The 70,852-nt window shown below is 47.1% G+C and overlaps 2 protein-coding genes across 3 annotated transcripts; one reads left to right on the top strand and one right to left on the bottom strand.

The window, feature by feature from the left end:
- Positions 1 to 26,233: 26,233 nt before the first annotated feature.
- Positions 26,234 to 44,638, top strand: Vash1 (vasohibin 1). Its single transcript, XM_042692501.1, has 7 exons — positions 26,234 to 27,199; positions 32,650 to 32,738; positions 33,838 to 33,894; positions 35,549 to 35,623; positions 38,033 to 38,414; positions 40,000 to 40,112; positions 40,869 to 44,638. Exons 1-7 carry the CDS (start codon positions 26,897 to 26,899, stop codon positions 40,939 to 40,941), a joined length of 1,092 nt encoding a protein of 363 aa, XP_042548435.1. The 5' UTR covers positions 26,234 to 26,896; the 3' UTR covers positions 40,942 to 44,638.
- Positions 35,430 to 70,536, bottom strand: Angel1 (angel homolog 1). Of its 2 annotated transcripts, XR_006149427.1 has the most exons (11): positions 70,425 to 70,536; positions 66,089 to 66,667; positions 65,068 to 65,294; positions 64,646 to 64,715; positions 63,658 to 64,091; positions 61,170 to 61,296; positions 60,746 to 60,856; positions 51,122 to 51,191; positions 50,499 to 50,662; positions 49,097 to 49,802; positions 35,430 to 35,440 (listed from the first exon to the last, which is right to left on the bottom strand). XR_006149427.1 is itself a non-coding variant. In XM_042692500.1 (10 exons), the coding sequence occupies exons 1-10, from the start codon at positions 70,486 to 70,488 to the stop codon at positions 49,642 to 49,644; spliced, it is 2,007 nt and encodes a 668-aa protein (XP_042548434.1). In that variant the 5' UTR covers positions 70,489 to 70,536; the 3' UTR covers positions 47,739 to 49,641. The 2 variants fall into 2 exon arrangements, 1 of the variants encoding a protein (XP_042548434.1); XM_042692500.1 differs by lacking the exon at positions 35,430 to 35,440 and having other exon boundaries at positions 47,739 to 49,802.
- Between the last annotated feature and the right edge of the window lie 316 nt (positions 70,537 to 70,852).

The raw sequence follows: 70,852 nt of genomic DNA, 5'->3' as shown, positions 1-70,852 counted from the left end.
GATCGCTGCCTGCAAGCATTAAGTACTTAATGTTGAGGAGGGAGATTTGGGCTTCTCTGGAAAAAGTGCATCATCGACACCCATCCTTTCAGGTTATTCCATGGTGATGCTGGGGCCAAGGGATCTGGGCCTGGGGGTCATTTTACAAATCTGGAACTGATAGCAATGCAGGTGGTTCTGGCTCAGAGGTATACAAAGAAATTCTGTCCTGTGGAGGTTTAACTCACTCCGCTCTCCCCATCCCCTATGAGAACAGCAAGTTTCCTTCTATAGTTAGTCCTAGAATGAACCATGATGGAACAATTATAGGCTCCTGCAAGTCTGCATCAATACTTCAACTTATGACCTGTGACCAATCATACCAATGGGCTGAAAGTGCTATGCATACAGTAGAAACTGTATCTCACTGGGCATATGGCTCCTACTTATAATCCCAGTTCCTCAGGAGTTGGAGATAGGGAGAATTGTGGTTTGAGGCCAGGCAAAAAGTTTGCAAGGTCTCATCTTAATCAATTAAACAAAACTAGGTATGATGACACATACTTGTTATCCCAGCTACAAGATAGTTGTAAAAAAGAGGATCAAGGTTCAGGTTGGCCTGGCATAAACATGAGATCCTACTTGAAAAATAACTGAAGCAAAAAGGGCTGAGGACATGGCTAGCTCATGTGAGACCCTAAGTTCAAACCCCAGGACTGGACAAAAGCCAACAAAGTCTACTTTGAATTTTGATCTTTTCCCAGGTTTGCGTTAGGAGGTAGGGGAATACTCTCAATTCTAGGCAGCAGCAGAGATCTGCAGCACCTGGTCAACTACTCCATCATGAGGGGAAACTACTGGAACTTCCCCATGAACTGTGTTCCCAGCACAACCTGGATATTGCTTCTGGTGTTCACATCCCACCAAGTCCACAAAAGCCCATCTCAGCTCCTAAATCCATTATGTCACTCTGGTTTGGTTTTTATTTGCAGCATATATTTAATTAATTATATAAGATATTCAGTGTTTTATTTCTCTGTGTATGCCAGCCAGTACTGTTAGCTATTTTGTTCAAGATTGGTGCTTTCATATTTGAGCCACAGATCCACTTCTGATCTTTTGGTGGTTAAATGGACAAAAGAATCTCCTGGACTTTCCTATCCAGAATTGGCTTTCAACCTCACCCTCAGATCTCAGCCTCCTGAGTAGCTAGACTTACAGGTGTCAGCTATCAACACCTGACTTATACTTTATTTTAAAGTAGCTTTGCATTAGGTAGCTTTGCTTAGCCATAAACTCATTAATGGAAGTGTTCTGAGCAGAGAGCAGAGCAGGGCAGAGGGGACATCACTGTCTTTTAGTCCAACAGGGTCATTTGGAGCGAACTCAAACCATTCTCTAATTTTTGTATTTTTATCGTTATTATAAAAGTGATGTGCTGCGGGGTTACGGTGACATAAGTCGGGTAAAGAGTACATTTCTTTTTGGACAATGTCATCCCTTTCCTTGCTCTCTCCAAGCTTTTCCCTCCAGTCTTCACCCACAAGTTGTATAGAGTTCCTTCTCAACATAGTGTCCAGTGAGGTCCACTGTTGCCTTTGTTCATCCTTTGTCCCTCCATTTCTGTGCCGCCCTTTATACTCCCAAAGACATATAAACGAATAAACGGAACAACAACAAAAAACAGCAAAAAGAAAAAGACGCTCTGGTTTTCATTTCCTGGAGTTCATTTCAATAAATAGTATTTTGTGTGATCAGATGCACTAGGCATTGTGCCTTTCTCAAACCAGCGTGACTTAACTCCACTGTCTTCATCAAAATAATTTTCTAGAGTTGCCAATAACCATCCATCCCAGGAAACTCCCCAAAGGACAAACAAGAAAGCATGCAAAGGTGGTTAACACGCCAAGATTCTTCAAACCTCTCAGCTGAAACTCCTCACTCTGCTCCCTGACCCCCGCCCCCACCATAGTCCTCACCAATCCTAACCAAGCAACCCGCCTCCATAAACCCCTCAAATCAGACTTCAAAGTCCTCACAAATCTCCCAACTTTTCCCTCCCTTACTGGGAAGCTACTAAGGTGCGAAGGTACTGTTGCTGTTCCTTGTCACCAGGAGCAAGAAGTTCAGTCCTGCTTCAGCAACTGGCCGCCATGATAACCCTGGAGAGACAGGGCTCCACAGGAAAGAGATGTGTATACAGGCCGTGTGTGTGTGTGTGTGTGTGTGTGTGTGTGTGTGTGTGTGTGTGAATTATCCAGGGGCTTCTTCCCTGCTCACGTCCAGTGGGGTGATGGCCTAAGTATTCTTTTTCCTCTGTGGATGCAATATCCAGAGTGCTTAGGCTGGACAGAGTCCCAGAAATGACCTCATCTCCCTTCTTTTATGGATTAGGTCATTGGAGGGAGGTCAGCCAAGGAGCTGGGATTGGAACTCTGGGCCTCAGCTCTGGGCCAAGTAGCCTGCACTTGTGCATTCTTTTGTTTGCTTATTTTATTATTAATTATTATTATTATCATCATCATCATTATTATTACTTGAGTAGTCATTTGCTGCATGCAGGGCTCTGTGCCATGTGACAAGTGTTCAGAAGTGAAGTTAAGAATTTAAGAATTTGTACTCTTGTAAGCAAGGCAGGGCCCCATGTTCTTTCCTGAAGAAAGCAGAAGGAAGGCAGGAAGCTGAACCTGGTCTGTGAGAGCACCCAGCTCCTCAAGCCCTGAGATCCAAACACTTGGAAAGCACAGAGAAGAATTTAGAGAAAGACTCAAAACTTCTAGGAAAGGGTGTTCCTGGGCTGGAGTTCGGAGAGAGAGGCTGGGTATGGAAAAAGGGAAGGATCATGAGAGGGACGGTGCCCTGCTCTCGAGCAAAGTACCAGGGACATCCACGGCAGAACACTGACCGGGAGCTCTGTGTGGATAAGAACCTTCAGGGGCTCAGGGAGCTCTGGGACACAAGGCAACAGAGTCATCCATCCCTGCACAGCCATGTGAGTGGCATCAAGGGAGAGCTCAGGGGTGGCCGCTAAGCAGGCCCAAATGTCCTGGCACCATGAAGGTCTTAGCACCTAGATTCTGAATCTTTAAAACCACCCTGAGGAGCTGGTGCTGCAGACCACAGGAGCAACCATAAGAGCTGAGGAGATACTAGGGTTGCTCCCCAAAACTGGGTCAAGGGAATGGTCTTCTCCTTTCCTTCCCAGCCAACACTGGGAGTGGACATTCCAGAAGTCTGGACAGCCTGTTTCCCAAGAATCTGGTTTTAGGAGAAGGAAAAACTGTTTCTTGTGTTTGCTCCTTAAGAAATAGAAATCCATGCAGGCACTGCTGTCTCACACCTGTCATTCTAATCAAGAGGCTGAGATCTGAGGATCCTTGTTTGAAGTCAGCCTGGACAGATTAATCTGAGAGACTTATTTCCAATCAACCAGTAAAAAGATGGAGCAAGTGGTAGAGCACTAGCCTTGAGAAATATGGTTAAGCAAGAATGTGAACCCTAGAGTTCAAGCCCCAGTACTGGCACACACAAAAGAAAAGAAAAGATGAGAAAAGGGGAGAGGAGAGAAGAGGTGAGGAGAGGAGAGGGGTGAGAGGGAGGAGGGGAAAGCAAAGCAAAGCAAGCAAGAAAGAAAGAGAGAGAAAGGAAGGAATAAAGAAAAAAGAAATGAAGGAAGGAAAAAAGAAAGAAATGAAGAAGTCCTGAATAATGTGATATTGGGACAAAATATCATGACTCTATGGTGAATAATGTTGCAATAAACATGGTTGTGCTGGTAGCTTTAGAATTTGGGGTCTTTATTATACAGTTAACAGGCTGCAGGCCGCCCGTTGTTACAAATACACATAATAAAGCTAGGAAGCATGCTAAAGAGGAAAAAAATAACAAGAACAATACCAATAAGCCAATTCAGCTCCAATGGAGAGCAGAATTGGGACTTCATGATGACTGGAGACGAGCCAGGAGACAGGACACAGGACACGATCATGGAGACACACATGGCATGGAGTCCAGCAGCTCGGCTGGTCCTGGCCTAAAACAGGTCAGCACAGGGGGCAGATCCTCAGGAAATTCCCAGTCCCAGACACTAGACTGACAGATTCAGTAACCTATCAGCCAAATGCCTGCCCCTGTCTCCAGGGGTCCGAGTACGCCCATTACCTGGGAGGCAGGTGATGGGGGTGGGGGATGGGGTTCCTTCCCCCAGTATGAAGATGCCAGACCCTACCATCCACCATGTGGCCAATATGGTGCTGACCAGACCTGACCTCCTTATTCAATATGAAGACCAGACTATACACTAGCCATGGCGCCAAAGAACCAAATGTTTACTTGAGGAGCTAAGGTATAAATATGTGCAACATAGCATCTATTTCTATGAGTAACAGAACATTTGTCACAAATCCCCACAGACAAACTTTGAATTGGAAATAATTGACTTATACAGAAAAAAATTCTCAACATATTGCGCATGTTCTATACAGAGGATGTAAGTCAGGCATTGTGAATAGCTCTGGAAAATACCTCCACGCCTTCAAGGTTTTGCTCAGGCACTCTGTCAATCTGACAAAACATTGTCTGGCAGATACAACAAAACCCTTTGTAATTTCTCAGAGTCCCCAATACAGCAAAGCAGCTCTCCGTTTTGAGAACACTTTGGTAGTTAAGTCATGTGACTGGCTTAAACTCCATGGCTTGCCTGTAGGGAACTCGGAAGCTGAGCTGTAAGATCAGGAAAGGGTTAAGAGGTTGGGCTGCAGTTTTACCAGTACTCCCAAGGCTGAGAACTGGACCCCGTTGAAGGGTGAAATAAAGGGAGCAAGATAAATGTCCAAGTCACAGCTGCAGATTTCAGAAATATTTACCCCTTCTCTCTGCCTGGAGTCAGTTATCACTATGTCCACAAACTGTCTCATGTCAATAGCTGTAACAACAAATAGGTTACAGTCTTGCTTTCTGCACGTACCTATGGTACCCTTCCCTGTACTAAACTAAATAAATGGACGTGCTTATGGGAATCTGGTGTTCAAGAGCCTTGAATCCCCCGGTTCCCCACTTCCTCTACTCTCTGTGTGTTTTTCCTCATTTCTTCGGCTCCAGTATCCCATTGTCCTGTCTCAGGTTTGCGGAAAGCAGCAATGCCGGTGGTAATCAGGTCACGGAGTACCACTCGCACCACGCTTTAACTCCTGTATTTGTGTCTCTTTCTTTGCTTTCCAGTATGTGCTAGACAAATAGTTCACATTTCAGCATTCATTAGACTAGAACGACATGAAAACAGTTGTCTCTATGTTTGAGTGTGGTAGAAGATGATCTACATTCATGGTGCTGAGCTCCGTATGACACTGACTCATCTAGGCTGGCGGCCACCTCTACCTCTGAGCAGAATGACTGTATTTGGGAGTCATCTCACTTCCTGCTCCTTTTGCTGTCACCCCACATGCCACAGACCCAGGTAACTGGACTCCATCACTTCCTTAAATTGCATTTGTGAGTGTCTTTGATGAGGGTTCTACCAGAATTAGCATACCACCCCTCTCATCTCTTTCCTCCTATGTCCAATGGCAGGCACTGGTTGGTCTTGTGTTGCTGAAGTTCCAGAGGGCCAGAGCCCTCCCACTGCACCTTCTTTATTCACTCAGCAACTATTTACTGAAGTCCTACTAAGTGCTAGGTGCCCAGAGAAACAGTCATGTTCCTTCAACTTCACAAAGCATAAAATCCCCTGGCAAAGACAAGCCCTATAAGTCCTATTCACATAGTCAAGTAGAGTTCCTCTAAGTGCTTTTCTTGTGCCAGTCCTGGGGCTTGAACTCAGGGCCTGGGTGTTGTCCCTGAGATTTTTTCACTCAAGGCTGGTGCTCTACCACTTGAGCCACAGCTCTGCTTCTGACTTTTTTTAACTAGTTACTGGGCTTTACTGCCCTGGCTGGCTTCAAACTGCAATCCTCAGATTTCAGCTTCCTGGGTAGCTAGGATCACAAGAATGAGCCACTGGTGCCCAACCTTCTAAAGACTTTTTAACTTTTTTTTTGGAATTATCATTATAAAGGTGATGTAGAGAAGGGTGGCAGTTACATAAGACAGGTAAAGAGTACATTGCTTTTTGGACAATGTCATGCTTAACTTTGAAATAACTGTACACATGCATAAAAGTATACAGAAATACCTTAAGTTCCTGTGTACGCTTTACCAGCTTCCTCCAAGGCTAACAAACTTCTACATCACAGGACAAGCTTGGGAACAACGAAATTTACCTGGCTACAATACTTCCACTGAACTGCTGCTCTTCTAAACAGTTATCTGTAAACACCTTTCCATATGTTGATTGATATTCATCACAAGCCTAAAAAGCCAAAACTATCACCATCCCATTGTATAGATGCAGAAAATGACATTGAGAACAGTTAGATAACTTGCTAAAGACAGGATTTACAGGAGAACTGCAACTCCACACAGTTCTGTGGGATTTTCTCTCCATTGCTTGCCTTTTCATAGAAGCCAAACCTGCCCAAGACAACCCAAGCCAGCCCACTCAAACCCAAGCAAACCGAAGCCAGCCTGCTTTCTTGTTTAAAGGCAAAGAATCTATCTGGCTCTCGATAAATGGCTGGGTAACTACTAGAAGTTCTAATGCTTGGAGGCCTCCTTTTAAAGTCAACACATTTGCTTTCAAAATCAAAGTTGGTTTCAATGGCGAAGGCTTCCCAACGGAAATGACTGCTTCCATCAATGTCTAAGGAACAATGTTCAGTGGGTTCACAAAAGCTGAGCTTGCAAACATTTCCCTCCTGCGGAAAAAGGACTTCTATTGAAAGATTGTAACTCTCAGAAGGAAGTGTCTTTGTTTAAAACAACACAAAAATAACCCTGCAAAATTGCAGGTGCCTTTAAGGCAAACCGCAAAACAAAAGCCTCAGAAAACCAAGGGTTTCCTCACTGATGGGGGCAAGGAAAGGGGGGGCAGATGAACGAAGGGTAAGCAAATACAGTCAGTATATCCAGCATACATATATATGTAAAATGGAATTCCAGGGGGGTGGATGGGATTGGGAAAGATGGAGGAGAAAGTGGAAGGGATAACATTGATCAAGATACAGTGTATTCATAATCTGACTAGTTGAAATGAAATCTCCTTGTACAACTACTTAAACATTTTTTAAAAGTGAGAAAAAATATATACACTGTTTTTGACTGCCTTGTTTCTACTAAAGTAGTTAGGAACAAACTCCCCACAAACTGTTTTCTGGTCCTAGCGGCTGCCTCACAGGTGTGAGACAATCCCACAGATCTTTCTTCTGCTTCTTTTTTTTTTTGTCAGTGGTGGGACTTGAACTCTGGGCCTGGGCGCTGTCCCTGCGCTCTTCAGCTCAAGGCCTGTGCTCTACTGCTTGAGCCATAGCGTCACTTCCTGTTTTCTCATGAACTTTCCTGCCTAGGCTGACTTTGAACCGTGATCCTCAGATCTCAGCCTCCTGAGTAGCTAGGATTACAGGCATGAGCCACTGGCACCCAGCTTTCTTTCTGCTTCTTAAAGCGGGACGTGGGACCCCCACCCCAGTACAGAGGAACTAGATTGTTCATCCACAATGAAAAACAGAGACCCAAGGAATTCTATTCTGCCCTTCTTAAAATAACTCCCTTCTAGTAGTTCCATATCATACTCTTTGTGAGGGCTCAATGCTAGCGATACTTTGCGTCTTCATTCCCTCATGCAGGTGCTCAGGCTACATAAAGTTTGTTTTCAATAAATCTGCTCATATGTTCATCAACTCAATGACTTCTCAGGGCTGAAAAGACTTAAAAGGATGGTGGTAAAATTTTGCCTCCTGTTCACCACATACCTCTCAACCTAGTACAACCTACAACCGATGCACATGAATCCCATTACCATTGGAAAGCATCTATTCCAACTGAGAGAAAATGGAGGAAAGAAACTGAACAGGAACAACAAAAACAAAAACAAAAAAGCCCAAAAAACCTAACACCCTTCCATCTCACTGAGCATGTCATTAACAGCAGGTGTCATTAATAAAGTGCAGAAGTTACTTACATGACCACAGAGCGCCCCATCTCCCCTCTCTCCTTCACTCAGTGGTTCTTGAGCCAGCCCAATGGCTGCCATGAAAAGTGTCTCTGGTTTGGCTTGGTTCTGCTTCTTTTTTTCTGCTAGTCCTGGACCATAAGCACAAGGCCTGTGTGCGGTCTCATAGCTTTTCTGCTCAAAGCTGATGCTCTACCACTTGAGCCACAGCTCAACTTCTGGCTTTTTGGTGGTTAAAAGTCTCATAGATTTTCCTGTCCAGGCTGTCTTTGAATCACGATCCTCAAATCTCAGCCTCCTGAGTAGATGGGATTACAGGAGTGAACTACCGGTGCCTGGCGGCAAGAGTTTCTTTTTAAAGGACTTACTGCTGATGTTCATGTTTAACAATCGCATCCACAGTTGTCATTTGAGATGATGCCCATCCTCCGATTTAAACTAGGAAGCCAGGCATTTTGGAGCACTCACCTTGAGCATTTTCAGAGCAGAAAGCAAATGTGCTTTAAGTCAGCATCTCCTTTGCTACTTGATGTTGGACCAAGAACTAAGGAAATGTAGTGATGTGTCCCACCAGAAGAAAGATCCCTCTGGCATGCAGAAGGACGCTTCTAGCTCTTTCTGGAATGCTCTGATGGAACTAATGGCCATGTAGCCCATACAGGGTGCTGAGCTCAAGCACCAAAGGCTTCAAATCCTCCTCAAGAGCCAATTGCCCCAAATGTGGCAGAGATGCTATGTTGGTAGGAGCTGAGAAATAGGTGTGAGGGGCTTGGCAGAGGCCAGGTGAAGCTTTAGTGCCTAAGGCTTTATAACCTGGTGCAGGTGGAAGCCTGGTCTTCAGTGCAATTTCACATCCTGCCAGTTTAACAGGTGAGATAAATCCAGGTTGACTTACGGAGCCCAAAGAAATGTCGGATTTCTTTGGGTGGCATTGCAAATTCTAGGCCATTTTCATACCCTTCCCTTCCACTGAGAAACTGAGTCCCTTCCCTTCCACTGAGAAACTGAGTGTGATCTCTTTTAGGGGAGACAAACTTTACTCTCTTAGGAGCAGCAGGAAGAGGGATGGATCTGCAGTTTTATTGCTTATGGCAGGAGAAAACCAAGAGGTAAGAGCATACAGTGCACACATTTATTGAATACATAAATTTGTGGCACATGTGGCTCATAAGAAACTGAAGACCCAATACATGAAGCTAAACACCTGATTTGGACAGAAGAAGTAAATTAGGAAAATGTGGCAAGGCAAAGGGGCTTCAGCTAGGTAGTTAATTAGGTAGAGAAATAACTAGAATATTTCCTCAGCCTCAACTTCCACTCTTTTTTTTTTTTGGTGCCAGTCCTAATCTTGAACTCAGGACCTGGGTATTGTCCCTGAGCTTTTTTGCTTAAGCCTCGTTAGTGCTCTAGCACTTAAGCCACAGCTATACTTCTGGATTTTTGGCAGTTAACTGGAGATACGAGCCTTCTAGGCTTTCTTGCCTCAGATGGCTTTGAACCACGATCCTCAAATCTCAGCCTCCTGAGTAGTTACAATTAGAAAGCATGAGCCACCAGCATTCAGGTAGATAGATAAATTGGTCCATACATAGATAAGATTTTTTTAAAGTAGCATTTTAAACTTGATGTGGATAGGTACCCCGAAAGCCAAGAGCCCAATAACATTGTCTATTTAATAAGCTAAAGATCTTCCCAATTTTGAAAACCCATAATCCTAGCAACTTGAAGATATCCCAGACAGAAAAGTTCAAGAGACCTCTTTTCAACCCACAGTGGTATGTGCCTGCCATCCCAAGACACATTAAGGCTGAGATGAAGAGCACTGAGGTGCCAGGCTAGTCCAAGCCAAAACAAAAAAGGCTGTGAGACTCCATCTCTGAAGAAGAAAGCTGATGCAGTGGTGCAAGCCTGTGATCCAGAGATGACGGGAAACAGGAAGTAGGTGAAGGGAGACTCAAGTGCATGGCTGGCAGGGAGGCAAGACCTTATCCTGAAAATATGCAGTGGAAACCATGGCTGCAAGTGTGGCTTAGTGGTAGTGCGTTAGCCTAGCAAGTGTGAGGCCCTGAGTTCAAACTCCATAAAAGAAGTAGGAACCAGGAAATGAGTCTGTGGGGAGGGAACAGAAGGAGGGGGGAATGATGGAAGAGAGCGGTGAATCTGATCCAGAAGCACGGCACAGGGGAGGGATCCAAGATTGCGGACTAGGGACAGAGCAGTATCAGAGCTCTGTCTGCTCAATCAGAAACACAAAGCTCTAATCAAGAAATCCAACTCAAGAGTAGACATCAGGCAAAGGCAAGCAATCAGACCCCAGGACTAATCAAGAAATATTAAAACATAGATCTCAGAAAGAAGATAAAAAGCAACATCAACAACAAAAAATACCAGTTCAAGTGAGGTGCTGCTGGTGGCTCATATCTGTAATCCTAGCTACTCAGGAGGCTGAGATCTGAGGATCCCAGTTTGAAGCCAGCCCAGGAAAGTCTGTGAGACTCTCTTTTAAAAATTTTTTGTTTTATTGTAAAGATGCTGTACAGAGGGGTTACAGTTACATAAATAAGGCAGTGAGGACATTTCTTTTTTGGGGGGGGGGGTCCGGTCGCAGGGCCTGAACTCTGGGCCTGGGCACTGTCCCTCAGCTCTTTAGCTCAAGGCTAGCGCTCTACCACTTGAGCCATAGCTCCACTTCCGGCTTTTTTTCTTTTTGCTTATGTGGTGCTGGGGAATCGAACCCAGGGCCTCAGGCATGCAAGGCAAGCGCTCTACCACTGAGCCACCTTCCCAGCCCCAGTGAGGACATTTCTTGTCAAGCATTGTCACCTCCTCCCTGTTGTTCTCCTACTATCCCCTTCCCCCCTCCCCCACCTTCCTTACTCTTCTTCCCCCCACCCCCAAGTTGTAAAGTTCATTTCCAATATACTGTCCTGTAGGTGTCATTGTTGCAGTGGGTCATCCTGTGTCCTCGTTTCAGCATTTTGTGTTCCCCTTCCCCTCCCCAAATTAGACAAATGTATATACAAGATGCAGGGTGCCAAAATCAAGTACAGTGACAACAGGGGATATACCATAGGGGGAAGAGCATACAAAGGAAACAAAAACTACGCAGAAAAAACTGGACGTGGCACTGTGGCTCAAGTGATAGAGTGCTAGCCTTGAGCAAAAGAAGCTCAGGGACAGTGCCCAGACTCAGAGTTCAAGCCCCAGGACTGGCAAAAAACAAAAAAATAAAAATAACAAGTTCACAGAACCAGATATATAGCAGTAAGGCACAGCCCCACGCTCAAAGCCTACCCTACTATATGTTAGATTTCAACCATTCTAGACTGCGATAAAGTACCAAAGCTAACATATATCTCACACCAGTAGAGAACATGCCCCATCTAAAACATCAGCTACCTAATCAACTGAACACAACTCACTAGAAGTTCTCAGGCACTCAAAAGTCAATACCAAAAAGGGCTTCAAGCCAGGCACCAGTGGTTCATGTCTATAATCCTACTTACTCTGCAGGCTGAGATCTGAGGATCCCAGTTCAAAGCCAGGCTGAGCAGGAAAGACCATGAGGGTCTTATCTCCAATTAACCACCAGAAGATGCTGCTGTGGCTCAAGTGGTAGAGCATAAGCCTTGAGCAAAAAGAAGCTCAGGGACAGTGCCCAGGCCCAGAATTCAAACCCCAGGACTGGCAAAGAAAGAAAAAAAGGGGAGGGGGCTTCAGTGGGTAAAACCCATCACAGATATACAAGAAATATGAGAAATCAAGGAAATGCCATATTTCCAGAAAACAACAACCACTCAACAATAGAACAGAAAAATAATGATCTAGAGGAAATTTCATTCACAGGTAGAGCGAAAAGATCTACTGATGAAAATGACTGGTGAGGACTGGGAAGTTGGCTCAGTGGTAAAGTGCTTGCCTCACGCCCTGGGTTCAGTTCCTCAGTACCACATAAGCAGAAAATGCCAGAAGTGGCGCTGTGGCTCAAGTGGTAGGGCGCTAGAGCTGAAGAGCTGAGGGACAGCGCCCAGACCCAGAGTTCAGGCCCAATGACCGACAGAAAACAACAACAAAGAAATGACTGGCAAAAAGATAGAAAACCTCTACCACACATTTCGTGGATGTGATGAGACTAACCGAAGAATAATGGAAGAATTCATGGAGAACACAAATAAAAAGCCAAATGAATTCCAAAAGATGGCAAAGGAGTCCAATGAAACAGTAGTCACTCAATAAAAGGAGAGGAGAGAAGGCACTGATGAGCGAATCAAATTGGAACCGCCGTGCCCAACCTTTTGAAAGTCAGAAAACAAATAAAATAGCTGCAAAGGGTGTTTTTTGACCGAATAGGTGTAAGAATGAATATAATCCAGGGGCTGGGAAGGTGGCTCAGTGGTAGAGCGCTTGCCTTGCATGCATGAGGCCCTAGGTTCGATTCCTCAGCACCAAATAAGAAAAAAGAAAAAAGCCAGAAGTGGTGCTGTGGCTCAAGTGGTAGAGCGCTAGCCTTGAGCTGAAGAGCTGAGGGACAGTGCCCAGGCCTAGAGTTCAGGCCTCACGACTGGACCCAAAAAAATTTTTAAAAAAAGAATGAATATAATCCAGGCTAGACCCATTATTATATGTTTATTACAATATTCACCTTTCTTCTGACTTTAGAAGAAATTATAAATAGAGTATATTGTGGGGTCTCGGCACTAAGATTGCTGGGCTCTTGATGGTCCTCAAGTTTGGACTCAGGGCCTTGTACTCACAAGGCAGGCACTCTACTACTTGAGCTAGTCCTTTTTTGCTTTTGTCATTTCAAACAGGCCATGCATTTTTCTCCAGGCTGTCCTGGACTACCATCTTCCTATTTACAGGATGAAAGGTGAGTGGCACAATCAGCTACTGGCTAGATGAGGTCTTGCCCAGGTTGACTTTAAACCTGGGATTATAGGTGTGAGTCACTGTGCCTAATATGTTGGTTCTGATTCTGAGAACTAGGATATTCTCTCTCTCTCTCTCTCTCTCTCTCTTTCTCCCTTCCCCCCCTCTGTCTTTCTCCTTCCCTTTCTTTCCTAAATGTTTATTCATTACAATGAAAATATATTTAAGCAAAGAAACTGGGAAACATAAGAATATGGCTCATTTTATGACATACCAATGCTGAAACTGAGAGCAGATGCAGGGACCTGGGTCACCCCTCAGCATGGCACTGATGGACCTGCTGGTGCAGCCCAGAACATGATTTCCCACTGAAACCAACCAGCAGGACAAACCCTTTGGTTCTTGGAACAAGATAGCTCTCTGACTTTCCAAAGAGAACAGGCCCATGTCCTTTTCTTATATGCAAAGATGACACCATTATCTCACACTGGCCTTATTTCTGCAGAGGTGGAGATGGCTGGCCTGGCTCCAGCCTCCCTTTCTCACCCAGTCTGATGAGCATCTGGACAAGGAAGACAGGTTGTGGTAGCAGAGAAAAAGAAGAAGTACCCAACCCTTCATATATGAGTTTCATATATGAGACCAGTACCTCATTAGCTGACAATTTTTGTCAAAAGGTAAAGTTAGGCAAGACTTCATAGGTTCAAATTTATGAAGTTAGCCATGGGAAGCCATTTCAGTGTGTAGTAATGGAGTATGTTTGAGCTTTTCATCATAGTGACTCTAAAGAGAAAAGATTTATTTGGCTTCAGGCTCCAGAGGTCTCAGTCCTTGGCCCCTTCACCTTATTGATTTTGGCCTGTGGTGGGAGCATGATGGTAGAGGAGAAACAGCTCACAGAATGGTGTCTGGAAAGTAAAGAAAGGGAGTACTGGGGTCCTAACCTATGCACAGCCCCAGTGACCTAACTTCCTACCACTAGATCCCACCTCCTCAAGGTTCCATGTTCCAACAGTACAACAGGCTGGAGACCAAGCCTATGACATGGGACTTTGGGGGATATTCTAGATCCAGACTATCAGAGTGCTGTGTGGTCATGAGGAGATTGGATGGCCTGAAACTTGGGAGTGGTCTTTGGATCACTGTTGACAGACACCACAAACACAGACTCTTAAGATGACCTCCATGTGGTTTAGACAACTGGAAGAGACCACAGATATACACTGTGGCCCCTAAAGCTTCCCAGACAGCGCTTACTGTCCTTGCAAAATAGTTATTGTAAGTCTTGATTCTTCTGTAAACATTTTCATTTGTGTGTGTGTGTGTGTGTGTGTGTGTGTGTGTGTGTGTGTGTGCGTGTGTGTCTGTGCATGCACATCCAGGCACCCCAGTCCTGGGGCTTGAACTCAAGGCATGAGCACCATCCCTGAACATTTTTGCGCAAGGCTAATGTTCTACCACTCAGCCACAGCTCCACTTCTGGCTTTTTAGGTAGTTAATTGGAGATAATAGGCTCACAGACTTTCCTGCCCAGAATGGCTGCAAACTGCAATCCTTAAATCTCAATCTCCTGAGTAGCTAGGATTATAGGCATGAGCCATCAGCACTTTACATTTTCACTTTTTCTTCTTTAAGACTGTCTTTACAATCTTTTTTTTAGCTTTTTTAGAAAAAGCTTATTAATTTTTTACCAGCTTGATAATTTCTTAATATCTTATTCATTTCTACAAAATAAAATCTTCCAGGATTTCTGAAAGATTGCATGAACTCTAAAGGATTGCAATGATTTGCGAACAGTTGACATCTTCTCAGTCTTCTAGTCCATAAACATCATCTACCTACTAGATTTAGAATATAATTTCTTTTCAATGATATGTCATTTTCAAGCAAGAATTTCTGCACATATTCTATTAGGTTTATTCCAGGATATATAGTAGTTGGCCATTGTAATTGCCAAACACTAAAGATAATTAGTTAAATGAGATAATGTCTGTGGAAAGTAATTTACAAAATTTCAAACTACACAAATTTGAGATCTTCATTCTCACCAACAGACTTAAACACACCATTGTTGAAAGCCAGTAAAATATTTTTGTTGTTGTTGGTGTTGGTTGTGGGGCCTGGACTCTGGGCCTGGATGCTGTCCTGCAGCTCTTCAGCTCAAGGCTAGTGCTCTGCCACTTGAGCCACAGTGCCACTTCCGACTTTTTCTGCTTATGTGGTGCTGAGGAATCGAACCCAGGGCCGCATGCATGCAAGGCAAGCACTCTACCACTGAGCCACCTTCCCAGCCCTCCAATATTCTTAAAACACCCTTCCCAGTAACTACTGAGGCCACACAGCCAGAAAAGAGACTTCAGAGACCAAGAAGAGAATTAATTACTGGCCTGAAATGAACTCTTGAGCATTCTCAATTGGAGACTGATTTTCACACAACAGCCACTAGGGGGCCGTTGGTGGTGGAGCGGGGGAGGAATTTCATCCTTCAAAACCCAGAAGCTCCAAGATAGCATTCAGTCCATGAACTACTGAAACTACCACTGAAAATTGAGGTATCTTCACAGGAATCCTCATCTACAGAACAGACTCAGATGGGCTGCTTCCTTGGAAGGTCCTTGATGAGGAGACACTGGCTTTCAGCTGCCTCTGGGTCTGAACTGGAAACTCCCAACCTTCTCCTGTCCTTCCTTGTTCCATCAGTCTGGAGAAGAAAAAAGACCAACAATGAAACCTCTGGGTCAATAATATTACTTAGACAACACCAAAAGAGAGGAGACAGACAGACAGACAGACAGACAGACAGACAGACAGACAGACAGACAGACAGACTTGTTATCTGCCCCTAGATCATTCCATTTTAGTTCCTTGCATCTCACCTGAATCAGTGTAGCAGTGACTCTGGAGGTGTTTGTTAAGTCTTCCTAATGACTTAGGGGCTGCCTGAGGATTATCTGATTCCATAGGAGTATATATTCATGGTTGTCTATTTTATTACCCTGTAAGGATATGCAGTTTATTCTCGACCATAGATATTCATGCTAGTTCACTTTCTGGCAATATAATAAGACACACCTTAATATCAACTTGTAAAAAGTAAAAGGTTATTTTGGCCCCCAGGCTGCAGTTGATTAATTGGCCTTGTTGCTTTTGGACCTTATGGTGTGAGCAAATCTGCTCACCGCATGACCAGGAAGCAAGTGAGAAAGGAGGCTAGAAGTTCTATAATCCCCTTCAGAGGCATTTTCCCAATGATTGAAGGACCTCCCACTAGGCCTTACCTCTACCTTTTAGTTTGAGAGACACTCCCCACCACCACCCCCTTAAGGAATGATGGTAGAGGTGACATTAAGATGCCTAGTATTGTAATCCTAGCTACTCAGGAGGCTGAGATCTGAGAATCACAAATCAAAGCCAGTCCAGGCAAGAAAGTCCATAGACTCTTATCTCCAATTAACCATCAGAAAACTGAAAGTGGCTCTGTGGCTTAAGTGGTAGTATGCTTGCTTTGAGCTGAAGAACTCAGGGACAGTGCCCAGGCCCAGAGTTCAAGACCCACGACTGACAACAAAACAAAACAAACAAAAATAAACCTCCCCAAAAAACATTGTACTTATAAACTGACATGCTGATTATGAAAGTTTTTTGTGTGTGTTGGTCGTGGGGCTTGAACTCTGGGCTTGGGCTCTGTCCCTGCCCCCTTCAGCTCAAGGCAAGCGCTCTACCACTTGAGCCACAGTGCCACTTGCAGTTTCCTGTGCTTTATTGGAGGCAAGAGTCTCACGGATTTTCCTGCCTGGGCTGGCTTTGAACCATGATTCTCAGCCTCCTAAGTAGCTAGGATTACAGGCGTGAGCCACTGACACCCAGCTATAAAACCTTTTGAACAATGACTTATAGATATTTTTTAATTAAAATAAAAAAAAAACTTCAAAAGGGCGATATTGTCCAAAAAGAAATGTACTCTTTACCTGACTTATGTAATTGTAATCCCTCAATAGATAACCTTTATAATGACAATAAAAAGTAAAATACAATGTTTATTGAAAAAAAAGACCCTCTCTTAAAGTGAAGGGCCTCCAAACATCATTCAAGGTCCAAAATAGCCACATACAAATTAACTTTGTCCAGTAGACATACATGTATTTCGGGGAAAGATAATCTCATTCCAATTCATAAGCAATCAACAAGTTTTATGACCATTGCAAATTTATTTTAGCATTACTAATTATATGTATCTTTAAATTTTCCCCTTAATGAATTTTAACTACTGTCTCGTTCTCTCACTAAGGAGTGAAGTAAATAAAAATTTTAAAACAAATTCATTTTATATTTGTATGAAAGCTATAGTTGTTACATTTTGAAAAGCATATTTTAACATAATGATTCTCAAAATGAAGTCCTAGCTAGTGCCAGTGGCTCACACCTGTAATCCTGGCTACTCAGGAGGCTGAGATCTGAGGATCCCAGTTCAAAGCCAGACAGGGCAGGAAAGTCCATGAGTCTCTTATCTCCAATTAACCACAAAAAAAAACAGAAGTGGAGCTGTGGCTCAAAATGGCAGAATAATAGCCTTGAGCAAAAGAGCTCAGGGACAATGTCCTGGCCCTAAGTTCAGGGCCCATGACCACCACACCTCCCCACTTCTTCCCCCCTCGCCCCCTCCCCCCAAAAAAAGATCCACACCAAAGTCCTAGACCTGCCATAGGATGGGCCTGGAATTTGACAGAAATGATGGAGCTCAGAGATGACCCAATCCTACTGAATGAGAGGTTCTGGGACAGGACCAGCCATCTATGCTGTAAGCAGCCTCCAGTTTCTTCTGATGCTTACTCAAGTTGGTGCAGCCATGCCTCAGCACATTCACCAAGCACCCCTGAGGCACCGCTTTCCCACTGACTCAGCTGAAACGCTGCCACCTGACAGCTGTGGGACTTCTGACACAGCTCCTGTGGCAGGCGAGAACAGGCCAGCCACCCTGGTATTTCATCTCCAGACACCAGCCCAGTGGTCCAGTCATTCACTCCTTGTGTTTCTTCCCACCAGTCAAAGAATAAACAAGGGTCCTTTGTGAGCCCAACAAAAGAGGACTGTCAAGATTGTTTTGAAGGGGTCACCTGGGGCTTGTTTGTACCTGTTGCTTTGACCCTGGAAATGTTAACTACCGCCACCTCAAGCTTCACAGTTAATTTTTCCAAAGGGGCCAAGTCCCCAGAGAGAAGATCTGAGGACAGAGAAACATGATCGCAGCCCAGTCCCAAGCACTGTGCTTATTCTCTGCCTCCTGCAATAATAGAGTGTTATTTCACTGAGGGCAGATGCACAATCACAAACCCATTCTGTGCCAGGCAGGGCACATATGCCACCCATTTGTCTTGCAGCCCAACTGGGCATGCTGCCCTGCTAACAGGAAGCCCTTCCTAACTGCAGAACACCACACAAGCCAGACAATCACTCTGTACCAGGAGAAAAGCTTCCATAAACACTGCCTTCCCTTCATCAGAACAACTGATGGGTGAGGGCATTCTGGTTACCTCCTACCCCCACTGCCTACCATCCACCCACCCCTTCCAAGCCTGCTGGGGCTGGCAGCTGTGGATATCACAAGGGTACAGAAGGGCCAGGGGCAGCACACCAAGGGACAGGCATCTGGGGAAGCACTAGAACATAGTGATCAAGAAAGAGGGGTTCCAAATATCACAGGGCAGGATGCTATAAAGGCACTTGCACACCCGTGTTCATTGCTGCACCATAGTCAAGTTATGAAAACAGCCCAGATGAGTGGTTCAAAAAAAAATGGTACCTATAGACAATGGAATTTTACACAATATAACATTGTTATTTGAAGGGAAATAGATAGACTAAAACAAGTCGTGTTAAGGAAAGCCAAGCTCAGAGAGACAAACAGAGCATGTTTTCTCCCATGTGCAGTAGCTAGACCTAAAATACACAGGGACACAGATATATTCTAAAGGACTCTAGGCATTCACACACAGTGAAACCAAAGGAGGATACTCTTAGGGGAGGAACACAAAGGCTCAATGCCTATATGCATCTAATCCTATGAAATAATATTTATCACAATGAATTCCAGGAAATGGGAACATGAGGCTTTTTTATTGTTGTTGTTGTTTTCTTTTCTTTCTGTCTTGTTTGTTCATTTATCTGTCTTTGGGAGGGTGAGGGGGCAAAGAAATGGAGGGGCAAAGGGTGAACAAATGTAGCAGTGCTACTCACTAGACACTACATTCAAAATGAACTATACAACTTGTGGGTGGAGATGGGAGAGAAAAACTGGGAGAGAGCAAGGGAAGGGGCAACACTACAAAAAGAAAATGTATTCATTCCTTGATTTATGTAACTGAATCCCTCTGTACATCACAAAATTTTTAAAAAAAGAAAGAAAGAGGACTCAGCAAGGTCTGGGTTCAAATTTTACCTTGCCTCATTTAGCCGGGCTGGGAATTTGAGTGTGTTGCTTCCTTCTCTTAACTCCTATTTTCTCCAGTAGAATGGGTGATCAGGGTACCTTCCTCCAGGGGGCTGTAAAAAGTAAAGACCACACAATTATAAGGTCAGCATCACATGCAAAGCCACTCCCCAGAACCCCAAGTTCTGGGTACCTGTCTATAGATGTTGATGGCTGTTCATGATGAAATAAGTTCCCTAAAAATCCCCTTAGCAGGGACAGGAACATTAGCTGCAGTCAAGCTAATAGAGGCTGGGGGGGGGGGGGGGGCGGGGGGAGGAGGAATTAGGTATGGAGGAATCTTTCCATCAGCGAAAACCCCAGTCAGCAGCCAGTGCCAGCTGCAGTCCAACCCCTCAGGTTGAAGAGCATCTTCCTACATATGCATCCCATCCCAGCTATCCCCCAATATACACAACTTAGCCACACCTGACACAAACAAGAAGACCCTCTCCATCGCTTGCCCCTCCCAAGCTCTAAACGGCTCATCTAGAACCAGCTTCTCCCCTGCTAGGGCACACCACAGAAGAGGCAGACTCAGACAGGAATGAAGAGAGCCCTGAGTTCAAGAGTGATCCCCCATCAGACACAAGTAGTTCAGGCCTACAATCATAGCTATTCAGAAGGCCGGGATCTGAGGACTGAAGTTCAAACCCAGCCAGAGCGGAAAAGTTTTATAAACACTTACCTCCAGTTAACCAGCAAAATAGCCAGAAGTAAAGGTATGGCTCAAGTGGTAGAGTGCCAGAAAAAAAGCCAAATGAGAGTAAGAGGTCCTGAGTTTGAGCCCTAGTCCTGGCACACACACCCCCCCCACACACACACACACATTAACTGCCTGTGCAAACCTAAGCAGGTCTTGTTGCCTCTCTGAGCCTCAGCTTGCCATCTGTGAAATGAGATCTAGACAAGAAGGTTATTAAAGGTCCTTCCAGTGGTGATTTTCTGTGCTCTGTCACCAGTAGAGGCTTTGCTTCCAGGTAGACCTGCTGAGTGACACACCCATGAAGCCTGATCCACTCTGTCTGGCCCCTGCCGCTGTCCAAGGTCTGGACCTGTTATTACTGTAGGAGGCGGCCCCCAGGGAGAAGCAGGGGTGTGATTTCTTGGTTAGAATCCTTTAGAACAGACACAATGTGTTCCAGCCTCTTCCCAGCCCTGGCAGCTAAGCCAGGCTGCCCAGGAAGTCTCAGGCAGAAGCTCAGATTGCACAGATATATGGCAACACAGACACTCTGCCAGCCACAGGAATCCAGCCAAGAAGAGATAATGCAGACTCTGAAGCGTGCATCCTAATTGCTAGGTCAGAAAGCTAGCTGCTCCAGGTACAACAGTGTTCCAAGTTGCTTCTTCCAAAAGCCCCTACCTTCCAGACACAAGGGTTTGGATCATATGGGCTCCAAGGCCCCTACTGACACACAAAGATCGCAGCTCACTTGCATGGAGTTTCTTTCCAGTGAAAATCCAGAGCAGAACAAGATGCCTGCCAACTTCCCCAAACTCTTAGCTATGAGCTAGCCACCATGGGGTGGCTAGAATAAGAACTCTGGAGTTGGAATTCTGGCTGTGCAAACTTGGACAAGTTATACTCTTTAACATATTGACTCTGAGTTGGCTGTAAGCATTAAGCTGGTGTCAGCAATACCAGCCTTGCAAGATTGCCCTGGGATGACAGGAAACTCCAGGTGGAGCAACTACATTGTACCTGGTGTTCAGGAAAGGGTAGTTATTTTGATAGGGACATCACTCACTTAGCTGAATAATGCACAAAACACAGGAACACTTTAAGAAAGAAGCAAAATGGACCTCCATCCAAAAGTTCTTTGGGTACTTTACGTAGAATGGATTGGCTTCTGTTTGGATGAAGGAAGTAGACTTATTCTCCTCTGCGAATTTTATATTCAATTTGGACAGATGCCAAACCCACTGAGAACTCTCCAAGTTTGTTTTAAGTCACCTGGAGAAGACTCAGGCTGCGTTAGCTTTGCAGGTTGTCACCACTTGAGGGGTCAGATCTCACTTCAGTGATGCTCAAGCCCAGCTACCATTAGCATTACCAAGCCCCAGCTGTAAGCAATTCCATCAGAATCCCTGAGGCTGGGGTCCAGGTAGCAGTAATGCCAGAGTTCCCTGGGTGGTTCTAACATGAGATCCATTTCACTGAAACATCTCTGGTTGTATCCCTGGGGCCCACCACCAGGCATGATTCAAAGTAGACACTTCCCCTATGCTTGGTGAATAAATGAGTGAAGATTATGACTCACCTTTTTCTGCTGCTTCTGTGTTCATAATTAATGAGGGAAAAAAAGTTCAACCCAAAGTAAAAACTACAGAGAAGCACTTTCCAATAGTAAATCATACAAGGAAGAAAAAGTTCTAAAATCTGTGCTGTTCACCACTGTAGCCACAAGCAAAATGTGGTTGTTGCATACTTGAAATGTGACTGGTATGATTGAAGAGCGAGATTTTCCATTTTATTTAAGGGTAAATTTAAATATCTGCATATGACTCATAGTTCCATATTGGACAACACACATATGGAATGGCTGCATTTATAAGCTATGCCTGGTACACCTCTATATCCCTTTCCAGGGTACTAACAGCAACCACCATTACTCCCTGCCTCACCACCCACAATGTGACCAGATGTCTAATTTAGTTGCCACTCCCCTCTTCCAGCCAGGGGAGAGGCCCGGGACCCAAGCTAAGTTCACCAGACTCTCCTCTCTGGGAATTAGACTCCAGCTTTAGTGTCTCAAGAACAGAAAATGAGTCAGAGCAGATTGGTTAGATTGTTGACGCCCTAAGACACTATGGATTCTTTTCTAGAACATAATTACTCCAGAGTGTGATAAGAACATTGGTAATATACATGATGTGTGAGCTAATAAACATCATTATCATCATTCTTGTTATCATCAAAATCACTGGCACCCAGCAGTTCCGAGGTAACAGTTCTTGTACGGGGGACACAAATGCCTAAGCTTCTCTTAAACATTATTGCTACATCTGTAAAATGGAATCATGCCAGTCCTTCTTCCAGAGTTTTTCTGATGACTGCAAAAAAGTGAGTATGATCGTAATAGCTTGGAGCCAAATAAGGAGTTAACCATATGTCTGTTGTAGGTGCTGCTCCCAGGATGTAGGTGTAGGGGTGTCATGGGAGAGGAACAGAAAGAAGCCTGGGTCCTGTTGACAAGCTTGCAACCTCAGATATTTGTCCTCCTTAGGTGTTTGGCTGAGACTGAGTTCAACTCCTCCCTTTCCAGTTTCAACATCTTTTAAGATATTTGCATATTCCCTTGTCTGAGGCATATTCTTTCCCATTTCTATATATGTGTCAGAAATGTTCTAGTCTGGACCATGGTATCTGGTACCCAATTTATTTCTTCTTTCCTCATCCTCTGCTTTAATGGATATTGTCCTGAGTATGTACTACTTGCTGTCTCAACTAACTCTCTGGCAGAGGATTTCATGTGAATCATGTCTAACCATTTCCTCTACTAGCAGACCCCAAGCACTAAAAGAACAAAGACCACATTCCTCTTGTTTCTGTAACCTCAGTGCTTGGTACAGACCCAGGAAGACAGAGGTGCTACTTTAAAAGTACTTGTTATTGAATGTTTGCCTGAATACTTCCTCTATTATTATTTATTATAAATGCTCCAAATCTATTTCATTTGAAGAAATCTACAGACTCAGCTATGTGATATTGCATAACAAATTACCTCTAAAAATTATCATCTTTAAAAAACTAGTGATCATGTGTTATCCCAATTTTTTTACATTAATGATTTAATAAGTATTCAACCATGGTACTTCATTAAATGGAGGTGTTATCCCAATTTCTGAGCGGGGGAAATGCAGATAGAGAACAGTCAGGTTGGCTTGTCTTTAGTCCATGTTTGGGACCTTGGTGCCAAAGATTGAGGGACTAGAAATCTCTGAAATCCCAGTTTACTAGCTGTCTGATGAGTTTTCTGGCTGCCAGCTGAGGACTTCTTGGGTGATGTCAGGCAGAACACCTTCACCTGGCCTTGCTCTGCAGCTTAGGCTTCCTTATAACATGGAGGGTGATGACTACTGAGAGACTTCTGTCTCCTTTGTAACCTAATCTTAAGAGTCACGCGCTGCCACTTCTATCACAGTCTATTTATTAGAAACAAGTCCCTAAGTTCAACCCACACTCAGAAGCAAAAAAATTGGACTTTGGGGGCTAGGAATGTGGCTTAGTGGAAGAGTGTTTGCCTAGCATGCATGAAACCCTGGGTTTGATTCGTCACTACTACATAATCAGAAAAAGCTGGAAGTGACTCTGTGGCTCCAGTGGTAGAGTGCTAGTCTTGAGCAAAAGAAGCTCAGGGACAGAGCCCAGGCCTGGCAAAATGAAAAAAGAAAAGATTAGACTTTTGAAATGAATGGTAAAGAACTTGCAGACTTATTTTTAACAAATTATAAGTACTTGGCTAACACTATAAGAATAATAGGGTGAAAATTAAGTTCTGGAAGGATTCCAGTTCAAGTTCTGGCTCTGTCACTTTTTAGCTATGTGAGCTTGGGGAAATCACTCTGAGACTTGGTTTTCCCACTTATACATAGAAGGTGGCCGTTGCTGCTCTCTCATGACATTGACCTCCTTGGACTCTCCCCTCAGTAAACCTAAGAGAATGGAGGGACGTTGTTGGATTCCTGGGACCTAGTGTCCTGGAAATGACCCCAGAGGCAGCAAGAGGCCATGACTCAAACTCAGGGGACTCAGGAAGTTCTGGTTTGGGGGAGAGTTTTAAGGAACAGATGGGGAGCCCCTGGAGACCTGGGAATTCTCTACGGCCTTCTTTGTCTCTGACCTAATGGAAACCTCCGAATGTTGAGAAATATAGCAACTATGAACCTAAAGAGTAAGATGGAAGGAACACACTGCTGGAAACGTGTGAATTAGTTTGCTTTGAATTACTACCATGAAATACCTATAGCAATTAATATAAAAAGAAAAGATCCCATGTATAGCTTTGGACTTGAGAATAGGGGAAAACCCTTACAATTCCAGCTTTGGAGGGAGGGTGAGAGAAGGGAGAAGAAGAGGGAGAGAGGGAGAGAGAGATCAGACACAAGGAGAGGGGGGGAGATACCCTGATCCCCAAATCCTCCGGGGGGATCTGCCCCCAATGAGCTAAGATCCAATAGCATCATCGGGGGCCCAAGGCACTTTAATGAATGTGCCTATGGGGGCCTGTCAGCACCGAACTCAGAATTCAAGAACTGGCATTTCCCACGGGATAGGGTTGCGAAGAAAACTAATTACTGGTCGGGGGAAGGGAAGAGTCTTAAAGCACAAACTCCGCTGCGGACTTTATTAGTACAGTTCTTTTTGCTTGTGCTGGCGCGCTGCTGTGTTGCCATGTTCTGGGTGTTACACCCTGTAGAATGGGGGAGGTTGAGTCTCCCAAGTCCACAAACCACACCCAAAGGTCAACTGCACTTTCATTCTTTTGGGGGTGTGGAGGGGAAGGGGGCTTCAATTCCCCCAACCATCGCCTCTGGCTGCTAGGTAGCAGTCCGGCCTCCCTCCACCCTGTTCTGCAGGAACCCGGGCTCCAGAGCGCGCAGTGCAGGGAGGGAGTCGGGGCGACCTCCCGGGCAGCCCCTTCCCATCGGTGCGGGTTATCGTGCGGATGACCAGGTGTCTCTTCAACCCCTTTCCATAGGTGCTCACTCCCAGGCCCTAGAGCTCCTCTCTTTAAGGATTTTTTGCACGGCAAAGGGGACTCTAGTCACCTAGGCTGGAAAATGGGGAAACTGAGGCTTAAAGCCGTACGGGATCTGTCAAACTTTCCCAACCCTAACAAGCGCTTCAAACCCCTGCGCTCGCAGCTTCCCACCGAGGGCCTGTTACCGACCGTGGGAATTCCTGCCGCGCCAGCAATCTCCCGGAGTTTGCGCGGTTGGGCCCGCTGTGAACTTCCTCGGCAGCTCCGCAGTGACTGGAAGAGAGATGGGAGGAAGGGCGGGACAGCCCGCAGCATCCCGGCGCTAACCTGGGGCCGAGCGACGGCTGCGGGAGGCAGAGGGCCCGGCGGGAATGCGCTGGCCCTTTAAGGGGGGGACCAGGCGCATGCGCGGCGCTGGCCCCAGTCGAGCCGGGTGGGCGGCGGGCGGACGGGGTGCGAGCGGGCAGCCGCGGGGCCCTGGGGCGGAAGGGGCGGCTGCGGTGGCCCCCGCCTCCGAGAACCGCGGTGCTGCCTGCGGTCGGTCCATCTGCCGCCGGGCTCCGCGGCCCGCAGGCGGCTCCTCGGGGACCCGCGCCGCCCGCGCTCGCGCTCCGGCTTTGTCCCTCGCCTGCAGCTCATCCTCCGGCCGTGGCTGCCCGAGCCCGCGGGCTTCGGCCGCCCCGCCCGGGGTCCGCTCCTCCGCCCCCTCCGCCGGGCAGCGGGAGCCCGCGCGGACCGCCACTGAGCATCCTCCGCCCGCCCGGGACGCGCCGCCGCCCATGCTGCAGCCGCTCCGGGGCGGCGACCCTGGGGCCCGGAGCCCGCCGCTCGGTGACCTCAGCCTGGCCTCTGCGCGTCGCCCAGGCCGGCCCCGCTGAGCCCCGGACCCCGGCGTCGAACCCGCGGCCCGCCACGGCGCCCCTGGTGCAGCGCCGCGCCGGGTGCCCGCCGTCCGCCCGCTGAGACGCGCGGAGGCCGGGGACCCCGCGGGGCCTCGGCGCCCCCTCCCTCTCGCGCCCACCCCGCCGCTGCGCCCTTTCCCCTCGGAGGGCCCCGCCGCTGCTCGCCGGGGGCGAGGGAGCCCGGGGGGGCCCCAGACAAAGCCCACTTGGTGCGGGGAGCCCGCCGCGGGCGGGGGGCGGGGGGTAATGTACGAGTCCGCGCGCGCCCCCTTCCCGGGCCGCGCCGGCTGCACCCCGAGCCTCGGCACCCCGACCCGTGGCGTGGGGCTGGAGAAGTCGCCCTCCAGGGCCGCCCAGCCGCCGTGGGGTCGGGACTCGCAGCTCACGGCGCCCCACCGGCCCCCGGCGAGGCGCGCGCGCGGCTGAGCGCGCCAGGGTGTTGCAGGGGGCGGGAAAATTGTCCTTCCCACACCCCACCAATTGGGATTCAGGACGCCCCGTCGGCGTGGACACGGGTGCCTTGGCCCCTGGCTTTCCACGGTCGCAGGCCTGAGCTGTCTGGTCTCGGATTCCCTCCGACTTTTCTCCTAGATTGCTGCCTGTCATTGTTCTCGCTGCCAAATGGGGGTGCTCGGTGAGGGCGGCCGAGTTGGGGTTTTCTCAGCAACACCAGGCCTCTCGGGCTGACCCCCGGGCCCCCAGCCCCCGGGCTCTGACTTCTTCTGGTGGCTGCGCGGATTTTCTTTCTTTCTCACCGAGTAGTATTTTATTGTACAGGAGCCACGCCCTAGTTTCTTAAAGGCGCGGCACCCTGTTTGGCCACGTGTTCTCGCTGCAGCTGGTGTGTGGGAAGCCTCCTGTGAGCCACCTATTTTTTTTCCCGCCCATTTTTCTGGTCCATCCTCCCACCCCCGTCAAGGATTTAGGGATGCCCGTGGGGAAGAAGGTGATCGGGACTGGCAGCAGTGCTGTCCCCATTGCTGCCGCCGCTGCCCACTCCGGGATCCGGCGTTTGGAGACCAGTGAAGGGGCTTCAGCCCAGAGAGATGAGGATCCCGCGGAGGAAGGGGAAGAGGACCTGCGAGATGGAGGTGTCCCTTTCTTCATCAACAGAGGTGGTCTGCCGGTGGATGAGGCCACCTGGGAGAGGATGTGGAAGCACGTGGCCAAGATCCACCCTGATGGGGAGAAGGTGGCGCAGAGGATCCGCGGAGCCTCCGACCTGCCCAAGGTGAGGTGGGGTGGCGGGGAAGGTGAGCCCTGGGGTTGCCCTGGTGACCTTGGTGCTAAAGGGGCGAGCCACACACTTCCTCCTCCGATGCATGGAGTTGGAAATGGCCGGTGGGGATTACCATTTTAGAAATAGACAGTCATTCCTATGCCAGAACTTTCAGTCCACTGCTGTTGGGATTGTTGTATGAGGTTCAGGGCCCTGTCTCCAGGAGGTCCTTCCCTTCCCAACCCTGGGGATTTTATAGGTGGGACCACAGATCTGAACTAGCGTACAGATGTGGCTTGAACATCTGTTTGGATGATGTCACATGCTAAGACAGAGACCTGTGAGCAGAGAAAGCATGAATGCCTATGGAGACAGGGCTCTTTCTAGGGTGGGAAACTATTTTCTTGCATTATCTCACTGAAGTCTCTGAAGGACATGGAGTTTAAGCCCCTGTTTTACAGATACAAAAGCTCAAAGTAGAAAGTCAAGCACCCACAGGCAGTAAGTGGCAGGGCTGGGGCTCCATGCCAGGTATTTGGCCTTCAGGTTTCCAGCTCTGTTCAGGAAAATTAAAAAGAAGTGCTCTGGAGAAGCGTTGGAGACTTCTCTACATTAGCTGGAGCCTCTCCTCAGCAGCAATCCTTTGGTTGTGTCTGTGTTGTCAAGGAAGAAGCCAGAGGCTGTGTCTCACTCATCTTTGTCTCTCCAAGCTCTCCTGTGTGCCTGGCACAGAAGGAGCACTGTGTATTGGAGACTGTGGGCTGTATGGCAAAGGGTGCTTTTTAAAAAAATATGTTGATGTCTAAGGAGGCACTGTTCTCAATGTACAGCCCTCGACACCCATCAGAGCTCAGTGCTTGGTCCTGTGCACTCTGGTGAGAAGGGAGGGTGCAGGGAAATGGAGTTAGTGTCACACAGAGGGGGGCAAATGGCCTGTTTGGTTTTCATCAGGTTACTGGTAGAGCTATCAGGAAACGACCCCTGGGGGTTGGGGGGGGGAGGCGGGGAGAATCAGAGGTTAAAGGTTAAGCTGCAGTCTAATGTTTCCAGAGGGGAAAATGTAGGTTGATGTTAAATGACTGCATCATTGTCCTCTAGATTCATAATTTATGTAGTTAATACATGGTCATATATCATGATCAATATTTTCTTTAAATGATCATGGTACTGAATACTCTAAAGCATCAATTTTGGGATCCAGCTCTGATTCCTCCTCCTTTCCCCCTTGGGATAAGCTGGAAGAGAAAGTATTGTGGAAAAAAGGACGTGTGCATTAGTTTGGCTCACCTGCCTGTCTTTGTGGCCTTAGGCAAGCCTGTTTGAACCACAGTGCTCTCATCTGTAAAGTGGGGTTGGTTGTGGGGAAGATGGAATCGGAAATCATGTGTTAAGGCACTTGACAAACTCCCCCTGCCCCAAATACTGGTTACAAGCATTCCGTTACTTTTTCTCCTTTCCTTCATAAGGAGGGAAGACTGTATGGCACTCAGAGCATTTGTGTCAATGAAGCGAAAGCCACACACCTGTTTCACATGGGCAAGTTGGCTGAGCAGACAGCTCTCCAGCCATCTTGCTTATGTCTGAATGGCTTCCTAAAACTCATCGCTCCTGGGAACTGAAAAATCTGTGCTCTCAGATCATCTTCAGTCCTCAGTTTCAGTAAAGACATGGAAGAAGGCGTAAAGCTACTGAGGGAGCGGGGTGGAGACAGGACTCCAGTCAGGTAGAAGGAATTTCATGAGAAGCTTGGGGATATTTTGAAATTTCTCATCCTCAAGTCTTTGGAAAAGTGTCTCAGATGGAGAAGGTACTTTCCTTCCATGTTCCAGAGCAGAAAGGAGTCAATCAGATTCAGGTCTGAGAGGTGTGAAGGATCCTGGGAGGCTGCTGTGGCTGGATGCCGGTCTACCAGCTGTAAAGAGTCTCCACCCTGAGTGGCCATGCAGGTGGGGCTGGCACAGAGGCATCTGCAGAGATTGTACTAGGGTGAGCCCAAGAAGGGCTTTGTTGGGACTGCACAATGTCTTTAAAGACTGCATGAGCCAGAAGTTAAAATTGGAAGATTTCGCACATAAGGATTCGGGGTTCTGGCGTCTTTACAGAAAACAAAATTGGAACAGAGAATCTGCAATCCTACATGGCAGCTGGCAACTGGGGCTGAAGAGAGATTCTCTTTCCCCTACTTTTCCACAAGCCGCCTCCCCATCCCCATCTTCCCAGCCTGCCTTTTGGGTTTGTGACCTGCCAGGGGTCTGCAGTCAGCTGCATCCTGAGGTTTCAGGGTAGTGTGACTAAAGGAGAGCACTCTGGAGTGAGATCCACAGTGTTCAAATCTTTGCTTTTTCATAACAATCTCCTTGCCTCTCACTTTCCACAGCTATCAAATAGGCACAGTGGCAATGCCTGCAACGGAGGGAGGTTGACAGGAAATGTTGATATAATGCATACTGTACCTCATTAGGTGGGCATCTAATAGGTGCCTATTAATGCAAAAGGAGTAGGCATGCAGCACACCAACCCATAAGCACTTGGGGAAAGAGCCTCTGTAACGATGACCCTGATACGGTAAATGACTTGTTTCTAGAAGGATCTCAGTGCCTGCAGCCCTGCATGCTCTCCTGGATATAAATCTTTGTGTTGCAGGTTGCCATCACCTTTACAAGCCTCACAGCCACTTAACCAGGCTCACTGGTTCAAGTTCTGACTGTGGGTCTGGTTACTGATGCCTGCAGAATGGGAACTGGGGTATCTCTGAAAGGGTCACATTGTCTGGGTCCTATCTTTGGTACACACCAGATGGTTGTCAGGAATCGCGTCTTTGCTCTGTGCCAGGCCCTGTTCTGAGTGTCTTCACACAGCATCTCAATGTCATTCTGTTACAATGCCCATTTTAGAAAGTGGGCATCTGAGGCCTGGGAAATTCAGGAGCATCATGAAGTCAGAGCTGGGATTCCATAGTGTCCAGTGCTTGCATCTTCTCTGCCCATCTCTGGGCCATCCTGCCTCTTGGCCACACATCCAGCTGCAGATGCTTTGCTTTCTCCAGGCCTCCTTATTGCACTGGATGGAGAAGCTCCTCCAACTCAGAGGGTTCTAGGCCTCATGGCTGTCAATTTCTGAAACAAGGGACATGATATTCTTGACCTCGGCAGTAGAAGTGGAACCATCCCTGAGCACCCCTAACTGTACCCACTTAATTCCACCCCTCAAAGGCAAGGAAATGTGAGGTGCTGGTAGCTCATGCCCGTAATCCTAGCTACTCAGTAGGCTGAGATCTGAGGATCACAGTTGGAAGCCAGTCTGGGCAGATAAACCTGAGAGACTCTTATCTCCTATTAAACAGAAAAAAGCTGGAAGTAGAGGTGTGGCTCCAGTGGTAAAGCACCAGCCCTGAGCAAAACAAACAAACAACAAAAGCCAAGTGATGCTCAAGGCCCTAAGTTCAAGCCCCAGTACCTGGCACCAAAAATAAAAGGCAAGGAAGTTTTTCCTGACCCTCATTTCAGGGGTAGGAATGTAGGGCTTGTGGGGACCATCCGGATAACCAGGCCCAAACTGGCTTGGTCATGCCCAGTGTTTCTTGACTATGTGTGTGGGTGAATCTGTTTGCAGTGAACATTTGGGGACAGGTGAAGTTACATGGGGTGACATGACTCAAGGAGCTTGCCAGATAGCTCCCTCCAGCTTAGTATCAGTGATGGTGGCCTTTGAAGCCTTCCTTGGGAATCTCAGCTGAGTTTTGACTTGGCTCTTCATGAGCTTGGGTAAATGATTCTTGGACTCAGGCTCCCTCTCAATCTGGAACTTTTCCCTGGGAGGGTACCTCGCATTCCTCCAGGTGGCTGGATCACCACTTGACAAGCAAGTAGAGATTATCTTGCCATGCAGAGAATGCCACCTGAGGTCAAGTGACCAGGTGGATGTGCCATGCTGTTTATAGGAAACAGTAAGTCCTGCAGTACCATTCCCACCTTGCCGATCAAATATCATCCAGGCCTTCGGAGAGTTCTGGAGTCCATTTGGCACAGGGTGGGCAGGAGGAAGAGGCTTGTTTCCTTCTGGTGACTGTAATATCTGGCAGCAGTTGGAGGAGGGGAGCAATGTGAAAAGGGGAAATAGCTTCCCCAGGCGGAGTGGTCAGCTGCTGGGGACTGTCCAAACAGGAAGGAGAGGACTGTCCAAAGTGGTGGGGAAGCAAAGGAAGGGACATTTACATCCAGCTGTGCCTCTGGAGCCAGGGCCCTTCCCTTCTGCATTTCCATCCAGCAAGAATATCTGCTAGATACTGTTCCTGCTCCCCACCATCAGCAGCACCCCAGGCCTTAGAGTGTGGGGATAACTGGTATGCCACTTCCCTTCCTGTAAGAGCTCTTGGCAGCCACATGATTTCAAAGCCTGTGCCTTGTAGGCTCGGCCTCTCCAGAACTGGAGAAAGGACCAAGGAAAAGAAGGAAGGATCGCAAAGCTTCTCTAACACACCCTGAGTTTGCACAGGGGCTTCTGATACTTCTTTTGTTTTCTTCTTCCTATACCTGCAAATATAGGAGAGCTATGTGGCCTTGGGAGGCCAGGGGGTGGCCTGTGAGGTCTGTTCTCCTTGTGAAGAGTCTGAGGCCAGCTCACAGCTGGCTGTGCTAGAGACAGGAAGAGCCCAGAGAGATGGGCCTTGTCCCCATGAGTCTAGTTCTTCTGTACAGGAAGTCAGTTCTGAAACCCCAGAGGCCCCTCACTAGTGCGCCTCCCAGCTCCCTGGGCCTCTCTGACTTAACTGCATAGCCACTTCTTTCCTGGACACTTCCTGATGTCTGGGGCACTGCTGAGGTTCTGCCTTTTCCTATCTGACTCCCAGCAGCTCAGCGGCCACAGCCTACTGACTCATCCTCTGTCTTCCCTTTGTGGGCTTGGTGCTGGGAAACCCCTTCTGGTGGGGAGGACTGCCTTGTAGCCCTGTAGTCTGTACTAGTTGAGCTGTGGTGCTGGTGAGCAAATGAGATGTTGAGGAAGCCTAGGCCTCTATGCCTTTATGAGACCTCCAAAGTGACCATGCCCATTTGCATGTATACATGACCAAACAGACTAAAAACTATGGTATAGAAAGGGACAGGGTTCCATGGTATAACCCATCTGAACAGTGAACAGACAAGTCATCAAAATGGAATACTTGGAGGGAGTTGGAACTGAAGGGGAAGGGGAGGACAAATGGAGAGAGGAAGGGTGGGCACATATGGTCATAATACTCAATGTACTGTGTGAAAATGGAACTAGGAAACTTGAAGGTGAGTTAGGATAGATGGAGGAGGGCAATGATGGCAGTGGTGACATGGATCAAGGCGCATTGTACTTATATATTGACACAGGTTGACTTAAGACCCTTTTGTACAAGTATTTAAAGGTAATTTTTAAAGAAAAACAAGAAAGATGTGTCCCACGTCATATGATCAGAGCTCTTTCTCTGTCCCCAGATTCCCATACCAAGTGTGCCTACTTTCCAGCCGACTACGCCTGTCCCCGAGCGCCTGGAAGCTGTGCAGCGCTACATCAGGGAGCTGCAGTATCCTCTGGTCCACAGCTATGACCACCACTGGTTGGAGTGAAGGCCCCAAAGCCTAAGTGGGGCTTGTTTCAGACAAGGCTGGAAAGAGATCAGCAGAGCTGCCTCCCTCCCTAACTCCAGAGACTCGATTACCAGCCATCTCTGTATCTCTGTGTTCCCTGGAGCTGAGAGGAATTATTTGTCTGCTGAGTGCTGGACCCTCTTGTTCTGTGTGTGTGTGTGTGTCTGTCTGTCTGTCTGTGTGTGTGTGTATGTCTGTGTGTGTCTGTGTCTGTGTCTTTGTGTGTGTCTGTGTCTCTGTGTGTGCGTGTGTCTGTGTATGTCTGTGTTGGGGTAAAGAGAGGGAAATGCCACTGAGCAACTTGCTAGGGAAGAGATGGCCTCAGTTTTCCCTCATCCCTAGGACTACTGAAAATCTGACTATAAAGGTAAGGGAGAAGAAGAATTATTTATGTTCCACATCTTGGAATTTTTTCTCCTGATTCTTGCCTTTCTCTTCCCTCACAAGAGGGCAGCTGCCATCCTACAAAGAGCTGGCCTCCATGAGTCCCCATTCTCCTGCGTCCCCTTGCAGGGGACCTCCAGCCTGAACCTATTTACTCACCCTGGCCCCCACCTCTCATACAGGTGGAGTTCAAGGTGGGAGAACTGGGTATGGGTCCCCGGTGGGGAAAGGCCAGGCAGGTGACTAAAAATGCTGTGAGGGAAAGTGGCTGGACGTAACTGGATTCCCAGTCTTCTCTCTGCTCCCATTGCTTCTTAGCCATTGGGGGAAAGACTGGCTCAGAATTCTGTCCTAGGAAAGGAGTCCAGGAAGAAAAAACCAAGGGCCAAAGATGAAAGGAGGAAGGAGAGGGAAGTAGAAGGGGAAGGAGAAGCTCCATGCTGTGTCCTCCTTTCTCCTCCTGCAGAGTCCCAAATCCTGAGCATCCCCCCAGCTGCCCTGTGACAGACACTATAGGACCCTTACCCGGCCTGCATTGGCAAGCTGCTGGGCTCCAGGGTCTGCGGGAAGGGTGGGGAAGGGGTGAGGAGGAGGAAAGAAAGGACACCCTCTTTCAGACCAAACCAGAAAGCCCTTAACTAGTACCCAAAGGTACAATCACACAGGGACACAGTTCTTTGAAATTAAGAAGAGCAGACCTCTGACAGGGTAAGTATGGAGGCCTATCTCCCAACTGGGCTCATAGAAACCCCAGGCTGGGTTGGATGGCAAGGGGATGCTCTGAGGTTTGCTTTTAAGTAACAGCTTAGAGGGCAGATAGGGACTCTCATCAAGGAAGTCCCTTGGGCAGGTACCACCCTGCGTTCCTAAGGATATCATAAAGAAGAAGAAAAATCTATCACAGATGGACAGCAGAACTACCAGGATGAGAGGAGAGGAAGCCAGAGGCTGAGTCTGGGGGCTCTGTCCAGAGGAACCAAAGCCATAAAACTCCTGGGTATTAAAAGTTAATATAAACCAGGTGCCAGCAGCTCATGCCTATAATCCTAGCTACTCAAGAGGCTACAATCTAAGAATCATGGTTTGAAGCCAGCCCCAGACAGGAAAGTCTATGAGACACTTAACTAATGACTTAAAAACCAGAAGTGAGCTGGGTGCTGGTGGCTCATGCCTATAGTCCTAGCTACTCAAGACATTGAGATCTGAGATCATAATTTGAAGCCAGCCTTGGCAGGAAAGTCCGTGGGACTCTTATCTTCAACAAACTACCCCCAAAAAAGCCAGAAGTAGAGCTGTGGCTCAAGTGGTAGAGTGCTAGCCTTAAGCAAAAAAAAAGAAAAAGAAGGGGCTGAGAATGTGGCTTAGTGCTAGAATGCTTGCCTAGCATGCATAAAGCCCTGGGTTCCTCCATACTACATACACAGAAAAAGCTGGAAGTGGCGCTGTGGCTCAAGTGGTAGAGGGCTAGGTTTGAGCAAAACAAGCTCAGGGACAGTGCCCAGGCCCTGAGTTCAAGCCCCAGGACTGGCAAAAAAAAAAAAAAAGAAGAAGAAGAAAAAGAAGCAACAGCAACTCAGGGATAGCACCCAGGCTCTGAGTTCAAGCCCAGGACCAGTCCCCACCCCACCCCACCCCCCTGCCCCGCAAAAAAAAAGCATGAAATTTTCACATCTCTCCATGTATACTGTTTGCATTCTCAAGAAAGATGCTTTAAATGATTACCTAATTGCCCCCTTTCAGAGCCCCCGGGTGGAACCCAGCCTCCCTGCCAAGCTTTGCTCTGATTTTGCAGCTGTTGAATGCTGGGGTCCTGCAGAATCTGGCAGGAGATGCTACAGTCCAGGCAGCTTCCTGGGCAAAGCCCCAGGGCTGAGGGTAGCATTCAGGGAGGAAGGAGGAGCCAGCCCTGGAGGACTGGCTGTCTGGAAATGGCCTGAATTCCAATTTCAGGAGCAGGCTGGGCAGGCACCAGGCAACTCTGAATGGGGAGCACTTGCCATCAATCAGCAAGCTCTTCCTAAAGTGTGGTTGAGTGAGAAATGTCCAGTTTACTCTAAAGGGGACAAGAGCAATGCCAAGGTCTCTGCCTCCACCTCCACTGCCTTGTAAGCACAATGACGCTCAAGTTCTGGCCTCCATTCATGCACCCCCTCCCCCAGAGGTCTTTGTGCTACAGCCTGAGTGGGAAGAGTAGGTGAAAAGAGGAAAGGGAATGGGAAGTAGGTCTCCTTCTTGATGGCCCTTGGCTGCCTGCCTCATCTTCTCAGGCTCCAGACTTGGGGGAGAGGAGGGAGGGTCTGGGCCTAGACTGAGAGCAGCCTGGGGATGAGACTCCATTTATCTCCCTCTTCCTTTCTCACAGACTGATGGACTTGGCCAAGGAAATGACCAAAGAGGCTCTGCCAATCAAATGCCTGGAAGCCGTGATCCTGGGAATGTATCCTTCCTCTGGCCTCAGCTTCCTGCTCTGGAAGGGTGAGGGGATGGAGCCTGATGGAGGTCCAGGGATTCTCCTTCCCCCTCCCCCCCCCCCCATGCAGTCCTGCACTTGGCCCCTAGGTGAAGGAGCCTCTTCCAGGCAGAGGAGCCTGCAAGTTAGGAATCTCTCTAGGGTGAAAAAGTCTCTGAAAGGATGGAGAAATTGCCCCAAAATGAAGTGATCTGAGGGGCTTGCTGCCTTCCCAGGCTTGCTGGAAAGCTCTTATTTTGAGTCTTGTAGACACAGTTTTGTCCAATTGGGCTAAACAGTCTTGAGAGAGAGAAGCAATCGAGAGGCCCAGTGTTGGCACATCTAGGACATGTATGTTTATAGAGTCTTGAAAGCAAAGATGTGCACAGGGTTTCCCAGCCAGTGTCTGAAGGGCAGAAGTAGGCCTGTTGCTCAGTCAGCAGCATTGGTCACCATGGGGACAGACAAGCTCCCAGGAGAGACTGCCCTCCACAGAGCCCCCCAGTTTTTATGTATAACACATTGAAGCTTATACATGCAGAACACTGTCATGAATCCCTGTGGGCCCATTACTCAGCTTCCCAACTTGAGGCCAGTAGCTCTGGCTTAGAACTCAGAGGACCACAGATTAGGGGGTGGTAAGGAGGGGAGGAGGAGGAGCCTAATGGGACAGGGGATCTGTCCCTAGGACCTGCACCAGGAGGCAAAGGCAAGGAGCCTGCTTTTCAGAGAGGCTGTGATCCAAGGGGTCATGCCCACCCAGTCTTAGCTTAGGTTTACACAGAGACTTCAGGCTCCCCTCCCCACAGAGGTCTTGAGTGCTACCTGCATCATGGCAGTTATTTGTAACTGGGCAAAACCACTTTCAAGAGCCCTGCCAGTGTTGCCCTGTTTATACAGAGTCTTTTTCCAAACCTTCATTGTGCACACAGGCACAGCCTGCTATAGGCAAAATCAAGGTTTTAAAGACCATTCTGGGGTTGCCTGCCAGTTTTGGGGCACCAAGAAAACAGAAGCAGTTCCCTTCTGGGTGAGGGGACCCTCTCTAGTGTCCCCATTGTCCCAAAACATTGTGAGCCTCTGCCGGGTGGCGCTGTGATTTCTTTCTTATCAAGGGACCGGGCTCAGTGAGTACCAGTAAATCAGCTTGCCTATGTAGGTGTATGTATATATGATTATTGTCTTCAAATAGTTGTAGAGAAGGGTTTTGATTTTACATGTCCGCTTATGTGCCCAATGCAACTAGAACTGTGTCACCTCTTCCATCATGCTTCAGCTTGGCTCTTGAAGGTAGTAGGCCTCAGGGCACTGACTTTGGGCTCAGACTAGCTGGGCTGGAATCCTGCCTCTGAGCCTCAGAGTCCCTCCTCTGCCAAAGGAGGTGTGTATGTGTGTGGGGGGGTTAATGATAGTATCTGCAGAAGAGTCTTGGGACCCCGAGTTAGTCATGTATGGAAGGCACAATGTCTGTAAGTGGTGGCTCTTCCATATTTTAACCCATCATACCCATGTGTGCAGCAGTTCTACAGAGTAACTGTTAAGTGCTGTCTCTGTGCTGAACCCTAGAGAAATGGCAAAAGACATGAGTTCCCTGTCTGCAAGAAGCTTACATTCTAGTGGGAGAGCCAGGAAAAGCAAGGAAACAAAGAAAATACAGATCGCACTGTAAGGAGTACAGAAGACTTGCACTTGTGAGGGTGATGCCAGCCAAGCCTGAGGCCTGCGCAGGAGAGGAGCCCTCAGGGGTGAGGCCCAGGTGGCTGGAGAGGAAGAGAAGTGGGAGAATGAGCGGTGTGACAGGCTGGAGTGGGCGTGGCGCTGGCCATTGCAGGCCTCTGAGCTATGGTGAGGCGCTTGATTCTATTTAAGGGCAGTGGAGTTGTGGGGGGAGGAGACTGAATTGTCTGCATCTGTGAGGAATTCCATGTGTGCAAAAGGAAAAAAAATGATTGAGAATGTCTCTGAAGGGCCCAGAAACTGAGAAGTGAATGTCTGACAGGAGCAGGGAGAGGAGGAGAGAGAAGGGTAAAAGGAGGAGTGTTCGGAGGCCTCTCTTGTCCCTGCTCCCGCCACATGAGCTCTAGAAAGCCCGGCCTCTTGAGTGGGGAACCTTTGTTAGTATTATTCGGAGATCACTAACTGACCACCTACAAGTGGCCACTAATGATGGCAAATCCTGTTCCCACAGAATTCACTTTATCAAGCACCTACTGTGTAGTAGGTTGGCTGATAAGAGGGCAGGAATTTGGGGATGAGCAAGATGGAGTTTCTGTATTTAGATGCTGGGGGACTAGAGGCCCCTAGAGCTTATACAGGTCCCCTGAATCAAGCTGTCACTGGCCCAGTCCTGGTCAGGTGCCTCTCCTGGCCCTTTCCTTAACTTGGGTGACTGGCTAGTTACCTCACCAACAGCATGCCCACCCTGGAACGCTTCCCCATCAGCTTCAAGACCTACTTCTCAGGGAACTACTTCCGCCACATCGTGCTGGGAGTGAACTTCGGGGGCCGCTATGGGGCCCTGGGCATGAGCCGACGTGAGGACCTGATGTATAAGCCGCCCGCCTTCCGCACGCTCAGCGAGCTTGTGCTGGACTATGAAGCCGCCTATGGCCGCTGCTGGCATGTGCTGAAGAAGGTGAAGCTGGGCCAGTGCGTGTCCCATGACCCACACAGCGTGGAGCAGATCGAGTGGAAGCACTCAGTGCTGGACGTGGAGAGGCTGGGCCGAGATGACTTCCGCAAGGAGCTGGAGCGCCATGCCCGAGATATGCGGCTGAAGGTCAGGCTCTGCAGACCAAGGGTGGGGAGCTGCTTCCCCGTGGGACCCGACACCAAGCCCTTACCCTGCTGCCCATGTGGCGTGCGGATGGAGGGCGATGGGCTCAGTGGTGTCTTTTTACACTCAGGGTAGGGCTCCAGGCAAGGTCTCTCACTGTGATGGTCCTAGGCTGGATAGATCAAGGACAGCTGGGGATGGAGGAAGAAGCTGGTGAGCTGGGTTTGCATAGTGGTAGGTCTTGGTCTTGAAGACAAGACAAAGCCCTGGTGCTTTAGGCCAGGAGACTTTGGAGTCAAGGTGGGTTGGTCTGATACCTTGTCTTATCTGGGAGCATGGCAGGCAAGGTGGTGAGCAACTTCACCCGGCCTCCTGTTGCCTCCTGACTTGAGTCCCCAGCCCACTGCCTGCAGTCAACAATCAGGAAGAGGTCAGAAGAAAGAGGGAAGTCAGACCATGGGAGGACATTGAGCATGGTAGTGAAGGTAGGGAGTTTGTTGTACCTACAGCAATTGAGCTAAGGTGCTAAGAACCCTCCAGCTGACAGAATTTGGGGTTTCCCTGGGTACCCCCTGAACAGGTGATGTGAATGGTCTGTCCCTCCAGGCGCCTCTACAGCCAGCTTGCATACTTTCACCTCCCCCTACTTCTCCTGACAGCTCCCAGAAGCCGGGGGGAGGGGGGGGGGGTTGGGTGGCAGAGGCTGGTGGCAGCTGTTTTTTAGGGTAGGAAGCTTAGGGCTTTGCCATAGGCAGTGAGAGCAGACAGGGCTGGAGCTACTCCCCCTGAGGGGCATCAGGTTTGTCATGGGAACCTGCAGGGGTCCAGGCAGAGGCCTAGGCTTGGTGAGCCTTTGTCTAGGACTGATGCAGCAGCAGTTGCGCACCAAGTAGAAAAGGGGTATGCTGCGCTCCTGGGCGATCCTCTTCACTAGGGAGGTGGCTCTGAGTGCTGGCTCTTGATGCTGGGAATAGCAGTATGTCGAAGGCAGCAGGTTGGAGCCAGTGGCTAGTGCTCTAGTGCTATGATTCTCAAGTCTCTTCCCCACTAAGGACTCCGATGTTATTCCCTCTGGCTCCCACAGTGCAGCCCATGTTTTGAAAACTCAAGGCAAGATGATCATGCTGCATCAAAGATGATTCATTTGTTTTTCTCTCTCTCTCTCCTTTAATCAGAGACAGAGCTATTAGTCTGACTTTTGATTGGCTCAACATAACCATGGCCGTTTTGAAGGTGATAGGATCCTGGCTCAGAGCTGAGTAATGGGCCAGGTTCTTGTCAGGCACATGTTTAGCTGGCCTGGATAAATGGGCCTTTTCCTGAAAGCATTTTCCAGCTTGTGACAGTGGTGCAACTCCACCACTTCTGAATGACTTTCAGGCCTGGTGGGGACCATCCTGATGGCTTTAGTGCCTGGGAAAGAAGAACCCCGGACAAGGCAGTAGTCCCCTGAGGCTTCTTGGGCCCTGACTAGGACAGCCTCCAGGGGTTAGTGGTTCTCCGCAGGGCAAGGTGAAGCAAGGCAGGGCAGGGCAGGGGGGTTCTGGGGCAGCCCTGGAATATACTTTCCTTTCTTTCTTCCATCTAGATTGGCAAGGGGGCAGGACCTCCCTCTCCTACTAAGGACCGGAAGAAAGATGTTTCCTCCCCACAGAGGGCCCAGTCCAGCCCCCACCGCAGGAACAGCCGCAGTGAGAGACGGTAAAAGGAGGGACTTTGGGGAGGTGTGGGTGTGGAGGCAAAGGCTTTCTGCTTTCCCTCTCTTCCTCTGGCTTTGCCACCTATTTCTGCCCGAGGGCAGTGACTTGGGATTGAGGGTACCTTTGACAGTAACATGGTGCCATCTCCTCACCTGTGTGGACTGTCAGGGTCCAGACAGCAAGTCTGAGGCAGGAGCAGAGGGCTGTGTGGGAGGTGGGACCGGACAGGCTCTTGAAGCTTCAAGCTCTTCATTTATCTGCTAAGGTTGAACATGACTCGTGGCTCTATGCTGTTTGGGTAGCTGATCTTGGACACAGCTTTTGTCTGTGTGTAGATGGCAAGGGAGGGGGGAAAGCCATTAAAATACCAAGCTTCATGCTCTGATTCCATCCCTGTCTATTACTGTGCTGTAAATGTAATTGTCATTCAGAGGCTACCTATGAATTAAGGGGTACCTAGCAGACTCTGGCACCAGAATATCCACCATTGACCTGACCTGAGTCCTTTCAGGAAGATTTATACTGGAAGCTTTCTCCATGCCCTCCCTGCCTAATGAGGTAACCTCATGCAAAAGGCAAGAGGCAGACAAGACAACGTGACTCCCACTTCCAGCTAGTCTGAGAGTCACACTGCTTCCTGTCCTCTGCTGCTGTCCTGGAGAATGGGAGACAAGGAGGAGCAGCTACCACTTGTTCTTCTCTGCCATCTCCCTACTGACCATCCACTCCCCTCCTGCTTTCCCCTTCCCCCTTGCAGGCCCTCGGGTGAGAAGAAGCCTCCAGAGCCCAAAGCCATGCCAGACCTCAATGGCTACCAGATCCGAGTGTGAGGTGGATGCCAGCATTCCAGACCCTGTCCTGCTCCTGGAGGCTAGGATCTATCTGCTGGAACCTGCCTCACTCGAGGCAGGAGCTGGTGATGGGGCAAAGCAAGAGGCTACAGGCAGGGTGCATTGCAGCTCAGCCTTCAGGCTGCTCCCCTCCCATTGGAGCCAAGCCCCTAACTTTGGGCCAAGATTCAGTATTTCTTCAGAGTTTTTAGCTCTAGGACTGAAGTTTAAGGTATTGGGGGGAAAGGACAAATGGATGTGCTAATGGCTTGAGGAGGGCAAAGCTGAGAGACCTGAGAGCCATGGGGCTGGGTGGGAAGGCTTGCTGGTCCTGCCACTGCTCCTATGCACAGACCCATGGGAAGTTTCCTGACCCCGCCGCCAGTCAGTAGGGGAAGGTGGGGTAGGGTGGAGGTGTTCGTTTCTCCAGCTAGGCCTGTCCTGGCGGAATCTTGACCAAGGGAACTGGAAGCAGGGTTGTATTCTTCCTAGAAAGGTCTGGGTGGCCCATAATCAGGGAGCTTGCCTCAAGCTACATCTGCCCAAGAACCAGCCTGTGGGCCCAGAGTGCCCTGGAGCGCCCACAGCTCCAGAGGGAATGTATGAGCCTGGGCCATGGCCACCTGGGCCACCACAGAAGAAGAGGCTTCTGCCTCTAGCAACTCAGGGGCTCCCTGCAGAGGGTCTGGGCTTTGCAGATGGCTCAGATTTGCACTATGGATAACGTGATTGTGCAGACCAAGCAGACCTTGATGCCATGGCTGGGCATAAGGTAACAGCATGAAACCCTCAGGCCTGGGTCATTCCTCTGACAATGTTTAAAATGGGCTCTATTGTCCACCCTACCCCCTGACACCTCAGCCCTTACTGATGAACTCAAGACAAGATAGACCAAGATGCCTGTGCCCCAGGACTACCTCTCCTGCTTTCAAAGCCTATGTAGGCTTGGGTGGCAGTGATGGCTCGTCACATTTGGCAGGGCCTTGGAGCTCTTGTATCTACCTAAGAGCTACCCAGATAGCAGGAGTTGACCACATTCTATGAGGCATGTGATGGAGGGAGTAAGATAATGTGGAGAGAAACTGGCAAGGGGAGGGGAGGCTCTGGGCTCTAAAAAGGAGGGACAGAGTCTGAGAACTGGGGTGTGTGAGGGGATGTGGGAAGTAGTTTAGGAACAGGCTGTGCTGAGGGCTGGGTTCCCTGACTGCACAGGGCTCTGGAAGCTGGAATTCAGATTGTGGAAAGGCCAGGTGAGGTGACCATGAAGGGTTGGTCGGTTGGTTTCCTGAAAGGCTATGGGTCAGCAAGGAGCAACTCAGTAATGTTGTACAGGGGACTGGAGGCCTGTATAAGGGAAGAGTAGAACCAGGTTTGTAAACTCAGAATGCCTACAGGTATAGTAGGGGCTACACAGGAAGGCTGCAGGGCTGCTGGGTAGTAGAAGAGCTACCACTGTTCTGCTGTGCCCACAGTACTGGCTTAGGGGAGCCAGACTGTTTTTTTCTTCTTCTGATTTTGTATGTGAAGTCTAACTCTTAAAAGTTAGCATTTGGTTCAAGAAATTTAATAATCCAGTATAGGTGACAGAGTGCCAGTCTGTGACATGGGAGTGGAAAGCTTGTGCTGAGAAGGACCCCCCACCCCAATGCTTTGAGTGGGAAGTATGACAGTTTTGAGTTTCTCAGGGCTGGGTGAGGCAGCTGAAACTCCTGGAGGGGACAGCTTCCTGTGTTCATCTTCTTTGCAGACAAACCAGAGACCCTGTGTAGTTGCTGGAGTGAACTAGCCATGGTACAGCTGGGCTAGCCAGGAGATGGATGGTGCCTGGAGACAAAAACAAGGAAGAGAGGGAGGAGCAGGCATGCCTTTGCTGAACAGATGTTCTCCAGGGAGGGCACAGGGGCTGGCAGCTTGTCAAAGCAGCAGGTTTTGACCAGCCAGGCCCAGCTGGGTCCAGCCAGAGGCATACTGAGAGGCCAGCTGATCAGCTTCTTGCCTCCTTGGTTCATAGGCTCAGGGGGCCCTAGGGTGATGCCTAACCTGCCCCATACTACACCCCCACCAGACCAAGGGGCATGCAACTCCCTATGCCAATACAGCCCTCAGAGAGTAGGGTTCCCACATTCCCACGCTCACCTATGGGGAAATGGTTCATACTGGGAAGCATGAGGTTGAAACAAGCAGGGCCTAGATGTGGCTGATTGTTGAAGCCTAATGGGCCCAGCCATTTCTGGAAACTTCGGGAAATGACAGGGTATTGGGTAGGAGACGTGAGGGGGGGCTAGGAGCTGGAGTCTGGTGGACGTGGGAGCCCTAGGGTACTCTAATGCACAGGCACCCTCCTCTGAGCCCTTAAGAAGGCAGATGGAGGCTCACCTACTTGCTGTCTGTAGGAAGGCGTAGGTCCCCAGCTGTAATCCCCTAGTGCTTGCCCCTTCTCGGCCAAGACTCGGGCCTTCGGAGCTGGGCACAAGCCATAGTGGTGCTTTTTAATTTATTTGCAACTGTTTCTCATATGTAGCATCCCCTCCTCTCCTCTGAGCTGTTTACACAGGCAATGCTCCCTGGGGCTGGCCTGGTTGTGAGGCCTCTGGGGAGACAGAAGCAGGGACTTTGGGGCCTTAGTTACCATCCATGCCATCACTGCATCTCACTTCCTATGAGGGACAGAGGGGCCTGGTTGATATGACCCCAGCTTCCCCCCACCCATGCAAGCTTGTCTTCCAGCTCCTCTGCCCACCCCCTCAGGGTGAGGGAGATGCTGAGGTCGGGGTGAGGTAGAGAAGGCTGCTCAGTGGAGGTGGCTATGACCGGGAAGGGTAGGGGGGCTGTCTCCAAAGCCTGGTACCTTGTGCTAGGTTGTCAGGTCACAACATGGGGATCTAGCTTCAGAGTCTTTCCCTCTACCCGGCTACCTGCCAGTCCGCTCCCTCCATGGCCTCACCACACCCTCATGTCCCGCTCACATCCATCATGCCAGACACCTCACTGTTATGTGGGCAAGTAGAAGCCAAGGGTACAAGCAGCAGCCCACTGGCCCTGCACAAGATGAGGGAGCCTAGGGCCAGGATACCGAGAGACAGCAGCTAACAATGACTGCTAGCCACACTATCATCCCTTCCAGTATGAACTTGACTTCGTGGTTTGGGGAGTTGGTCTAATTGTGTCTGGTTGGATGCCCAAAGGCCTGTGGGCATGCGTGCATAGTTTTCCTACCTGGAAGGTGTTCTGGCTTAGCATGGGTATCTTACAGACCCATCCTCTGCATGGTGTTCCTGGTTTCAGAGGACCAGGTTGATATGTTAATGGTGTCAAGGCATGAGTGGGGTGTGGGAAGTCACCCCACTGGGTACCACAGCTTCCCACCAGCATTTCCAGACAGGCAGGCTGCACGGTGCTAGCTACAGGCCCATTGGTAGGACCCTCTCACCCCACCTTGGTGCTCTGGGGTCCAAAGCTTCCTTTTCCAGTCTGACAGAGGAGACCTGGGTGTACTCGGTCCTTGGGCCCCATGATGATGGACTGCCCCGCCCCTAAGCCTTGTTGACTGCTGTGTTGTCTTCCCTTTTGTCCTTCCTGTCCTCATATCAGTATTGCCTTTCACTTTCACACTTCATCTCATTCCTGTTCTCACTTTTCGCTTGAAACAAATAAAAGCCTCCCCATCTCCACTTGTGTGGGCTGGACAGAAATCCCAGTGTGAAGCCATGTCTCCTTTTACTTGCGAGCTGGGGCTGAGTCCACTCCCAACCCCCACCAGAAGTGCCTCACTGGCTCCAGGAAGAAACTAAACGGAGGTGAGGGGAACCCAAAACCAGGGAACAGGAAAGCTTCCCACAGCCATGGCAGAACTGGATTCTGGGTTTCATGCTCAGCCTGCCAAAGCCAGAGATCTCCGGGCCAGCTGTAAATGAGGCCCTCTCCCTCACACAGTAGACCTTAGGTGTATCCTGAGCCCAGCTCTCCTGCCCAAGGCAACTGCCATCCATCCGGAAGGGGGATATCTCCCAAGAGATTAGCTTACTTTAGGAAGTCATGGCAACTAGGAAACTTCTAGCTCTACCCTTCTTCCTCTCCATTGTCCAGACAAGACCAATGAGTTGAAATCAGATGCACATAGGAAGTATCTCAGACCCCACAGCATTTTTTAGCCTCAACCCCTCTCCCCATGCCTCTGTTCTATCAGCTTAAAAGCAAATCTCAAACTTGTAAAAGAAAAGGTAGGATGCTTCCTATTCACTATTCCAGACAATCCCTACAAAGCCTGAGCTGGAAGTCTAGTTGAGCATAGCCAGCCCTCCTTGATTTCAGTGGTGTGGTAGTGACTGAGGTTGGGGACATGGCACTGGGAAGAGGATAGGCAGTCTGTTAGGATCTGTTGCTGGCTTAGCTCTACCATTTCATAGATTTACTTACATTCAGCTAAGACAATACTCACCAAGAGCCTTTCCATTAAAGTAACCAGAACCTTGTACTGTACAGCCTTATACAAGAATGTTTACACACTGAAGTGTGTACAAGACAGTGGGCCTGGCAAGTTGGGGAATGCCTGTGTCACAGATCCATTGGTTTATGGCACACAGTGCTGGGTAGCTTCCTTAGCATATGAACCTGTGTCACTGTGAAGCTATACCACACTCAACCCAGCTTCCGGGGTGAGGGAGCTACCTCATTTCCTCTTGCCTAGTCCTCCCAGGCTCAACCTGTGCCTTCCTAATTTAGGCACACAACAAAACTGGGCTGATATAGGTAACACTTCTCAGAGCCCTGGAGAGGTTACAGTTGTTCCACCTGGCTTTTAACCTTTTACTATGGAGACCACTGGCAATAGGATGCAGTTGTCCTAACAAAAATGAAGCAGACTGGCCCAGACGCACGTTGCCTTGTAAGTTCTGCTACTAGGGACAAGGCACCAGATGTTGAGACCTGGCAAGGGGTAGAGAGAGGCTACCTCAGGTCAGCTGGAATGCTAGTTCTGAGTAAGCCCATCTGACAACTTCTAGTCAGTAGCCAAAAAGTTTGGTCATGGGAAAGACCTCTAAGAGTTTGAGTCTGTTCTTTCCACAGCTGTCTTATGAGGTCCCAAGCCTTAAGAGTTGTAGGAACTGAATGGGGATGGGACAGAAGGCAGAGTTCTCTACAATGACATGACACATGTGAACCCAGCAGATCCTCACTCTACCGAGCTGCCTTCTGGCTGACCTTTTCTTATAAGTTTAGTTTTGTACATTTGCTCAGGAGAGAAAAGGAGAGCTAGTGTTGAAACCCAGGGACTATAGTCAGCGCCACCTAGTGGAAAGTAGAGGAGTCAGCCTCTCCCACCCTAAGAGAAGGAAAGCTGCTGCACCATGCCTTATATAACCCAAACCAATCCTCCACTGAGTAGCTACACTAGGCTAGGAACTAGAAAGAAAAGGCAAACAAAAACAATCACACTGTGGCTGACCGTTCCTCTTCTGGGAGTCCCACTGAAACTGTGCTCCTCTCTGAGCTCCCTGCGTCGTAGGGAGTCTGCCCTACAAGGTGCCTGTCTCCCCTCACTGTGTTCTGAGCTGCTGAGGCTGGCAAGAAATGCTCTCTCAGCGTGTCTCAGGGATTTGTTTTCTCAGATAAGGGTGCACTCTAAATAGCACCTGCACTGCCCCCTGGCCGTGCTGGTATGGCCAATGAAATAGAAGCACCAAAGTGCTGTGCACACTTTTAGTGCCTGAGACATCCAAGGGGGTCCTGTTAGGGAAAGGGTTTTTAAAATCTCCCCAGCCCATAGGTTCAACCATGCACATTGGGTGGGGACCACTATCCACTCCCAACTTCTACCATGACACTCTGAGAGTTTTAGCATCCCTTCCACAAACAGCAGATCTGAAAATTCCTCATAAATCAGAGTCTGACTTTAATTTCCACTTCACTAAGGGATGTAAAGTGAAGCACAAAGGGATTAAGTAACTTACCTAAGTCATCGACCAATGTAGCCAAGATGAGAAGTGTTGTCCTAACCCCTGGCTTCATTTTCCTCCTAAATCAGGGGATCCCGACCAAGGGAGTACAATGGAAGTGAGTGTACTTTAAGTAACTTAGGTCCCAGAGACTGATTCAGAGGTTGGATCTGAAGGCTGAGAATCTGTTTAGGTAAGATAGAAAGCCACACTTGATTTCACAAGGCTTTGACTGGACTAACTGCACAGAGGCTGGAGAAGGACAGAAGTACCACAGAGCACAGAAAGTTACACTTGATTTCACAAGGCTTTGACTATACTAACTGCACAGAGGCTGGAAGACAGAAGTACCACAGAGTTATGCTCAATGAGGAAAAGTGTTTCCAGCAACAGATGGCCCTTACTCAGCCCTGACTCTGGAATGCAAAAGAAGAGGATCAAGAATAGACACTCAGCAAGAGGCATCTGCCACAACATCATGCTTCTCACAACTGCCATAGTTCTGACCAGAAAAACTCACCCCATTTTCTGCACAGGCCTTTGTGAAATGCAGTGTGGACTATAGGAGGCATGGAACACAGATGGAATAGAACAAAAAAGCAGCCAACTGGAGCCATTCTCACCTAATATGCTGGAGACAGAGAAGGCAGAAGTACTGGGGTGAAAGGACAAGAGGCTTCATTCAAGCTCTTCCTTCCAGGCCTCAGAACATAGGGGTTAATACGGGCAGCGTCTAATTCTAGACTTAGATCTCGAGACACACACCCCTGACCCCATGATCAGGCTCCTCAGTCTCTTCTTTGCTCACTTCAACTGCCAGCTCAACCCCTTTCAGGGTCTTAATAAAAAGACCAACAATCGTGGGGGGAAAGTAAACCTTTATTTGGAAAAAGCTGTTCCAGTTATGCAGGCTGCAGAGTGCAGTTTAAATGACCATTTGAGTAAACCCCCATTTCATTTCTAAAACAGAAACAAGAAAACAAGGAAAAGATAACCTCTCAGCTCTGGCCCCCCGTCACCTTTATCATTTGAACCTACGTTTCCTGGCAGACAGTGACAGATCCTCATCCTAGGAACCAACAAGGCACTGTCTTGAGACCATCTCAGGAGGTACCCAGGGAGAGACAGTGAACAGTGGGATGTGGACAGACAGGCCTGGGGCTCAGACAGGCACATGCCCAGAATCTAGGAAACAAAGCTTAAAAATATATAGACAATGAAATTCTCCAGAACTTAGGCATGGAGAGCTTTATAGGCAGGAACACAGCAGCAGAATTCAGCTGGCTCTTTGGCTTTTGAATTAAGAACATTAACTTCTGGCCCACTGTCCTTGACTCCAGCCTCCTGGCCAGATCTCCCCAGTCTCATTCTGGAGACAGAGAAGGGCAACAGGAAGTCAAATAGGGCTAGCAGCTACTGAGTCAAGGATCTGTGGGAGAAGCTCCCCCGACACCCTAGGCCATACCCCAGCAGTAAGAGTAAGGCGTGTTGGTGACACAGTGGGCATGAGGGGCTCCTGAGAGGGTCAGGAGATCCTATGATAGGGGTGGGGAAACGAGGACAACAAGCGCAAAGCTCTTGCTGGATAGAGAAAATCCTCAAGGACTTCCATCCAGTGCTGTCCAAAGTCAGCTTTTCACTAGGATGGTTTGGCCTGAGCTCAACAGCATTTACTCTATAAAGTTGGAGGGAATGGGGGCAGGAGGCAGCAAAAGTAAAAAGTGGTGTGAGAGAAACAGAAAATTCTTTCCTGGGTGTGTAGAGCAAAGTGAAGTATGAGGGCCTGGCTCAGATAATCAGTGGAACCTACCTGCTCTTTCCTACTGGTATTCCCACTCTTGCCCCATTCTGCAGAGTCCAGTGAGACCAGAGTTTCCTGAAGGTTCTTTATCCTTATACTTAATAGGTTTTAAAACTTCCCACCACTACCCCAGCCCACTGCATCCCACACAAGGGTTCAAACTTCTGCTTTCCTCAGGGAAGTCTGGGGAAATGGACAACTCCTAAAAAACTGCCAGGTGGATGGGAGGCTCTGATGTGAAGGTACAAAGCCTACAGGATGGGTAGTACATCCCCCCATCTGCTACCCTAGGCCATGAAGCCCCTTTATTCCCAGAGCCCAGACAACATGTGTGCCTGGCTGGTGGGATGAAATTAATGAAACACCAAAGATAAAAGGAGAGAAGGTTCCACACCCTGGCTGCCATCTGGCAGATCACAGCTACTGAATCATGCTCTTACCAGCCCCTGTCCCATAACCCCAATGTGGAAAGAGGGCTGGGCAGAGACAAGCATGCCCGTGCTGAGCAGTCCCACCCGAAGAAGACACACGCATCACACACACACACACACACACACACACACACGCACACATGCACACCTCTCTCTCACATGTGCATGCCTGGCAAGAGGGCTGGGCCCAGAGGTTACCACCAAGAAAAGGCCTGAAAGCAAATAACCAATGAGATCGATAGCTCCCACAACCCTGGTAATTCAAAATCAAGGGGGAGCGCTGGGTACATGGAAGGAAGAGGGACCCCCTCCCACCTCTCCCAGGGCCACTGAGCATGTGGCACAGGATTAGGAAGAGGTATGGGCCAGGCAGGGACCACAGGCAGAGAGCGTGGACAAGCCTGGAGAGTCTAACCACGGGCGGGCAGGAGGGAACAAGGGGAAGGGATGAAGTTTCCACAGCTCGGAGCATTTGTACAGTTGCTGATCCACTGAGCTCTTCCAGAAGAGAAGCTCTCTTCTCTAGGGGCCATCATGGGGCGGTGATCTCCATGCCGAAGCTGGCCAGCAGGCAGAGATGGTCTGAAGAGCAGAAAGGGTTGGGCAAGCCATTGGCAGCCCACAGAATCTCTTCAGAGAGGAGGGAGAGTCGGCCCAGTAGCTTGAGAGTTCCATCTCGATACAGCCTGTCACCTGTGACATAGAAAAGGAGCCAGTAGGTAGAGCAGCCCCAGCCATGCAGCCTGGCAGGCAGGGCTAAGGACCCTTAAGTAGCCAACATCCCTTTGGCTGATCCCTCACCTCCCCCTGAGGTTGTGGGCAAGGAAGCTTCATTTCCTCAGAGTCCCACCACTATGATTACATTAGTGAAGATAGATGGGTGCAGAGGGCCTGTGGCAAAATGGACACAGAGCCAGCGGTACAAGATCTTTTGACTTTCCAAGAAAAGCAGAAATGCAGACTTCTTACACAAAATCTGACTAAACATTGGCAATCAATGCAAACTTTCTAAAAACATACCTTAAACAAAATAGGCATGGGTTTGCTTAACCCTTCACTGTTACTTCTGTTATGGGGAGAGAAAGGAAATGGTTTGGCCTTATCAACTGCTGCTCCTGAACATGTCTGGTGCTCTGTTTTTATCTCTGAAATAGGGATAGAGAACAAGTGTCCCACCCACCACTCTGATACTGAGCAAGGATGAAGGCAGAGACAGCAGTGGTCTGTGGGAGAATGATGATGACAACCAGTGCCAGGCTGGCATGGTATGTGTCTTTGTTGTTCAGGTCCCAGCAGTCCAATCCAGGCTACCAAAGGCCTGACCTACCATCGGCTGCTCCTGAGGACCCCCGAGGTGGCTTCTATGAACCCTGGATCCACCAGGCTTACCAGTTCTGTTCTCATTCTCACAGCACTCAGCTGAGAAAAAGATGTAATCCACTGTTGCCCCAAGACCTAATGGCATCGTGGTGACTTCTGGACGGCCATGTTGGGGCAGGAAGTGGGTATACACTGAGGTCAGGTGGAGGCAGTGCTGGATCGTGCCTACAATCCTATAAAGTTGAATGGTGAGATATAAGCCAACAACATTTCCCCAAGGTCACTTTCTCTGATGATTTTATGAGTACTTTTTAAAAAAATGATTCCAAATGACTCAATTTCAGCAAACTGCTTCCCAGCCTGGTAAGAAGGAAGCAGTGTTAGCTAAAATTAGCCCAGAAGTAGGCACACTGACATTCCTCATTTCAATTCACCTAATAAAGAATACTCAAAGTTCTCCTGTCCATGAGCTCCCTGTCCCCATCCCCAGGAATATATGGGCTTTCCCCACCTGCAAGAGTATCAGGGGATCATCTTACTTCTGTATACTTATTTGCTCCCATGTAAGATTAGAGGAAAACAGAGTTTAGCAAAAGTGTTCCTTTCAAATCAGCCCCAATACAGCTAATGGTAATCTCTTATATCCAGGCAAGGGCTGGACTTAAGCCCGAAAAGAAATGGAGAAAATTTACCTGGGGAAGACAGGTTCCATCTCAGATGTGTTCTCCTCAAGGACAGATTCAGCCCAACCAGCAGGTCTCTCTGTATAGGACCAGAGAGAGAGAGAGAAAAAAAACAAAAACAAAAACTTATCATCCATACAGAGTAAAGCAGAAAAAAACTTTTATCAACCACATAGAGTTAGAACACCTTTCACCTTAAAATCCCTCTCAGATCCTTGACTAGATTGCTCCAGAAAGATCTGGAAGGGGAAAGGGAAAGAGAAACAGTGAGAAAGAGAAGAAGAAAACTATGAACCAAAGACAAGAACCTTAGCCTGCAAACACAGACACTGCATTCGTTGGCTCAGCACTTTATTTTATTTAAAGAACAAGTCATACAAAGCTGAGCATTGAGAGGTTGAGGCTGAGACCCTATGTCAAGAAAATTAAGAAGAAGAAAAAGGGGGGTGGGGGGCAGGAATGTGGCTTAGTGGTAGAATGTTTGCCTAGCATGCATAAAGCCCTGGGTTCAACTCCTCAGTATCACATAAAAAGAAAAAGTTGGAAGTGGTGTTGTGGCTCAAGTGGTAGAGTGCTAGCCTTGAGCAAAAAGAAGCTCAGGGACAGTGTCCAGACCCTGAGTTTAAGCCCCACAACTGGCAAGAGAAAGAAAGAAAAGAAAGGAAAGAAAGGAAGGAAGGAAAGAAAGAGAAGGGAAGGAAGGGGAAGGGAAGGAAGGATGGAAGGAAGGACAGGAGGAGGGAGGAGGAGGGAGGGAAAAGAAAAGAACAAGTCATTAAACATAGTACAAAAATCAGTGTTTTCTTCCCATTTGCCACTAAATTCAACTCTCCAGAGGTAACCAGTGTTACCAAGATCCTCATGAATTCCTTTAGAGGTTTTCTATTACAAACCACTCACGGTATCTATATATACGTATGTTCACCATATATACATACGAAGAGAAAAAAAAGATACAAATTACCAACATTGAGAGATGGGACATACTACACATCCTACTGACATATATAACAAAGATCAACACTGAACAACCTTAAAGATAGACTTTAAAAAAAGAACATTCAAATTACTAAAATTGCCGGGCACCAGTGGCTCATGCCTGTAATCCTAGCTACTCAAGAGACTGGGATCTGAGGCTCTCAGTTTGAAAAGCCCGCCCAAACAGAAAAGTTCCCGTGAGACTCTTATCTCCAACTAATCACTCAAAAACCAGCCTTGAACACAAAGAGGCACAGGGATACCATCCAGGCCCTGAGTTCAAGCCCCACAACCGATTAAAAAATTATTAAAATGAGAAATGAAAGAGGAGCCATCACTACCAACCACAGAGGGAAAAGAAATCTTTAAGCAAATACTATAAACAATTGTATATAAATAAAATACTTAGATAAAATGGATAATTCCTAGAAAGCATAAACTATGTAAAATGAAATGACTTAAGAAGAAACATAAATCTGATTAAGCCTATGACATATAAAGAGACTAATCAATAATTTAAAATATTCCCACAAAGAAAAATTCAGGTTTAGATGGCTTTACTGGTGAATGCTACCAAACATTTAAAGAAGACATCAGGAAGTGGCGCTGTGGCTCAAGTGGTAGAGTGCTCGTCTTGAGCTGAAGAGCTGAGGGACGGTGCCCAGGCCCAGAGTTCAAGCCCCCTGACTGACAAAAAAAATAAAATAAAATAAAGAAGACATTATACAAAACCTTCACAAAAACGTTCAGGGCATAAGAGGAAGCACTGTGCAACTCATTTTATGAGATCAGTATTACCAGAACCAAAACCAAATAAATATATCACAAAGAAAACTACAGACTAATTATATCTTATAAATTCCTTATTAAAATCCTATCAAACCAAATCTGTCAAAACATAAAAATGATTATGTACAAATTAAGATTTGTCCCAGGAATATAAGGTCTGTTAATACATATTAATAGAATATTTAAGGAAAAAAAACCACATGATTATTTCAACAGACAAGAGAAGACATTTGGCAAATTCCAACACCCTCTGATATTAGGAAACACTCGACATAGGTAGAAGAGAATTTCCCCAATGTTATGATGAAGGGAATCTATGAAAAAAAAAAAACACAGCTAATGTACTTAATGGTGAAAAGCTGAAGGTTTCAATCTCCAATTAACCACCAAAAAACTGGAAGTGGCACTATGGCTCAAATGGCAGAGTGATAGCCTTGAACTGAAGAGCTCAGGGACATGGCCCAAGCCCAGAGTTAAAAAAAAAAGAAAACCACTAAAAACTACTAGAATACTATAGAATTGTAGAGTACAGAATGATGCGGAACATAATATAAATGTATAAAAATCATGTTTCTATACATGAGCAATAAAAGATAATTCCATTTGCATAGCATCAAAAGAATAAATTTAACAAAAGTGGTATAAGGCTTGCACAAATCTCGCTACTAAATAAGCAGAAAGACATCCCATGTTAATTGATCATAAGACATTGTTAAAATGGCAATAATTTACAAACTGATAAAGAGATTCCTATGAAATCTAAGCTGGATCTGCACGTGTTGGTAAGCTGATCCTACAATTCATATGGAAATGCAAAGGGGCACTATAACTAAATAAACTTGAGAAACATTAAGAGGACTTACTCTTCCCTCTTACTAAAACCTAAGCAATCAAGAAGAGTGTTTACTGAGATAAGAAAAGAAATAAACATGAATGAAATAGAATTGAGTGCCAGCAATCCAAGCATCTACGGACATTTTATTTTGGAGGTGAGTCAGGGGCTTGAACTTGGGCCTGTGTGCTGTCCCTGAGCTTCTTTGCTCAAGGTTAGCACTGTACCACTTTGAGCCACAGATCTACTTCTGGTTTTTTGGTGGTTCACCAAAGAGTCTCATGGACTTCCCTCCCCAGGGTAGTTTCACACCATGATCCTCAGATGTCTCAGCCTCCTGAGTAGCTAGGATTGCAGGTATGACCAGAGCCTGGATGGACATTTGATTTTTGGGATTACCCTTGCACTGAAACTCCCTTGCATTCAGACTGTGAACATTAGTGTCACAAAAAAATAAAATTAAAAAAGTAGTGTCACAAAGTGGCATGTTTTAATATGAAGTTAGGTTGGATAACACTGGTTATTTTTAAAGTAGTACTCATTGATTCTTTTTTAGCACACACACACACACACACACACACACACACACACACACACACACATATACACATAAAATCATATACTAATCAGATATGTAATTTTTTTGAAAGGACTGGGATTTAAACTCAGGGCCTCATGCTTGGTAGGCAGATACTCTGACAAATGAGTTAAGGTCCCTCACCTATTAGCATGTATTAATTGTAAAAATACTGGATTTCATTGTAACATTTTCATATATGCATATCATAAAATAACTGTAATCATATTTGCCCCTCCGCTTCCTCTGATCACTTTGATCTTCTCAAATAGTGGCCTTTTACTTTCATGATTTTTTTCTTCCTATAATCCACATAAGAGAAAACCTGTGATACTTGTCTTTCTGAATCTGATTTTACTTAACATTCTCTATAACATGCAAATGGCATGATTTCATTCTTCATGGCTGAATATTATTCCATTATGTCCATTCATTGATAGGCACTTAAGTTGATCCATTGCTTGGCTATTGTAAAAGTGCCATGATAAACATTGATATCCAGCTATCTTTGTTGTATGCTGACTTTGATTTCTTCAGGTATATACACACAGGAATGGTACTCCTGGTTTTTGGTTTGTTTTTTTTTTTTTTTGGTTTTTTTTTTTTTTTGCTGGTCATGGGGCTTGAACTCTGGGCCTGGGCCTCAGCTCTTCAGCTCAAGGCTAGTGCTCTACCACCGGAGCCACAGCACCACTTCTAGCTTTTTCTGCTTATGTGGTGCTGAGGAATCGAACCCAGGGCCTCATGCATGCGAGGCAAGCATTCTACCATTGAGCCACCTTCCCAGCCCTGGTTTTTTTTAAGGAATCTCCATAGTGATTTCCACAGTGACTAATTTATATGCATAGTGCGTGCGTGCGCATGCACACGTGTGCGCGCGCGCACGCGCACACACACACACACACACACACACACACTCCTAGCCAACCTCCTCAGCGCTGATTTTTTTTTCCTTTAACAACTAGAGATGAGATCTCTCATCTAGATAGCCTAGGCTGACTTACGTGCCTTAGACTGGCCTCAATCTCAAAATTCTCCTTCATGAATCCTGGGATTATACATCATCATGCTTGGGTTGTTGTTTTTGTTTTTTTCTTCCTCCAAATAATTTTGATTATGTTGAGGTTAATTTTGATTATGTTGAGGTAGAATCTAAATGTGATTTTGACATGCATTTCCCTGATGGCTAAAGGTTCTTTTTCATGTATTTATTGGTCATTGTTATTCTTTTTTCTTTTTTGGGGGGGTCCGGTCATGGGACCTGAACTCTGGGCCTGGGCACTGTCCCTCAACTCTTCAGCTCAAGGCTAGCGCTCTACCCCTTGAGTCACAGAGGCACTTCCAGCTTTTTTCTTTTTTGCTTATGTGGTGCTGAGGAATCCAACCCAGGGCCTCAGGCATGCAAGGCAAGCACTCTACCACTGAGCCACCTTCCCAGCCCTCATCATTATTTTTTTTCTTTTTGCTTATGTGGTGCTGAGGAATCAAACCCAGGGCCTCTGGCATGCAAGGCAAGCGCTCTACCACTGAGCCACCTTCCCAGCCCCGTCATTATTATTTTATTTGCCCACTTACTAATTGGATTATTTGTTCTTTTACTCTTCAAGTTTTTGTTTTTTGTCGGTCATGGAGCTTGAACTCTGTGCCTGGGCTTTGTCTCTCAGCTCTTCAGCTCAAGGCAAGCACTCTACCACTTAAGCCATAGCACCACTTCCAGTTTTCTGGTGGTTCACTGGAGTAAGAGTCTCATGGACTTTCCTGCCTGGGCTGGCTTTGAACCATGACCCTCAAATCTCAGCCTCCTAAGTGGCTAGGATTACAGGAGTGAGCCACAGGCGCTTGGCTAACTTTTTTTATTTATTTATTTTATTGTGAAAATATTGTATAGAGGGGTCACAATTACATGGGCAAAATAATGAGTACATTTCTTATCAAGCATTGTTGCCTCCTCCTTTGTTTCCCCTTCCCATCCCCCCCCTTTAGTTTTTTTTATATAGTATGGATATTAATCAATCGGATGAGTACTTGGCAAAGCACTTCCATTTTGAAGACCATCTCTATATCCTGCTAATGTTTTCTTTGTTGTACATAAGCTTCTTAATTTGATGCAATTTCTGTGATTCTTTAACTATTGGAGACCTACTCAGAAAGTCAATGCCCAGCGTCTTGAGATAATTTCCATACCGTATTTTCAAAGTTTCTGGTCTACATTAATGTCTTTCCTCTATTTTGAGTTATAGATAGGAAATATAGTTTCAGCCTTCTGCAATTGGATATACTATTTTCCCAGCATAATTTGTTCATGAGTTATTTTTTCTCCAATGTATGTTTTTGGTATCTTTGTTAAGAATCAGATGGACTAGGTTTATTTCTAGTTCTCTATTCTATTCCATTGGTGCACGTATCTGATTTGGTGCAAGTACCATGTTATTTTTGTTACTATAACTCTGGTGTTTTGTTGCTATAACTGGAAATAGTATTTATTAATATATCTATACAGATTCTTAGAAAAAGAATTCACACATCCTGATCTACTTTTATGGTACTTCAATTATTCTCCTTGTAACCTTGGAGTCTTTAAAAACAGATGCTTCCATGGCCCGTTCAGCCCTGGGCAGGGACACTGAGTCAATTGGGGGTGAGGTACCTTCACAGTTTGTGGTGAACACGTGTTGATCCAAATTTATTCTCAGCTGGGAAAATACTGTTATTTTGTTGTTGTTGATCTTTCCCCTCATAGAACAGTTCTTTTCTGCTTACAAAGTGATTGTCAGTCTGTAGCAGTCTAAAGGTCTTGGTTAATCTTGTTTATTGAATTTCAATGCTATTTTGTTTTGTTCAAGTATGCCACAGATATTTTTAAATAACCTTTTTTTTGTGTGTGCCAGTCCTGGGTCTTGAAATCAGCACCTGGGCACTGTCTCTTGGCTTTTTCGCTCAAGGCTGGCATTCTACTTGGGCCATAGTTCCACTTCTGGCTTTTTGCTAATTGAAGAGTCTCAAACTTTCCTGCCTGGGCTGGCTTCAAACCAGGAACCTCATGATTTCAGTCTCCAGAGTAGCGAGGATTATAGCCTATTCTTAATATAAAATTACCTGTGTGGGATTCTGAAGTATTTAACTTTCGGGTTTTTTCACTCCAAAAACATTAAACTTCTGCTCCTTTGGTTGAGCCTGATAGATGTGCTTATCTCATCCCTGGCCTATGCTACCTATCATTACTAATACTGCTTTTGCCACAATAATTACTAATCCTTAAGCCATGAAATTTGAAAAAAAAAAAGCCAATAAAATGTCTACTCTGTATAAAATGCCAAATCAAATGAAATTCCTACATGCAAAACATAAACTCTCCATCATCAGTCCTTTGATTATATATAGTCCCCATCTACTGATTAGTTGCCTTCATTTATTCCAGTTTTTGTTTGTTTTTTTAAAAGCTGTTGATCGGAGATAAATCTTGAGCTATAGGAAGTGGTTCTGTGGTTCAAAGTGGTAGAGTGGTAACCATGAGCAAAAAAGCTTAAGGACACCACCAACAACAACAACTACAAAAATCTTGACCTATGCATTTCCCCTTAAAGCTTTGATCCAGTCTTGTAGAAATGAATATCAAGGTTAAGAAGCTTGAAGCCAACTTGGTTACATCATCTTTTGGTTCAAGTGCCTAACGGGGTCTTTTGTCTTTTGACATCTAATAACAAGTCCTTCTGTCATCACTTTTTTTTTTTTTGGTCAGTCATGGGGCTTGAACTCTGGGCCTGGGCACTGTCCCTCAGCTCTTCAGCTCAAGGCAAGTGCTCTACCACTTGAGCCACAGCACCACTTCCAGTTTTCTGGTGGTTAATTGGAGGCCTGGGCTGGCTTTGAACCACAATCCTCAGATTTCAGCCTCCTGAGGATTACAAGCGTGAGCCACTGGTGTCCAGCTAGCATCACTTTTTAGTAAGACATGATGTGTCCTCTAATCTTAAGATTCAGACCATTTTCTGCAAATCTTTGTGAATTCCAGTTTTGTGTGTGCTGAATCTCCATTACCTTCCCTCTCTCATCCTTTTTATGCTTCCACTTGCTTCTCTTTTGTCGATCGTAGGTGCTGAACTCTGGGCCTGGGCGCTGTCCCTCCGATCTTCAGCTCAAAGCTAGCACCCTACCACTTGAGCCACAGTGCCACTTCCAGCTTTTTTCTGCTTATGCGGTGCTGAGGAATCAAACCCATGGCCTCATGCATGCAAGACAGGCACTCTACCACTGAGCCAACTTCCCAGACCCCAAAAATTCTCACATTCTTTTTTTTTTTTTTGGTCATTGGGCTTGAACACTGGGCCTGGGTGCTGTTCCTCAGCTCTTCAGCTCAAGGCAAGCGTTTCTACCACGTGAGCCCCCACACCACTTCCAGTTTTCTGGTGGTTAATTGGAGACAAGAGTCTTACAGACTTTCCTGCCCAGCCTGCCTTTGAACCGAGATCCTCAGATCTCAGCCTCAGGAGTAGCTAGAATTACAGGCATGAGCCACCAGCACGCAGCTACTTCTCATATTCTTGTTCCCTTTTAATTTCCTGGCCTGTCTTCTGGTCTTGTTTCTACCAGCATCTATTCTGTGCTTCAACCATCTTTATCTTTATTGTTTTATTTTTTATTCTTTTTATTTTTTTCTCTTTTTCCTTTCTTCTTGCAGTGCTGAGGATTAAACCACAGCCTTGCATATGCCAGGCAAGTGCTCCACCACTGAGCTATATCCCCAGCTCTCCACTTCTAAATTCCAGTTTAGGTTTCCTCTCTGATGTTTTGCTGTGTGCCTGAACTAATTTTGTAAAGGCAATTACTTTATTTTTGTATTTTTATTTTACAAAGGCCAATTACTTCATATTTATATTCATGGGAAATATCTATAATTTCCATATGTTCCTTTAGCAAAAATTTTTTATCTTTGAAATACTGTTTTCCTTAAAAAAAAAAAAAAAAGAATTATCTGTCTGCCTTGTCTGCCTTTTGTTTTTCCATTCTTCCTTCCCTTTTTTCTTCTAGTATTTTAGAACAAATTCTATTCTGTTCCTGTAAGGTAAATCCAATTTCACATTAACTGAGATTTTTCTTTTTTGTTTTGTTTTTGTTGGTTGTGGGGCTTGAACTCTGGGCCTGGGCACCGTCCCTCAGCTCTTCAGCTTAAGGTGAGCACTCTACCACTTGAGCCCAAGCCACTTCCAGTTTTCTGGTGGTTTATTGGAGATAAGTCTCACAGACTTTCCTGCCCGGGCTGGCTAGCTACACCTGAGTAGCTAGGATTACAGGTGTGAGCCACTGGCGCCTGGCTTAACTGAGTTTTTTCTTTTTTTTTTTTTTTTTGGGCCCAGTTGTGGAGCCTGAACTCTGGGCCTGGGCGCTGTCCCTCAGCTCTTCAGCTCAAGGCTAGCGCTCTACCATTTGAGCCACAGCGCCACTTCTGGCTTTTTTAGTTTTGCTTATGTGGTGCTGAGGAATCGAACCCAGGGCCTCTGGCATGCAAGGCAAGCGCTCTACCACTGAGCCACCTTCCCAGCCCATAACTGAGTTTTTTCTATGCCAGCTATTTGTATAAAGCTTATATAACTAAAAAGGCAGGCAAGCATTCTAAGTAGCAGGAATTTTCCTTATGGCCCAGGATTGTGTATGGGATCTTTCAATCTTTACTTCTCCCTAGTTACAGAGGTATATAGTTCTAGAACACACTGCTTACTACAAATCAGTCCTTTATCCACTGCCTCTTAAGACTCAAATAGTCCAGAGACTTTCCTATCACAACCTATGCATTCTATTCTTGTTGGAAAAACAAGGAAGTTTGGTTTTGTGCCTCAAGATATATACTTCACCTGGGGAGGGGAAATATACACTGCTGATTCTAAATTAAAGCTATACACAGGCAGTCTCTCTGTACTTCCTCCAGCATCCTTGTCACATAGCAAATACTTTTTGCAGCCTCTCTGTATGTGTATGGATCAAAATTTCAGATACCTTCAGATTGTATAAAATATAGCATTTATATTTATTTTTACCTGTTTTCCTTGTTCCTTTGAAGTAGTTTTAGAGACAAGAATGTCAAGACTACTCTGATACATTCAATCTGGACATTCTCCGTAGGAACTTTTTATTACAATCAGGTCCACTATCATCTTATAGTTCTTGAAAGCCCATGTGTATCTTCTCCCCTAGAAATGCTGTATGTATACTAGTTACTAGAAACTTAAGCCTAAAAAGGCTCAGTGTTTGTCTCAAGGTCTCAGAGCCAGTACTCTTACCATACTACAGACATCCATCCATGCATGCACGTGGCCACTCAACTCATCTTTCTCTTTGTAAACTTATTACCAAAAGCTGAAGTCTAAGAATTGTATTTAGGAAAAACTGAGCACCTCAATAACTGACAAATATCAGGGTGAATAAAGAAGAGGACCAAGAAAACAGGCTTAGTTCCTATTACCTGGCTTAGTGTCTGTCACTCCTTCCATGAGTACCAGTCCTATTGGGCGCTGACAAGCAATGTCACAGAAGCGGAAACGTAGCAGGAAGTCTCGGCCATACTTACGTCTCTCTGTAAACCAAGAAAAGCACACATGAAAGCAAAAGGAAAAGAAACTACATGCTGGGACCTCTTTTTAGTTCCAAGAAAGTTCCTACATAGCAACAGAGGAAGTCTGGCTCTGAAGACAAGGAGATTTTTTTCCAACAGTTATGACTTAGAATTGTCCATTTCATAGGGTGATCGTATGGAGGACAGTGAGAAAAACAAGAGGAACTTGCTCAAAGAAAAGAGATTACAGTCTCTCTTGTTACTGAGGACCAATCTTTCTCTCCAAACAGGTAAGTATATAGAACAGTCAATAAGGAATGTGACATATGCTTACCTCTTGTCTTGGGGTGACAGGAGGTGACATACTGACAGCAATCAGTGATGCCTAGGGAACTGGGCCACAGAGGAGCCTGCAGCTTCCTCTGGTAAAGCTGATGGGAGAAGTCTTCCTGCCCTGATACCTACAAAGAATGAGCAAGGTGGCAATGAGGAAACCAAGACAGAAAAAGGAAATGGCAACCCATGTTTTGGGATATGTGGATGAATACGCACACACAATCACATACTACATACATGGTATAAGCAAGTCATATAAGTCTCAGGGAAAGGTTGAAAAGAAAGAAGTTAAAACATTACTTTTTCACTAGAAACACTGAAATGCCCATGAAAAAGGAAGAAAAGAAGGAGAAATTGAGTCAAGGCAAACAGAATGTAGAAGCATGTGATCCTAAATTTCACCTCAGGAAATTCGCACTGTTCCCCATAGGGAATAGCAGCTCTTAGGGGCTTTTGCTTGCAATGGGAAAGGCTTATTCTGGTCTCAGGGTCTTGTGGATCAAGGTCTAGTAGCTTGACTCTATGACTGGGCAACCACAGGGTCAAACCAAATGGGAAAAACACTGAAGCACTTTACCGTATCTATGTCACCATCCTCGGTCAGCAGCTGGGAATGGACAGAACATAGTAGGGCAACGTTCGGCAACATCAGTCATTTGCATATCTCCAACATGGGGTAGCAAAATTCCCTTTATTTCATTTAACAACAACAAATATTTGAATGCCAACCATGTACAAGACACTAGCTAGTGCTGGGGAAAGAGGGGTGACAAGACTGTCTTTTCAAGGGCACAAATGTTCAATATGTCATACGAAGTAAAACAGACCTGAAATTCAGTGACCATTTAATAGCTCTGACTTTAGACAAGTGAGTTAACTCTCTTTGATTCGATATCCTCTACTGTCACATAGAATACCGACATTGTATACAATCAAAAATATTAATAACAATAACCACTACACCAATTGCTGACTGCGCTTCCTTTAAACCAGATACTGAAAGTACTGAAAACACTTTTTATACATTATTTTATTTAATCCATCCAAAACAACAATAAAAACAAAAAAACACAAAACCACCACAAAAAAATCCCATCTCTAGTATACATCCCATTATCTCCTGATGTACAGATGAGACAACTGGGAGCTGAAAAAGTTAAGTGACTTTCCCAAGGTGGCAGAGCAGGGATTTGAACTCAGGACCTCCATGTGACTTCAAAGCAAGTGCTCTCATCCACTATGTCTAACATGTCTGCCCCTGTCACATGGTAGGCAGGTGCTCTGCAGACTCTCCTCCAGTGTCCTGAGACCCTGGATTGCAGCTTCCTTACAGCAGGATAACGCCCCACTCTACGCAATCAAGACATCACTGGCACTTGAGTTACCTCCTCATCAAAATGAAAGCCCAAAGTGCATGGCAATAATTCAGTCATTTTGTGTCTCTTCTTCACTGTGGTCTGCCAAAAGTTAAGCAGTAAGTTGGATCAGTAAGGACAAATCAGAGGAACAAAGTGACTTGACTGACATACACAGCAGTCAGCACAAGCTAATAGAGCTGCTATCTATGCTACCAATATTCAGCAGTTAAATGAGATAGATTCAGATAAAAACTGTTGACTGGAAGAAAAATCCACAAAGCACTATGTCATGTTTATAAAACATATAGGATACATTACTTTGCAACAGTTACAGCAATCACTGCTTGGCACTAGACTAGAGAGCCCTGGGACATGACCCCTTGGTTACAAATGCAAGATCTACCACTAACTACTTGCATAACCTAGAGCAGATTACATAAATTCTCTATGCCTCATCTACGACATGGAAGCAACATCAATAGTAAAAAGAAATGAGTTAATACATACATAGTGCTTTAAATAGCACCTGGCACACAGGTAAAAGCTTAGTAAATATAAGGGCTAAAGGCATGGCTCAGTGGTATTGTGCCAGCCTAGTAAACTCGAGGTCCTGAGTTCAAGCCCCAATATTGCCACACACACACACACACACACACACACACACACACACGAGCTTAATAAATGTAAATTGTGATATCACAGGAACATAGTTATCACTATAAATGCACAGAAGCTGGAAGAATGATGCCAAACTTAGAACTACTAGCTTTGTAGTTTTGTAATTTTTTTTTAGCAAGTCACACACTCATTACTTGACTCTTAAGAAGTGAGGGCAGGCAATAAAGGAGACTTTTGCCTCACTTTATGTATAATTTCTTGCAAAAATGTACTTATGTACCACTTATTTAAAATCATGACAAAAACTGAGAGTCAGTTTTCAATATGCTTTCAAAGGTACTCTTTGAGTTCCTAACTTCTGAGCTTGGGCACAAGTTATTCAACATGAGAAAAGACTTAGGAGGGAGCCAGAACAAGTATAAGTTAGGCCCTGCCACTGAAGCACAGTAGATGCCAACATCTGACTCTCTAAACAGTGCTGCCCCCCATCACTGGCCTCCCCAATTTCACCTTCCAGGCTGGCATCCCATTGTACTGGAGCTCTCCATCCCTGATGAAGTTGTAGAGAGGTGACTCAGGAACAGAATTCAGATCCCCACACAAGATGATAGGGCAGTGACTGCCATCTGACAACCTGGACACCTTATCCACTTCAGCCAGGAGAATGGCCATCTGAGCCAGCTTGACATCACCCCGGCGTGGGTTGTAAAGAACATGGGTATTTGCCACGCACAGAGGGGCCACTGTGACATGTCCCAAGCCTTCTGGGACTAGTGGCTGTAACAGCAACACTAAGCCCACATTGTCCCGATTGAGAAGCTCCAAGCCAGGCCGAAAGTACTCCACAGGGCTGGCACAGAGCAGACGGAATCTGGTGGGCTTGTAGCAGACAGCACAACCATCTGTCTTACACCCCGTCCTCCTCTTGTAGAAACAGGTAAAGCCTATAAGGAAATCCAACCAGAGAGATGTGTCAGAGTCCTTGAAGACTGAATCACTTGCAGCAGCATGAGAGTGTGTGCCTCTGATACTGTTTGTTCCTTGCTGCTTAATAAGGAGAGCCTTTGCCTTTCCCATGTCTTTTGTTCTGCAGAGATGCTCTCAGAATTGCAACCAGAAGACCAGGGACTCAACAGGCAAGGACTCAACAGGGCAGAAAGGGCAGAAAGAAATAACATAAGAAGAAGCTAGAGCCCAGTAAGTTGGGAATCATATCCCCACAACCTACTAGCTATGTAATTTTGTGATTTTTAGCAAGTCACACACTTTCAGAACCCTAGTTTCCTTATCTGTAAAATGAGGTAATGACATCCTCATTGATTGGTTACTGTAAGGATTATATGGCACCATGTCAGAATGACTTTAAACCACAGATGCAGAGAGGTTATCTCATAAGTGAGAGGCATATCACAAGACACAAGGAAAAGATGGGATGTTCAGGAGAAAGTAAAAGGGTGGAGGAAGAAGGGCTACAAAACATGCAAGGGAGCTGCCATACCCATCATTCGTAGAGAGGGTTCCAGCTGCTCCCAGTAATGATCTTCCTGGACTTCCTGGAGACACAGGATCTGGAAAGACAAGAAAAACAATCACTCAGGCCAGGTGGAAAGTTGCTGTGGATCTCAGGTAGAGTCAATAGTAAAACCAGCCCAGGCTTAAGCTGCGGAGGCCAGACATGCATGCTAAATTTCCCTGTTCCATGAATCCCTCAGTTATCCTTCCTGCATACAAGTCCTAGAAAGGGAACACTTCAGGAGATTTTTCTTAGCATCTATCAAAACTCTGACTCCAGGCAGGCAAGCTCCAGTCCTAGGCAGAACTGTAACAATTTGAGAAAGTTGAATTCATTCCCTAAGAACAGTGGGAAACCACGCAGGCCCAGCGCCAATGCATCACTGCTTATTTCTGCTCTTCACTCACATCAGGGTCCCAGTGCTGGAATTCCTGCATGAGGTTCGCAAAGCGATAGTTCCAATTGAGGATGTCTGGGTGGCAATGCAGGTAAAGCTCCGAGCTCTGCTGCATCAGGTCCTGGGACAGGATGTTATAAGACATCAGAGTGAACTGGAACTGAGGACCATCCCCTGCCTCCAGGCCCTGTGCATCTGGCTGAGTAGAGAAATCCTCCCATTCTCGCCACAGGATTTCTACAAAAGGATTGAAGGGAAAAATTCCATGACAAGTACAGGTTATTGAGAGGCCAAACCATCTCCACCCAACTCCATAATATTTTGACTTAAGTTCCTCTCTCCTGTCACCATTTCTCTGTGTTTAGATGAGCAACAATCTTCAGACTAGACTAAGCTTCTCAGAGCTGGAGATATTCTTGACCTATTTACTGCTGCATCCCCAATAACCACCTAGTAGACATTCAAAAATTCTTAAACACTGACAACCTTTTGCTTAGTAGCTATCCATGAGTCTCTGGAAAATTACTAGCTGGTGTGATTAACAGTTTCCTGAAGTTTAAAATATTTTTAGAGTAATTTAAGCTTTGTGGGATTTTTAACCATTATATCTAGTTATAGCAAGGTGGGTTTCAAACTTATTTGAGCACAGAATATTACTCCAACTAATGGACTCTCAATATGGAACACAAAAGTGGAGTTATTCTGCTTCAGGCCATGTGGAGGTCCTGATACCCTTCCATCCCTCCTCCCACAAAAGCCAAGAAACCTCAGAGAGATGACAGTATGGGGAGCTAGAGTTGGGTCTTGGTTCCCCCAAGAGAACCACCTGGCTGTGTGATGCTAGACCTGAACCCTACCTCTCTGCATACCTCACTGGTTATTTCATCCGTAAGTCCAAGGGCTAGAAAAGAAAGTCTTCAAGGCCCCTCTAGATCTGACAATGCTAGTCTCAGTCTGCAGCAGCAGAGCTCCCCACCAGTGGCTCCTGTCCCAGACAACCTGCCACCCTGGCTAACTCACAGCTAACTCACCATGGTAGGGTATTTCCATGGGGGGAGGTTGCAACTGCCCCAGGCCCTCAAAGGGCCAGATGGGATTCTCTTCCTGGGGCAGAGGCTCTGGTGCTATGCTCCAGGCCACCACTGCCGGGTCCTCTTCCCATTGCTCTGCAGCCACGGCACCCATGGGGAGGACAGCACAGTCAGCATACTGGGGCCCCGTCTGCATGGGAACAGCTGCCCACATGGGCCCTGCAACCTCTGGCACTTGCTCCTCTCCTAGCAGCTCAGGGAAAGGCTGCTGCTCTGGGTTCTCTGCTGCCCGCAGGTCACTCAGCTGCCTGCTGGGCCACTTGTCCTCTGAAGTGGCATCCTGCTCTCCAGGCGTATCCATCAGGAGTGCCAGGCTGCTCTGGGCCAGCCCTTTATCATCAAGGGGACCCTCACTCGCAGTTGGGAGCACCTGGCTTGCCCCTTCTTCTCGCCACTGCTGTAGCAAGCCCTCACACTCCTCCTGGTCAGGCCCCGGAGGGGCCATGGTAAACTTGCCCTCTACCTGGGGGGACGAGCTCTTCGCCAAAAAGGCATTTTTTCGACATGTAAAGAAAGCATCTAGGAGGAAAGCCAAAATATCAGGTTATAAAAAGACAGTATCACCCACCCCACACTATTCTCCCAGCTAGATGAGAATCACATCCATACCACTCATCAATGTGTCATCATGGAGCGTGCCTACCTTGACGCCTGCAATATCACCTCCACTGCAAATGCTATGTGCTGAGTACTGTCCTAACACTTGCACTTTACAACTATTCGTGAATTTACATGGTAGGATCGTGAGAATGTCAGTGCACAAAGGAAAAAGAAAATGGCTGTCCCAACTATCTAGGACACAGGTACACATAACCACACCCCTTGTATCTGGAGGTTAACACTACTAAGATCAATTCCCTGGTTCTAAAACTGCATTACAACTAACATAAGCATGAGTCAGAATGGTGAGTTAGGAGCTTACACTAAAATGAACAGAACTGTCTTTGGACAATGCCCTTAAACAGACATAAAATGGACATGAGAAGGTTAAACATAATCTCCAAGGGTTTTCTAGTTCCACAGATCCCTTAATTAATTTTAATTTTATTTATTTTGCTGGTCCTAGGGCTTGAACTCAGGGCCTGGGAGCTATCCCTAGCTTTTTTGCTCAAGGCTAGTATCACTTGAGCCACAGCTCTACTTCCTGCTTTTTGATGGGTAACTGGAGATAAGAGTACCATAAACTCTTCTGCTTGGCCTAGCTTTGAACTATGATCCTCAGATCTCAGCTTCCTGAGTAACCAGGATTACAGTCGTAAGCCACCAGTGCTCCTGATGATCCCTCAATTTATGAAGGAATTCCAGAAGAAAAACTCCTAGACAATCTTGAAATCTGTACAATTTACATCTTAGCAAAAGGCCTAGAGCCTCTTCTCAATTTTCTCACATTTCATTACCTGATTTCCCATCCCCCAATACATCAGACGCTATAAATTAGGAGGAGCCAACAACTGACAGCTGTCATCTCTTAATGACAGTCAACCCACAAGAAAATCTCTAAAACTACAGCTCTGATATCCTGAACACAGTAATTTGTTTAGGGCAAACAACTCCTCCAGTCCTTTCTACATGCACACTATAAATCACTTGTTTACATGCATGATTTTGAACCACAATCAACTCTTTTTTTGCTACTATGTAGCCAGGCTGGCCTAGAACTTAGCATCTTCCTACCTCAGCCTCTCAAATGCTAGGAACTGTAGGCATATGTCATCATACTTGTTGACATTATTATTCCTTAGTTGTTTAAAAGTATTTTAACTGACTTTTTTTTAAAAGGAATAAACACTAACTCAGGGCCTCAGGCTTGCTCAGGTAGCATTCTACCACTTAATCTATGCCTCTAGCTGGTCTTTTTGGAGATAAGTTTCAAGGACTTTTCTGTCTAGGCTGGCTTGGAATCTCAGTCTCTGGGTCTTAGACTCCTGAGTAGCTACAATTCTAGGTGTGAGGTACCAGCACCTGGCAAGAAAAATTTCAAAATGGGTCAACTAGTGAAGGTTCAAATACTTTATGGCCTATGTGTATTTATGCCCTTCTAAATCATTGGTTTCAACTGGATGGGATGGGGATAAATTTTGCCTCTAGAGGACATTTGGTCGTACCCATAAGCATTTGAGGTCACAACTATGGCAATGCTACTGGCATCTACCTACTGGTTAGAGGGCAGGGATGTTGCTGAACACTCTATAATGCACAGAACAGATTTACAACAAACAATGTGGTCTGAAATGACATGCAGAGACCTTGCTCTGAACCCATGGGCTGGACTGCTGGTTTTAGGCTTTAGTCTCAGAAGCTTGCTACTTATCTGTCCCTTGAAACATCTACTTATTCCAGCTAGCCAAGGTCCTTTGGTTCACTGCTTCATATTCAGAAGATTTTGTTACTGGTAATGGCTTGTGTTTCAAAAGCAGAATGACTTTTAATCTTAAACGTCTTAAGATTGGACTGGGAATGTGGCTTAGTGGTAGAGTGCTTGCCTAGCATGCATGAAACTCTAGGTTCAATTCCTCAGCACTACATTAAAAAAAAAAAAGCAGGAAGTGGTACTACTGGGACTCAAGTGGTTAAATGCTAGCCTTGAGCAAAAAGAAGCCCAGGGACAGTGCCCTGGCCCTGAGTTCAAGCCCCAGAACTGGCCAAAAACAAAAACAAAAAAAAACCCTGAAGGTTAATATAAGTGGAATTTTAATGTGTGGGTAGGGAAGGAGCTTCCTTCCTCTAAGACACCTACCAACTGTACTGAGGAGAAATCTCTGGACTAGTGTATGCCAATCACTTAAGACTAACCTTCCACAATGGAACTGTGGACACTCCATAAGGATCTCAAGACACCATAGCATCGTTGTTAAATATGCTTGCCAGATACCTAATCAGGAGGCAGAGGTCCAAGGAACCATAGTTCAAAGCCAGTTCCGGCAGAAAAGTTCATTAGTTTATATCCAAAATTACTAGCAAAAGGCAGGGCTGGAGATACATTTCAAGTGGTGGAGCCCGGCCTAACAAGTTGGGGAAGTGCAAGACTTTGAGTTCAAACTCCAGTACCAGAAAAAAAATATATATATATATATGCTTAGTGCTCTAAAAATGACTGTGACAAGCTCTCCCATTCTTGAGACAAACATTCCTGAGACACACAAACATTCTTGAATTTATTGAAGACTTTACTACTAAGCAGTATGTTAGCACTAGATAGTGAACAAAATGGGCAAGACCTTGCCCTCCTGAAGCTTTAAATCTTGTGGTAGACAAAACAAAAGAGAAAAATTATTTTATGGGAGCTGGGCATATTTCATAAGAGCAGCTGATTTCTATAATCTTGCTACTCCGTATACAGAGACATGGAGGATCAAAGCTGGAGGCTGGCCAGAGCAAAAACATATATAATATATACAGTATAATATGTATACGTGTTATATACATATATAATATTCATACATATGTACATATATGTATACCTGTGAACGCACATATGTAATGAAACTTCTACTATCAATTACCCACAAAGAAAGAAAAAAGAAGGCACCAAACGCTGCTGAACCTCTATTTCTCAAAGTCGTTTTGGGCTTGCTCTCTAAGCTGCAGAAGGGCTATCAGAGGAACTGAGGGTCGCATGATAGCCCCGGGACTTCAAAGACCAGGAACAAGCAGGGGAAAGGGGCAGGGGTAACCCTGGCAATGTCTCTAAAGCCTCCCCGGTCCGCTACCCACCACTTCTCTCTCCGCCCCCGCCCCCACCCCCCCCCATGCTCCAATGCCGAGGTTTAAACGGCTCTCTAGCTTTTGCGCATCCATTTCAGGCTTCGCGAGAGGACAATGAGCTGGGAGAAGCCTGTGAAAGGTGGGTGCGACAAAGACTTCAGCCCGCCCCCCGCCCCCTCCCAGGGCGGCCCCGCCGCTACCCGCAGAGAATTCGGGCTCTCGCCCGGGCTGCCAACGCCCCCGACCCCGGGGAAGCGGCTCCTCCAGCCTCAGGACCTCTGCAGCTCCTCGACCAGGGAGGGCCGCACCGTCCCAGCCCCCGTCCACGTTAACCGTGGCTCCACGTCACCAGACCACAGCCTCAGGAGCGGCCACCCACGAGAGCCGCCGGCCAGCCGGAGCCTGGAGAGGCCAGGACGGCTCCGAGGCCGAGTCGAGGCCCGCCTCCCACACCTTGGCACCGCCGGGGGCGGTGGTCGTGAGGCCTGGCGCTCCGCTCGCTACCTCAAGCCCCTCGGAGCCCCGCAGGAGTAGGCCCCGGCTCCCGCCCGACAGGACGCGAGGCCGGTACCTGCGAGGGCGCGGAAAAGGCGCGCGGCCAGATGCAGCAGGTGACACAGGAACGACGGGATCATGGCTGGCCGCCCGCGCCGCTACCACCGCCACTGCCACCGCCAGGTCTCCCTCAGCTCGGCCCCGCCCCCGCCCGCGCCGCCTAGGCCCCGCCCCCACGTCGCTGAGGACCCGCCCCACGCCGCCCAGGACCCGCCCCCACGCCGGACCTCGCGCCTCGCGTGTTCCCGCCTCCTTATCTCAATAACAATTTCATTGGGCACTCAGATGCCGGGTGGGAGGAGTTAACTTCCAGGGAAACGGGCATCCCGGCTCCTAGAGGTCCCCGAAGACCCGGGCTTAAAATGGAGGGCTTCGCTGGAGGCCCCTGTAGAATTATTCGGAGATCACAGTTTTACTCGCTTCAGGCGCCATGTGCCCTCTGCC

The sequence above is a fragment of the Dipodomys spectabilis genome, unplaced genomic scaffold (assembly GCF_019054845.1).
Source record: "Dipodomys spectabilis isolate Male_0828 unplaced genomic scaffold, ASM1905484v1 ptg000157l, whole genome shotgun sequence".
Taxonomy (NCBI): Eukaryota; Metazoa; Chordata; class Mammalia; order Rodentia; family Heteromyidae; genus Dipodomys; species Dipodomys spectabilis.
This window is presented reverse-complemented; position numbering and strand designations above follow the sequence as displayed.

Bases quoted from the DNA above. Each gene is read 5' to 3' on its own strand.
- Vash1 (XM_042692501.1), top strand. From the start codon at position 26,897: ATGCCCGTGGGGAAGAAGGTGATCGGGACTGGCAGCAGTGCTGTCCCC. The intron at 27,200-32,649 runs GTGAGGTGGGGT...CTCTGTCCCCAG, and splicing joins GAGCCTCCGACCTGCCCAAG to ATTCCCATACCAAGTGTGCC. The intron at 40,113-40,868 runs GTAAAAGGAGGG...TCCCCCTTGCAG, and splicing joins AACAGCCGCAGTGAGAGACG to GCCCTCGGGTGAGAAGAAGC.
- Angel1 (XM_042692500.1), bottom strand. From the start codon at position 70,488: ATGATCCCGTCGTTCCTGTGTCACCTGCTGCATCTGGCCGCGCGCCTT. The intron at 65,295-66,088 runs GTGAGTTAGCTG...ATCCTTTTGTAG, and splicing joins CATGGAAATACCCTACCATG to AAATCCTGTGGCGAGAATGG. The intron at 50,663-51,121 runs GTAAATTTTCTC...TCAACTTTATAG, and splicing joins ATGGAACCTGTCTTCCCCAG to GATTGTAGGCACGATCCAGC.